At 41.8% G+C, this 60,948-nt stretch overlaps 2 protein-coding genes across 2 annotated transcripts; both read left to right on the top strand.

Annotated features, from left to right (window-relative positions):
- The first annotated feature begins 312 nt into the window (after positions 1-312).
- Positions 313-7,053, top strand: LOC119725925 (28S ribosomal protein S21, mitochondrial-like). Its single transcript, XM_038197539.1, has 3 exons — positions 313-539; positions 5,678-5,785; positions 5,950-7,053. Exons 2-3 carry the CDS (start codon positions 5,703-5,705, stop codon positions 6,125-6,127), a joined length of 261 nt encoding a protein of 86 aa, XP_038053467.1. The 5' UTR covers positions 313-539; positions 5,678-5,702; the 3' UTR covers positions 6,128-7,053.
- Positions 7,054-25,345: 18,292 nt separating this feature from the next.
- Positions 25,346-40,451, top strand: LOC119725493 (G-protein coupled receptor GRL101-like). The gene is made up of 15 exons (XM_038196898.1): positions 25,346-25,367; positions 25,449-25,634; positions 27,433-27,558; positions 27,872-27,980; positions 28,431-28,562; positions 31,221-31,292; positions 31,876-31,947; positions 32,094-32,165; positions 32,749-32,820; positions 34,402-34,473; positions 36,169-36,240; positions 36,927-36,998; positions 37,856-37,933; positions 38,200-38,271; positions 38,601-40,451. Exons 1-15 carry the CDS (start codon positions 25,346-25,348, stop codon positions 39,790-39,792), a joined length of 2,421 nt encoding a protein of 806 aa, XP_038052826.1. The 3' UTR covers positions 39,793-40,451.
- Positions 40,452-60,948: the final 20,497 nt, after the last annotated feature.

The following is a 60,948-nucleotide window of genomic DNA, read 5'->3' as shown; positions in this document are numbered from 1 at the left end:
CAACCAATCAGTTTGTGCATGGTTTGTGCAATGAAATGTCCGACCAAAAGAGAACTCCTCCAACTTTGCCAGCTGAATCCGACAAAGTGAACGCGTATTTACAACAGTGAATAGCACAACTAAAATCCACAATTACATATTCAGGTCACTTTAGAGGGAAAGTGCATGACATGCCGCAACTGAGTGGAAATATTAACACGAAATGAGAGGGTCGCTCACCATTTTCTTTCTTCGTTTTTGCCGCCTGTGCAGAGGAAAAGTTATTTGAGAAGTATAACTTCACTGTCAAAGTTGAGGGCGCACTCTCGAAACCCCGTTATTGTAAAATCGTAAATCGGCAACCAGACTCTATCAAACACAATTTGTAGTAAAACAATAGCAAAGGGCCCGACTAGACTTTGCAGTGCATGCGCCCATGCAGTGAAATCGAAGAAAGCTGTTGTGTTGGAAAAGTGGACGTTACGCTTAATAATTAAACGGGAGAGAGAAAGCCTCAAATGACATTTTATTTGTCAGTATAATTACCGTAAATGAAAAGGGTATGTAGGTTTCAATATATTAGTTTAATTTTTCAATGATTTGTTACGAGTAGCACTGAGAAGGTTTATTGAGGGCAATCAACCATGACCTCGTAGCCGGCTAATACTCCTAGCACTATGGAGCGGAGCCTCATAGATCAAGAAGCCCGCAAAATCGCCTGCAGCACAAAACACTAATAAAGTACAAAAACGTCCATCAAAATGCAGCCATTTCACACAGAACCGCTGCACAGTTTGCCCCTATATTCCGTACTTTACCTCTTGACATACTCACGTATCTTGTGCGGAACTAACATGGGTGGATTCTGTCGGTTTTTAGGCCAAAATGATGAAAAATATGCCCTTTCCGCACTGAGCCAACCTGACACTTGAAACGTGCACGCATATGATCGAGCGATGATTTTCGGTTCGCTCGGAGCGCGCCGCGGGGGGTACGGTACATGCACTTGTACGCATGCACATACTATCATTTCGCTTGTACCGTACCCCCCGCGGCGCGCTCCGAGTGAACCGAAAATCATCGCTCGATCATGTGCGTGCACGTTTCAAGTGTCAGGTTGGCTCAGTGCGGAAAGGGCATATTTTTCATCATTTTGGCCTAAAAACCGACAGAATCCACCCATGTTAGTTCCGCACAAGATACGTGAGTATGTCAAGAGATAAAGTACGGAGTATAGGGGCAAACTGTGCAGCGGTTCTGTGTGAAATGGCTGCATTTTGATGGACGTTTTTGTACTTTATTAGTGTTTTGTGCTGCAGGCAATTTTGCGGGCTTCTTGATCTATGAGGCTCCGCTCACGCGGAGCCTCATAGTGCTAGGAGTAGTAGCCGGCTACGACTTCGACTTACGAGGTGGATAGATTCGGTCCTACTAAATTGAATAGGCGCGTCAACAAGCGTCAACACGTTTTAGTAGTCGTTAAGTGCGCGTCAACAAATTTTGTATAGGCCTTTGAACAATAAAAACAGCTTTATATGGTAGAAAAAGCAATAATGAACATCTTCTGCATATCAATTAAAGTTAAAATTATTTTAAAACTTGGTTTTTTGAACGCGAAATGTACGACGAATTTGTCGATAAAAGTTGGCCATCTTGTTTATGTGTAGCTAGCTGTACTACGCATGCGTGAAGTGTAAAGAGCCATACTACGCATGCGCGAAGTCTACAGCGCCATCCAAACAAGATGGCGGCCTACTTTTTATCGACAAATTCGTCGTACATTTCGCGGTTCAAAAAACCAAGTTTTAAAATAATTTAAACTTTAATTGATATGCAGAAGATGTTCATTATTGCTTTTTCTACCATATAAAGCTGTTTTAATTGTTCAAAGGCCTATACAAAATTTGTTGACGCGCACTTAACGACTACTAAAACTTGTTGACGCTTGTTGACGCTTGTTGACGCGCTTTAGTAGGACCCTGACCGAGTGGCGGGGTATTCTGCAATTGTACCAAGAATTCCGTACTACTAGTAGTAGCTTGAGTAACTCCAGCTGACATTCGCCATATTCATTCACATGTAACGCTAACCTGTTCGTTAGAATGTGGTAGCAAGAGACCCTTAAAAAATGGCCTCTCAAAAATTGTTCATTTTCACCTCTAAGTCTAATACTAAAATAGTAAATAGTAATATCCCACCCCAGAGTTCACTTACACACCTCAGTCATACATTCAGTAGTCATTTACGAAGCCTAGATCGACTTGAAACAGACCACACAAAAAAATGTGAAAAATCTTGACGATTTCGGTGGGTTGTCCGTAAAAAAATGCCAGTTCCAACGGCTGTCGTCCATTTTGTTTTGCTAATTATGTAAATGTATGCATCACGTGATGACATTGAAAAAAATCTGCGCACGCGATGTATGTGGGTACCACACCGCTTTCAGGCGCCGCAAGTGAGTTCAATTTTCGTCTGGTGCGTTGTAGCGGAGAGCATTCTCGTTGTCTTGCTTTCCGCGACAACGTACCAGACGAAAATTGAATTCACTTGCGGCGCCTGAAAGCGGTGTGGTACCCACATACATCGCGCGCGCAGATTTTTTTCGATGTCATCACGTGATGCATACATTTACATAATTAGTAAAACAAAATGGACAACAGCCGTTGGAACTGGCGTTTTTTTATGGACAAGCCACCGAAATCGTCAAGATTTTTCACATTTATTTTTTTGTGGTCTGTTTCAAGTCGATCACTAGGCTTCGTAAATGACTGCTGAATGTATGAGGTATGTAAATGAACTCTGGGGTGGGATATTAGAGGTGAAAATGAACAATTTATGAGAGGCCATTTTTTAGGGTCTCGTGCTACCACATTCTAACGAACAGGTTATGCCTCCAGCGTTACATGTGAATGAATATGGAGCATGTCAGCTGGAGTTACTCAAGCTATACTAGTAGTACTTTAGTCATGTTAGTATTTCTCCATGGTAGTATAGTCCGAGTAACTTGGACCCAACTTAATATCGCCATGGTCATGGTCTGGCGATAGTGGGGTCCAAGCTAATCATTATATGCCGAGCTACACAATTCTGTCATTGACCCAAAAACCGAACATTGCCCAACAAAAACATTAGATTTCACCCTCAAAACGGCCTCCAAATTACTAGATACGCTACCTGAGGGACAAGTAGACATCGATAATTAAGATGGTTGTACTGAAGTTTACTTACAATCCGGATGAAAAGTGAAATTTCATGTTCAATTCCGAGAGCTCCCCTCGCGATCGTGAACACGTTAAATTTCCGATTCGTGTTTGAATTGCGATGTGGTCTTCATGCCCAGCATTCATTCGATGGTCCCCGTATCCCGAGTGCGATTCCGTTACCGAGCGCGCGTGATGCATCGATTATGATAATGATAGACTGGATCACGTTTGTAAACATAAATGCATTTCGAATGATAATAGGGAGTCGGGAACTAGCTTGAACTGGTTTCCGTCCATAAAATCTGCCCTAGTTCCCAACTCCCTGTTATCGCTCGAAATGCACTTGTGTTTACAAACGTGATCCAGTCTACTCATTATCAAAATCGATGCATCGCGCACGCTCGGTAACGGAATCGCGCTCGAAATACGGGGACCATCGAATGTACGCTGGGCATGAAGACCACATCGCAATTCAAACACGCAACGGTAATTTAACGTGTTCACGATCATGAGGGGAGCTCTCGGAATTGAACGGGAAATTTCACTTTTCATCCGGATCGTAAGTAAAGTTCAGTACAACCATCTTAATTATCGATGTCTACTTGTACCTCAGGTGGCGTATCTAGTGATTTGGAGGCCGTTTTGAGGGTGAAATCTAATGGTTTTTTTGGGGCAATGTTGGGTTTTTGGGTCAATGACAGAATTGTGTTGCTTGGCATATAATGATTAGCTTGGACCCCACTATCGCCAGACCATGTCCGAATTTTAAAAAGGCGATAAGTTGGGTCCAAGTTACTCGGACTGGTAGTAGTATAGTATGGTATGAGACTGAGTTTTCCCTGGCCGGCCCTGCCATGCCTGCAGGCTGCATGCAATGACCTTTCACCTCATCAGCTTTTTCCCAAAGACAATTGTAGAATGGAACAAACTCCCTGATGAACTGATCCATCAAACATCATCATCCCAATTGAATACAGCCCTAGGAAACCGTCTTGCATTAATTTCACGCTTGCACGGCACCGGCTGCTTGTGGAATCAGAAAGCTTCTCTCCGTCAGCCTTCTGGCATGCTCTTTTTTCGGGGGTCAGCACTCTGAACAGCACTCTATGGCTTTTGGAAATGCCCTTTGATAGACGAAATACCTTTGCCTGAAATTCCACTTTCTGAAACGCAAATCCACCAAAAAGTTGAGCTGGTTGATCCATAACTCTGAAATAGTTTCCCACAATTGACATTTGGATCATGGGACAATTTTGGGGGGTGGAAAATCTGAGTTTTTACTCACCAGCCTGGCGTCTCCGATCTGACGAATGCACGGTTATGTTCAAGTGTGTGTTTACGTACGTTGCAGGTGCGCTGATCTTCGCGTGACCTCGGCAGGTCCACTCTACATTCGGCTCGACCATTTGGGATGGAGGGGGATTGTATGCTTTGCATCGCGCAACAGAGCATATGTACATCATTTTGGCGCGCAGAATACGCTGCGCTGTGTCGTTACAAGTTGTCAGTTTTGTTGGACTGTTTACTGATGGATCTTTTCATCCCTTTTTTGTCAAATTTAAAAACAGTTCACCAAAAATAATGAACATATCAAAACGATTTTAAGTACATGGTTAGATCATTATAAGGGAAACAAACCCTGAAAGTTGCATGAATATACGGTTTTCAAAATGGAAGAAATAAGAAGTTGGTCTGCGTATGAGTTGGCCCGTGTACAAGTTGGACCGCGTACGAGCTGGTCCACGTACAAGTTGTCCTGCATATGAGTTGGTCATGTACGAGTTGACCTGTATTCCACTGACATATGTCCTAAAATGTCAAATATAGCAGGGAAAATATTGAAGCATTTACTGAGATAACACTTAGAATTGTTCAGACCAGTCTCATAGGGTTTGTGCACGGGGTGTCTTTCCCAAAATTCTTTCGCAATTATATTTGGATATCAATTTTGCTGCGCTTTGCCACAGAGCGTGCAAACCAACCTACTGAGGAGAGTGTCATTTTTTGGCATGAAACTGCATGAAACTGCACTTACAGTTGTATTCTATGATGTCTCAGCTTTTGCCCTCCGGGTTGATTAGGTTATCTTATTAGACAATAACTACTGCTATTCGCTTTCCAAGGGATGTTACAATAAACAGCCACTCGCGCAAAAACAAAAGGTTTTGGTAAAAAATACGCACAAAATTGTTGAACAAGGGACTTTATATTCTTGCAGGTAATCATGGTAACTCATATGGCTGTGTTTTTTTCCTAATGCCAAATTTTCAGTGGTGGGGGGGCGAAACCCCCCCCCCCCCCCCTTTAACTACGCCGCTGCACACTAGTGGGGCAAAGTTGGACCCAGTTATGCCCCAATCAATTGTTTCTCCCACCCTTAAAATGTAATACAAATCGCCTTTTTAACATTTCGACATGGTCTGGCGATAATTCAGAGCCATTTTGGTTAGGTGTTGTACAATGGGATCCTAACTAAAGTTTGATTACTTTCTTAGGTCGTACTGACCAGAAGTGAGCAACATGAGCAAGCACCTACGCTTCATTGCACGTACAGTGTTTGTGAAGAACAGCGATGTTGATGGTGCATATAGAACCCTCAACAAGTAAGCAATTTACTGGTAATTTTCAGTTTGCAAACATATCCACCTCAACAGCAAATGCATTAATCTGATTGCACCACAGCATTCTTGTTGGGAGAAACAAAGAAGGCACTGGTTCTGTAGCATTACAGTGATAGAGGGTGTTTTTTTTCTTTGATGTTTTTTAGTTCACTGAACAAAGAGGGAGTGATTGAAGACATCAGACGGAGACGCTACTATGAGAAACCCTTTCAGAAGCGGAAGCGGACGCAGTATGAGACGATGCAGCGTATCTACAACCAGGAGATGAATCGAAGGATAGCATTCCTCATGCGCAAGAACAGGACACCAGGCTGGCCTGTGTAATAGCATGGCACCTGTAGCCCATGTGGATCAAACTGTGTGCTGAGTGAAGTAGCGACTGCATATTCCTGTGTTACCTGCATACTCCTCAGTGAGATTGTGAAAATTCACTTGGACGGATAAACTTTGGTACAACTTGCAACGTGTGCCGATTAGAAAATAAGATGTGCTTAATACATGCAGCCTTAGCAGTTAGCAGGACATCAAGGCCAAGCATGTTGGCAGTGTTACGTACACTACTCTGCCACCCTTGGCTCTTGAACAAGAAACTTTGAACAATATAGGACACAGAAAGTTTTGACTAGAAATTTACTGTCAAAACTTGTATTCAAGTGCTCTATAATTTTAGGAGATGCTTATCACAATCGTAAACGTTACTTTTATTACACCCAAACTTTGGGTGTAAATTAACAAATACATGTAAATTAACAAATAAATTAGTTTTGAAAGAAATGCACAAGTAGTGATCCCCTGTTGGTTGCTGATTTTGACTTAGCCACTCTACTGCACTACACTTTACGAGGTAAATGAGCAATAAACCTGAAGACAAGTTATTATACAATGGAACGTGGTTTGGGGGGAAGTAATACACAACAACTGGTGCTGATGTGTTGGCTGATTTGACTACCTCCCAACACGAAGCGGAGGGAGGAAGCCAACAGCTGCAAACACAGGGTCAAGTAAATTTGCATTTCTTCCCTGAAATATTAAAACTATTGTGTATTTGTTTTATTACACCTCGATCGAACAATTTTAATTTCATTAACAACAGTGTTCGTATGTTACTACTTTCTGTTACTATGGACCAGGTGGGCGGGCTATTTATGTAAGCGCCTCATGCATGTGCATGTGTGGAGTAGCTATTTGTAATTCCCAGATGCTTGGAACATTGACCAATTAAAGAAGCGTGTTTGGCTTATAAATATGTACGAGGTGTAACAATTCAAATTACTGACTTGGTTGGATATGCTAATAGCCTCCAGAGGCACTCCTTTCCTTACCTGTAGTCTTGGCCCAAGACTGCAATTGGATTGTATTCAGCTGGTCCCTAACAAGTGTGGTAAAGCCATCGTGGCAGTAGGTCGCTATCAACAAGATGAATTACATTCAGTCTTGGCAAATTTGGCAGTGCTATCAAGGAAATACTGAGCATACCCCACGCACTTGCATTACCTTGAATACAGCACACATGAGGTATACTCGGAATTTTCTGGGTATTGCTGTCGAAGTTCCCAAGATATCCCTCTTGTTGATAGCAACCTCTATCGCCGCAGCTTTATCTAGCTTGTCAAGGACCCGCTTCATTTGGGGAATACATTCTGAATCCAACCTTGGACCAAGACTGGCTCATCTGAGGCTTGCAAGTCTTACCTGCTCATCTGAGGCTTGCAAGTCTTACCTGCTCATCTGAGGCTTGCAAGTCTTCCCTGCTCATATGAGGCTTGCAAGTCTTACCTGCTCATCTGAGGCTTGCAAGTCTTCCCTGCTCATATGAGGCTTGCAAGTCTTACCTGCTCATCTGAGGCTTGCAAGTCTTCCCTGCTCATCTGAGGCTTGCAAGTGTACCCTGCTCATCTGAAGCTTGCAAGTCTTACCTGCTCATCTGAGGCTTGCAAGTGTACCCTGCTCATATGAGGCTTGCAAGTCTTACCTGCTCATCTGAGGCTTGCAAGTCTTCCCTGCTCATCTGAGGCTTGCAAGTGTACCCTGCTCATCTGAGGCTTGCAAGTCTTCCCTGCTCATCTGAGGCTTGCAAGTGTACCCTGCTCATATGAGGCTTGCAAGTCTTACCTGCTCATCTGAGGCTTGCAAGTCTTCCCTGCTCATCTGAGGCTTGCAAGTCTTCCCTGCTCATCTGAGGCTTGCAAGTCTACCCTGCTCATCTGAGGCTTGCAAGTCTTCCCTGCTCATCTGAGGCTTGCAAGTCTTCCCTGCTCATATGAGGCTTGCAAGTCTACCCTGCTCATCTGAGGCTTGCAAGTCATACCTGCTCATCTGAGGCTTGCAAGTCTTCCCTGCTCATATGAGGCTTGCAAGTCTTCCCTGCTCATCTGAGGCTTGCAAGTCTTCCCTGCTCATCTGAGGCTTGCAAGTCATACCTGCTCATCTGATGCTTGCAAGTCTTACCTGCTCATCTGAGGCTTGTAAGTCTACCCTGCTCATCTGAGGCTTGCAAGTCTTCCCTGCTCATCTGAGGCTTGCAAGTCTACCCTGCTCATCTGAGGCTTGCAAGTCTTCCCTGCTCATCTGAGGCTTGCAAGTCTTACCTGCTCATCTGAGGCTTGCAAGTCTTCCCTGCTCATATGAGGCTTGCAAGTCTACCCTGCTCATCTGAGGCTTGCAAGTCTTACCTGCTCATCTGAGGCTTGTAAGTCTTCCCTGCTCATCTGAGGCTTGCAAGTCCTACCTGCCCATCTGAGGCTTGCAAGTCTTCCCTGCTCATCTGAGGCTTGCAAGTCTTCCCTGCTCATCTGAGGCTTGCAAGTCTACCCTGCTCATCTGAGGCTTGCAAGTCTACCCTGCTCATCTGAGGCTTGCAAGTCTTACCTGCTCATATGAGGCTTGCAAGTCTACCCTGCTCATCTGAGGCTTGCAAGTCTACCCTGCTCATCTGAGGCTTGCAAGTCTTCCCTGCTCATCTGAAGCTTGCAAGTCTTCCCTGCTCATCTGAAGCTTGCAAGTCTTCCCTGCTCATCTGAGGCTTGCAAGTCCTACCTGCCCATCTGAGGCTTGCAAGTCTTCCCTGCTCATCTGAGGCTTGCAAGTCTACCCTGCTCATCTGAGGCTTGCAAGTCTTCCCTGCTCATCTGAGGCTTGCAAGTCTACCCTGCTCATCTGAGGCTTGCAAGTCTTCCCTGCTCATCTGAGGCTTGCAAGTCTTCCCTGCTCATCTGAAGCTTGCAAGTCTTCCCTGCTCATCTGAGGCTTGCAAGTCTACCCTGCTCATCTGAGGCTTGCAAGTCTTACCTGCTCATCTGAGGCTTGCAAGTCTTACCTGCATGTCTTGGAGCACACAACAAACAATCATTAGAAGACTATATGGTAGATGTTGGAGGTCTGTGCAGTGACTTGGGCTAACTCAAAATGTCAAATATTTGGGAAGTTTGAAAAATATATTGAACCAATGGTCGTCCCGGGTTTCATATTACTTAATAAAATAAAAGTAGCAAATATTCAATGATATCCTTGGTCATTTTGTATTTGGTACTGTTATTTCCAGTCACTAATCACTTTCTCATCCAAAGAAGACGACCCCTTTACCATACATCTTTAATTTCCCAATTCCATGGCTCTCGGAACTTATTAATGTAGAAGAATGCGAGTGTATAACTTTTATTCACGAGCTCGGCGGACGGATTTTGGGCCTATTTACTGGGTTGCACCCTTTAGAAATTGTGACCAGAAAAAGGTGTTTTTAGTCGTCGGTTTGACCTCTCCACCCATCTATTCCAGCCCAGACAGTACAGAGGTGCTATACTGCAATTCGTGCTCTTACAAGCTAAGCTCGTTTAGGGAAAGATCGGACAGTCCGCTAAAAAAAGTGAAACAGGTACTGGCTCTGACTGGGGTAATGATGGGGAAGGGCGCCCCTTGCGTTGGGTAGGCAAAAAGTAGGTTTGCTCCATGCACTAAACGTGATAAGTTAGTTATGTAAAGCCGCTAAACTTTTTAAGGCCCAAACAAAAATAGTCTCCGGTTTCTGGTATGGAGTTTGCCCCAAAAGTTGTCCGGCGACGCGGGTTTTTTTTTTCCTCCTTTTTTTTTGCTTCAAATGTTGGCTGATGTTGCAGATGACGCTTCGATCCCTTAACCCTAAAGGGGCCGGGTTATTTTGACCATCTCTCAGCCGGGGGGGGCGGATTCCGCCCCCCCCCCCCCCCCTAAGATCTCGGCCATCGAGTGTCGAAAAATTTTGAAACTCAACACATGCATAGAGCAACTCTTCCTAAACATACCCAAGAAATTTCATGACTATAGGTCAAAGGGTTTTGGAATTATGGCTAATTAATTAATCATATGTCACTGTATGTACGAATGGCAATTCTGCTCTGTGTACACGACGTATATGCAAAAATTCAGTTTTCCCGGCGCGTAGCGCCGGAAAATTTTTCGCTACGCGGCAACCCATGGTCCGATTTTTATGTTTTTGGTATCAAAAGATGCGCAAAGCTCGAGGCTAAAAAGTCAGAACAGCTCGGGTCGTGAAAAAAATTTTTTTAGAGGCTATCACGGAAAATGTTGAGGGGGGGGGCGGATTCCGCCCCCCCCCGGCCTTTTTAGGGTTAAAAGTCTCAAAAATATCCTTCAGAGTGGAGCTTGAGGTGACCTCAGTAAGGCCATAATTAAGGCTTGAGAATTCTGCACCCACTTAAGATCTAGACCGACACGAACATTCTTCGGGAAATGTGGATAGTCAAGACAAAAATCAGAGAAAACGGTAGTAACGTTAGGCCGTATGACTCTTGACATAGGAGGAAATAGGACGAGGAAAGTGATTTGATCGAGCTTGTTGATGAAGCTGTAGGAAGACTGTGGAGGCGCGGATCCAGGGAGGGGGAGGTTTGGGGGGAATTTTTTTTTCTTAGAAATTCATTTAAAATGCGAAAACTCTCCCCTGCTCTGACACCCAAAAAAATGTACTGTTAATAATGTCCGCCTGTGGACAAAATACGGACTGAGCCAGCTTGCTGAGTGGGTATTTGTACACTCTTCTTTAATATAGTGTTAATAATCGTTGGATTTGAACAGCGCCCCCATTGAAAGTATGGCCCTCCCCCCCCCCCCCCCCCCCCTTCAGTCTGTGTCTTCAAGAAGTGGTTATAGCACTGAAGGCAAATGATACATATTTTTGTTCAATTCAAGAATTTTTTTTTTTTACGTCACTGACCATGAGAGATGAGCTTGAGAAATTTGCATCAGCATACTTCAATAATACCAGGTGAAAGTGTGCCAACGACAAATGGGTTATATAATAAAGACGGCCATCCTTGATCTGGATAAATGTGTTCCCACACGCATGACTTTCTGCCCATTCAACTGACTGTGATAATCACGTGATTCAGCGCAGGTCCAAGGGAGGTGGAAAGAAAGAACGTAGATTTGTTGTGGCAAGATACGAACTTTGGCATTAATTTGAAGGTTGGAGTTAGAATGTGAGTGACAGTTTGTGACTAATTTGCGCACCGGTCTGCTTCCAAAGTGATGATTTCAGCAGATGCCTGCAGTTTAATCTATAGGTGATGATGTGGGTGGACATGATTAAATTTTGAAATACTGCAGTTGACTTTGTATAGATGTATTTGTAGACCTATAGACCTGTTGTGTCCAATAAATGCGCGAGCTTGTTTGTTTTGTTTTTCCATGGCCTTCGGCTCGGCCATTATCCGCGTGCAGGCCCGGAGGCTCCTTCAAGTACCTTTACCTAGACGTCGTCCATCCACCGCAGGATGTAGCCCTCTGTCAGACCCCTCCAGGTTGTTCTTTTCTTTGCTGTCCTTGTCCATGTCCCTCAAACCAACTTTGATATGTCATCTCTCCATCTTTATGTGGTCTGCCTCTAGATCTTTTTCCTGTTCTGCAGGTTGTCATTCTGTTTTTTCTTATTGTCCATCTGTTGTCTGTCATCCGGGCTACATGTCCTGCCCATGTCCATTTCATTGTGTTGACATATTTGGCGATGTCTTTTACTTCGTTTTTTCCCCTGATTATCCGGTCTTGTAGTGTAATTCCTAGCATCTTTCTTTCCATTGCTCTCAGAGTGGTAGACAATTTATTGTAGATTTGCTTGTTAACTGTCCATGTTTGGCATCCATATGTAATTGTTGGAAGTATGCATTGGTCGAATACTCTCTTCTTCAATGGTACTGGTAGTTTTCTGTCACAAAAGATTTCTTTGTATCTTCCGAATAGACCCCATCCTGTCTTGATTCTTGTGAGTACTTCTTCTTTAGTTGTGTCTTGCATCTTTAGGGTTTGATCAAGGTATTTGTATTCCTTTACTTTTTCAATTACTTCATTCTCAATTTTGACATTGACTCGAGAATCAATATTTGTCATAAAAATGTTCCTTTTTGCATCGTAAGCCCAAATCGATCGCATTCTTGGTGCAGCTTGTTCAGTTGTCTTTCTAGGCTTTCGATGGAGTCTGAGAATATGGCCACATTATCAGCGAATCTAAGGTTCGATAGTGATTCTCCATCGATGTTGACTGCCTCCTCTTTCATCTCTGCTTTCTTGGAAACTTTTTCAAGAGTTGCGTTGAAGAGTTTTGGGGACAGTGGGTCACCTTGTCGAACACCTCTGGATATCTTGATCTAAGTGAGTTTTAGCTGTTGCCTTTGTATACATATATCTTCCAGGATGTTGGTGTAGGTCTCGTTAATTCCTATATTTCGTAATGATCTGATCGTCATGGCCGGATGTTCTATGGAATCGAAGGCCTTTTCGAAGTCCACAAAGCCGATACATAGTGGTGGATTGTATTCGTTCAGCTTCTCTATGGTCTGGTTTATAGCTTGCATATGGTCCGTTGTTGAATATCCCTTCCTTAATCCTGTTTGTTCTCTTGTCTGATTTTCCTCTAAGACTCTTTCTATTCTGTTATTTAGTACTTTTGTTAATATTTTGTAGAAGTGTGAAAGAAAAGTTATTGGTCTGTAGTTTTTCACTTCACTTTTATCTCCTTTTTTTTAACATTAAGATGATTTTGGCTTCCTTCCATTCTTTTGGTGTCCTGCTTTCATTCAGGATGTCGTTGAATATGTTGGCCATTTCTTGAATGCTTCATCTCCACCCAATGTTATTATATCAGTTGTCATTTGATCAATGCCTGGTGCTTTGTTTCTTTTCATTTGATTTACTGCAGTTTGAACTTTATTTCATTTAATTGCTGTTCTTGTCAATTTGCTTTGAACCTCTTCTATTTTTGATGATTGGATCTATCTTTTTAGTCCTTCTTCTTCTCCGTCTTTGTCCCCTTTTCTTTTTGACGAGCTTGTCGGTTTTAAACGTACTTGTTTAAAACCGGCCAAGCATATATTTATTCTCTTATTTAAACTGATCACAATAATTGTTTGTGTAGTGTAATACAAAAATAGTGAAAAAGGGCTAATAAGACGGGGAATAACGGATTCTCAAGTGTGATTCATCAAATCCACAGTTGAAATGTCTGCCAACCGTGTATGTAGTATACAAAGCGTGACTTTGTGCGCTGCAATTAAACATAGAACAGTCGTCGGGGCGTGTCCCCTCCTCAGAAATAGAAGTCTTCATCAGTGTGATCTTCCTTTCGGATCATCGCGCCGGTAATAATTCACGATCCAGACGCAATTTTCCGGGGCAAACTATTTATACACCCCGTACTTGAACCAACGAAATAATTTTACACTGCTGTAATATATCGGAGAAGATACAATACATGCGACCCACGTCCTCCACATTGCTCAGTGTGGATAGGAAATGTGGGTCTAGACCTCTGCGGGTGTGGAAATACTTCATCTGCAACAGTCACTCAAGCTTCATTTGGCTATAGGCCCCTACCTACTTACGGATCAGTACCGTTTTTAAGCTGAGTGCATAATTATAGCATGTATATTTATAAATATAATTTCATCAAGGGGTGACTCATATTGTACCATGGGTCTGTGCGCTGACATTCAAATGTGACGATCTAATTCCCTGCGTAGAAGATCCCCTGACGTCTCTTAATAGATCACCGTCAGGTCGTCCTCATCCGAGTGTAGCCTTGAGTGACTGAATGAGCTTTAAAATGCAGAAACTGGAGAATGACGTCTGGAATCACATTTCGCAGTAGTTGCGGTCTTCGATTTACACTGATAATGAGCATGCATGAAAGGCATTTTGTCGGTATTGTTTAACCGGGAAGCATATTGCTAACATATCCGAGAGTGTCAACGAATTTACTGGGTTGGGAAAACGTCGGACGTTGTTGGAAACGGGAGGAATGCTACCCGTTTTGGCCACGTTTGGTCAATTCAATTTGAATTGAATATACTATCGTTTCATCACCTTTTGAAGAGAGAGAAACAAGGAAGTCTTCATTAGCAGCTGCCGTCATCACGCTCACTTCCAGTCACAGCCGTAACTTGTTGGCCCTAACTGAAATTGCTGTGAATGGAGGCGTGCGAGGCAAAGGCTGATGCCAACAGGACTTTTTCCTCAGTTTTTAAAATGTGATTAAACAATGTCAAGTTGTTAGTTTTCTTTAATCGGAGATTCGGTTGTCTAAACTAAAAACAACTGCCTTATAATCTGTTTGTTTTGTTGATTAAAATGTTTTCCATCATCTAAATATCGGCACTTTGGGACCCTTAAATAAACAATGATCACTCAGTCATCTAGAACAGCAGTGACAAGTCATGATTGGTATCAGATTAAACATGTAGACCGTACTGAGCAATCTTCCAATACCACATTTATATTATTATCATGTTTAGGCTGCTTACAAGCTTAGTCTTATAAATATACTGTTCGATTTTATTGATGGGATATCCTGTAGAACAAACATTTAATTCTGCAGCGGGTGTATGCTCAGTGCCGTCTCCGCATTCCTATATGGCTTGCATTCATACATACCGGTTTCATTAGCCATTAATCCCTATGGCTATACACAAGCTGATTAATGCAATGCATCATTGCTGACCTAACTGAACTGAAACGGATGATATCACTCATGCATATGCCTACCGGTGTTAACCATTTTAACCTGGCATACGCTGATCACATTGCCATATTTCGTAGGTCTACCGAAACGAATGGATAACTATATATGCTTATAATTACCTATACGTATGATGTAACGTTTTACATCCGATCATAATATTATTTTGACCTTTTACGTGAAATTTGTTTCCAGGTTCTGACCATTCAGCGGGCGTCTTCTATCGTCTCTTCGGTAACCCGATGTTATATGACCCAAAACAAATTGACAGCTATTGACCAATCAACGGCTTTGGCAACATTTCTGCTCTAATTGATGTCACAACTTTCAAAAGCAGCTGCGATTGGCTGGCGCACTGGGTCGCATATACATGCACGGATGCATCAGATGTTCGTATTTTTATGTGGCTTTGCACACGAGAACGTCTGATCCGCAGACTAGACAAAGCACTCATGGGCCGATGAAAAGGGGGCGGAGAAAACCATTTGACGCTTGGGGGCGCTGCTCGAAAACTACACTGTGTACCAGCGCGGGTAGCGTGCTTTAACCCTATCCGGAACGGGGTATTAATTATTATGGTATGCAAGGAGCGGGGGAGGCGTGGTGCACCGCCATCCTAATTTCAATATGCCTCGGCTGATTGTCCTAGCAGGAATGTTGGTTGGTCGGGAATCGGTAAAATTACGTTATTTTTTTAGTGCTGCAACTACTACAGAGAATGCTGTACATTCTTGTATATTTTGGTTTAAAAACAGTATTTACCTTTTTCATTTAAATGCTTTCATATTATAGGCAAAAACATTTGTGGGATCAATAGTCATCCAATCAAACCATCTATGGCATCCGAAGTCACCGTTAGAATGCGCTATCATTTTTTCATGATCTGTCCCAAAATTCTATTTTGTTTTTACCAAAATCGGCAAAAAATGAAATACTTGTAATAATATAAATGCGTTACATTAATTTGTTCATGATGGAATTGTGAAAAAGTAACATTTTTCCACTTTTCCCGCTGCATTCCCAGCCTGCAGTGTAGCTGGTCACGTGACCACAAAATTGAGTCTAAATGGAATATTTGATAGGTTTGGACAAAGACAAAGTGTTTGATGTTACAAAAAATGCATATTTGGTACCATATTGACCCCTTGTGAGAATAATGGTAATGGATATGTCGTACTGGTCGTATATGATTGTTGTATATAACCCTAAAATGGCCGGGCGGATTCCGCCCCTCCTCCTTGACCGAATAGAGAAACTGGCATTCAAAGGCACTTTCAGAAATCTGATATAATACAGTTTCGCACATAAAATAGTCGTATAGCTAGAGTCACGAGCCGGTAGATCAGTGACTTGAACAGAACCCGTAGTCTCGCGGGGGTTCCTGGTGGTTTTCTGTCATTCAGACCTATTTTGATACCAGAAGTCAGTTCCAGTCATCTCTGCTTCCGTGGAGTGGGACGCTACGTGAAACACCGGACACGAGTCAGAATTACATCCCCGTATGCTGTATGTTAGCAACTCGCCGTACAAGGGCATTCATGTGTCATTAGTCGTCCGTTATTCCTCCTACTATGTGTCTATTTAAGGCTGTTCTTGTGCTGTGCTTTGCTCTCCCCACAAGTTCTGGTAAGTTACTCAAATTATGCGTTTCTTTTTTAAAATGCTCTCTCAAGATGTGTCCATAGTCCAACCCCACCCGACGGATATCGGACATGATACGGTTTGAACAGACCATTTTTCTTTAATATCTTTTCAATCCCCGCCGTAATTCTATGGACTATAATCTCGTCACATAGGCCTATCGTAGAATGGATGCCGTGTATAATGGCATTTTAAATCTCCATAAGCTTTAATGAAGTAATAGAGAACTTTTTTTTCACTTTAAACATGTTCAAATAATTTCTCGCCGGTCTTAACAATGATCCAAAGTGTATTGGTTGTCACTCATTTCTTCATAATATTTATAATAGTCTCTCGTGACGCGTGCGATGCGGGTTTCGAGATTTTTGACGTACCGGCACACTAGCGTACCCGTACGTCAAAAATCTAATTCTGAAAACCGGAATATAAGTTCCGGTTTTTTCCAAAATTACAACGTAAAGCATATCAGATGACAAATCTTTCAAAATACTGAGACCTTGCTCTCTTGAAAACAAAGTTACCTTAGTTCGAAGATGAGTCATACTTATACGTAGCCTTTAATAAGGTCTCTGACTCAACATTTACTGAACAAAATCAAAAGTGGTTCAGCGGATGAAACAGACAAGAAAGACGACTTGGGTATATGTATATGTTTTCCTGGTGTCAATTGCTTACGTTCTCTTCTTAACGCTACATACATGTGTCACTTTACACCCTGCAATTAATTTCGAAATGGAGCGTGCGACTGCGAGCTCCTGTCATTCACATAGAGTAAATATCCATCCGGCACACATTGAAATAAAAGAAAACGTGTCTGGGTTGTCCTGTCTTTATAACAGTGTCGAGTGAATATCTAATCTACAGAGTAGGTCTATACGTCAAGTCTATAGGTTGATAGAAATGATTGCCCCGTGTTAAAGCCAGCGATATGGCACTGTTAAAAGAGAGTTTTTTTTATAAAGGTGATGATGATTTGTCCTCGACTTTTTTTTTAATATGTTACCCAGAATCAACATAAAAATGAACTAAAAGAAATCCCAGAAGAGCTGGTCTCAGAGTGCGCACAATTCTATTCCATTGATTCAGAATGGCTATTCACTGGAAATCTGTTCATACATTTTTGTCTCTACACAATGGGCCAGACCCATGGACCGGTTCACGGGCCACATTCAGTCAGTCATTGTCTCTACACAATGGGCCAGACCCGTGGACCGGCTCACAGGCCACATTCAGTCAGTCATTGTCTCTACACAATGGGCCAGACCCATGGACCGACTCACAGGCCACATTCAGTCAGTCATTGTCTCTACACAATGGGCCAGACCCATGGACCGACTCACAGGCCACATTCAGTCAGTCATTGTCTCTACACAATGGGCCAGACCCATGGACCGACTCACAGGCCACATTCAGTCAGTCATTGTCTCTACACAATGGGCCAGACCCATGGACCGACTCACAGGCCACATTCAGTCAGTCGTTGTCTCTACACAATGGGCCAGACCCATGGACCGGCTCACAGGCCACATTCAGTCAGTCATTGTCTCTACACAATGGGCCAGACCCATGGACCGGCTCACAGGCCACATTCAGTCAGTCATTGTCTCTACACAATGGGCCAGACCCATGGACCGGCTCACAGGCCACATTCAGTCAGTCATTGTCTCTACACAATGGGCCAGACCCATGGACCGGCTCACAGGCCACATTCAGTCAGTCATTGTCTCTACACAATGGGCCAGACCCATGGACCGACTCACAGGCCACATTCAGTCAGTCATTGTCTCTACACAATGGGCCAGACCCATGGACCGGCTCACAGGCCACATTCAGTCAGTCATTGTCTCTACACAATGGGCCAGACCCATGGACCGGCTCACAGGCCACATTCAGTCAGTCATTGTCTCTACACAATGGGCCAGACCCATGGACCGACTCACAGGCCACATTCAGTCAGTCATTGTCTCTACACAATGGGCCAGACCCATGGACCGGCTCACAGGCCACATTCAGTCAGTCATTGTCTCTACACAATGGGCCAGACCCATGGACCGGCTCACAGGCCACATTCAGTCAGTCATTGTCTCTACACAATGGGCCAGACCCATGGACCGGCTCACAGGCCACATTCAGTCAGTCATTGTCTCTACACAATGGGCCAGTCAGTCAGTGAGATAGACACAAAGAGGCTACTATATAGGGTGCGTTCGTTTAGCTCACCCGGATCGACACGGGTAAAGCAGACGGGTCAGCCACGACAGCCGGGCTAATCGATCGTTCAACAGTGGGCCATCACGATCCGCACGGGACGCCCTTAGCCGTGGCCGTAGCCACTGACAAAACGCCCGTTTTCGGATTGGGTCTTAGTTTAAGATTTACTGCTTTTTAGTAGATTGCACTAAAACTAAAAAAAGTTGGGCTAAAATTGTAGCCTCAAAGTCGCAGTGAACTCAATGATTGATTACATTTTAGACTTCAAATAAAGTCAACTTTCAAGTCCACTTGAGATTTCCTCTGTCCGGCCGCCATATTTGTCCGTTTCTAGGGAATGAACAACGCATGCGTGACGCACTTCCACCAGTGACTCTGCTCCACGAGCAGGGTCTGTGGTGGCTGACTCGGGTGAGCCTCGAGAATGACGTCAGAGCCAATCGAACGGCACAGGCTGACCCGTATCGACCCGGATGAGCTAAAAGAACGTACCCATAGGCTGGCCCTCTAGAGGATACTATATATAGGCTGGCCCTCTAGATGATACTATATAGGCTGGCCCTCTAGAGTATATATAGACTGGCCCTCTAGAGGATACTATATATGTAGGCTGGCCCTCCGGGGCCATGCAGCAAAAAAAAAATCCTCTGAGAAAATCGTGATGCGAACTGAATGATAGAATATGCGGGGTTTTACACAAGATCCACACAGTATAACTAAGCGCTATTCTTAGTAAATAAGGACCTATTCACAGGTTAGGAATAGTATATTCTGGTGTTCTTTTATTTCATTTTCAACCAATAAATGTATTCTGTCCACAGCACGTCATTTTCAAGAAATAAGGATTTTAATGTCAAAATGTCAATTTCAATTCCTGAGAAAAGCGGCTTGATTGTTGCCAGCTGAAAACTCAATAAGTTTACACATATTGTTATAATTATGTGTACATAATTTTGACCAACTTCAAATAACGTTTGATTACCGAAAAAACGCAGTCTAAGTACTTCTACATAGTTCGATGTTTTCGCCATAGGGGCATCATTTTTTTATTCTTCGGTTCTCATTTCCGACTGACCATATTTTGAGCTCCCAAACCCCCCCCCCTAAAAAAAATGTCACTACCGCCGACCATGTCTAGTATCATAATAATAATATTTTATTCGGCAGATTGACAAATATACACACATTTACAATCAACTCCAGCAAACAATAAATAAATGAAGACAAACAAATGAATGCCAAACTCAGGCAATTTTACGCGAAGCACGGTGCATATAGCAACCAATGCTATCCCAAAAGATGCGAGGGTGTTGCCTGTCATTATGGATCTATAGTTTACATTAATACTGTTAATGGCTGCCACTGTACAGCCAAAAGTTTGTCAGGTGAATGGAGCATGTAAATCAACAACATGTTGCAAAAAATAGTTTGTTATTTTGCTCATGATATCAAGTCATGATATGCTCATCGCAATCAACAAAACAAGATACAGTAATTTCTTGACATCATTTAATTTAACCATCTAAACGGGTGCAGATGTAATTTCTTTCGTCAGATTTTTATTTTGGCAGACCGACCGATTCTACATCAGAGACAAAAAATACGAAAACCATAGAAATAAAAAGGGACGCCTTAATGTATACTCATTGCATTTCTTCCTGAGTTCCCGCCATGTTACATTTGCGTGGGGGCTTAGGTTTTGTTTTAAAGTTGGTACATACGTGCTTTTTCAAATTTCGATTTTCAGGGGTTAAGATCACGCAAGGCATGATGGGAAACAACATGGCACAGCAACATCGTACCTATGGAAACGAGGTTGGGCCGGCCGGGCTGTGAATTATATTTTCCTAAACGAGATCCGACAATATCAAAAGAAGGCGCGCTCTCTATCTCTGCGTTATGCATATTCATGATGTCCAGGGCTTTAGAGAATAAGTTATAAGTAATGGTGTTTAAATCACCGACGGTTGGCAACTGATTTGTGGATTGGTTTGAAGTAGTCCTGACTCGGTGATCCGAGTTCGAATCTCAGTGAGCGTTTTTCACTTCTTCTCATTTTACCTTTTAAATAACTAGAGTGAGGAAGGAACATTTCTCACAAGACGCAAAGCATCTCTTGGGATTGTGTTTTGGAGAACAAGGCATTAGATATGCATGTAATGGACCAATCAGAAGATGGGAAACGGATGTCGTTTGGAAAAAATATACATTCGCGGACGGGCCACACTGCAGTTCCTACGTTCTATCATAATGTCTGCTATTTTGCGTCTTTTCCTCTCACTGGATCGCAAAACCCGTGGTTTTCCAAGTCTTGTTTCACGTGTCATTCATGATTGCGTTGTCGTGACGGTGCGACACTCGCTGTACACCGTGTATACACGTATCCGGTGCACACGCACATTTTGTGTACGGTCAATCTGAACAGCTGTTGAAATTATTATTCATAAACTGCACTGTTGCAAGAGCGCATGCGTAACTAGGTCCCGCTGGCCTCAGATTCGAATTAGAGGCAGGATTAATTAATTGGTCGTTTATCGTTGGCCGTTTTTTTCCGTGCAATATCTCATTGGAATTATCAATTCAATTTAAGCTTAAAAAAAAATTTTTTTAAAGGAATAAAAGCCAAGTGGTTAGGTTCGTTATCCGCCAAACTCGCGGTTCGGGTTCGAATCCTCGTGGTGTAGTTTTGGTTTTCAACACAAGCGCTCAGTCATTTACTGTAAGAGATTTAATTTTCCGTGGTAAAATGCAAACATAATTTGTTGAACAGTGTTGTATATAGTCGAGTACTTAGGTTGCCGAGTACGAGTAGGAGTACTTCCGAGTACAAGTACAGGTCTCCGAGTACGAGTGCTTTTACTTCCGAGTACGAGTACCAGGGTGACCGTAAGGTCATTGCCAAATTCTGCTAAATGCACTTCAAAAATCTGTCAGATTTATCAAAAATCTGCCAAATTCCCCAGAATTACTCGAAATACACTATCAACACTTAAAAATCACAATCAGATGTTGTAGTATTGCCTTAATTAGGGTTAAAAATACATTATAAACAATGTATAGGCCTAGTCACATAAAGATGTTATGACGTTATTGCGTAAATTTCAGGCAAAACGCGGTTGCCTCACGACGAAGCTGAAGTCCGGTTCCCAGTGAACCTCAGCACCTACACCAGCCAACCTGTCCCATTATGCAAGGGTTTGTTTGAAAAGTTGAAGCATTTTTAAACAAATGTACCTTTTTTTTTCAAATTTGCTATGTTTTTCTGTCAAATAGCCATTTTTGCAGAATTCTGCCGGAAATCTGCCCAAAAAATGCCACTTTTGCAATATACCCCGTAATCCTTCATTTTTCTGTGCGACTTCATCAGTGCCTGCATGAAAGAGGTTTCTCCCCAATTCTTTTCTTTCAGAATTCTAAACATTGCGCGACATGTGCCTCCTGCCTAGTTTAAAATTTCCACACTAATCTCATTCCGCGCGTTATGCGCCTCGTATACCCCTTTTGAAACTACCGCACTAATCTCTCAGTTTCCATTGTTGTTGCATTCGACATGGGCGTAGCGAGGGGGGGGGGCAAGGGGGCGCTTGGCCCCCCGGAAAAGCCAAGGGGGGAGGAGAAAAAGAAAGAAAAAGAGGTGTGAAGTCATATTTGCTATTAATTTAATACACATTTAACAAAATGGGCGTCTGCAGGGGTGTCACTGGCGGTGGGGTGTTTTTGGGTGGGGCAAATGTCCCCCGCCCACCCAAAAAAATAATGATCAATTGAGAATATGCTAGAGGGAGTACAAGGATTTTGGGGGACAATTAATTTGCTTTGCCCCCGCTACAAAAAAAATCCTGGGTGAGCCCAATGAGTGACAAATTAAGTGCTTTGCCCAAGGGCACACGCACCACAACCCCAGGGCGAAATAACAAGAATTATTTTATTTCATACACTTCTCTTTTTTTCGCCATAACTGATTGCAATGGTACCTGACCAGTTTTGCTCTCATACCTAAACGGAGAAGTTTCAACAGTTCGTACAGTGTACCGACGAACCATTCTTTCGTTGGCTCAGAGCAAACTTTTAATTATGCCCTGCAAAAACAAGAAAGCCATAAAAAAAAATGTATTTTTAGAAGAGGCTCCGTCAAATTCCAAATTGAAGTCTACCGACACTGTTTCTGTTTTTGAGCAGTCATAATGTGAACCAAAAAAAAGTGGATCACGTCTCCCATATTAGGCAGTTTTTTCTGCTTCTCATACTTTGACTGGATGGCTGGCTTTAAACAAAATTGTCATCACAAATTAATATTCATGAGTAGAAACGAGAAGAACAACTGTTTTAATCAAAGACAACTGGACAACAATTTCACCCTCTCATTTCCAACAAGCCTCCTTCTACAGTATTAGATTTAGAGGGGGCGGCTGCAATTCCCTCTGCCGTTCAGCAGCTGCCTAATTTTATAAACTATTAAAATGGGACCAAAAAATGACAGAGCAAATTTTATTATGCCCTGCAAAGACCAAAAAGCCACAAAATGCATTATTATTTTAGAAAATAAGCTTATGTTGCTTATGCAGAAAATTAATGATTCGTACAGTCTAGCCACGAACCATTCTTTCGATAATTCAGAACATAATTTTATTACGTCTGCGCAAAGACAAAACAGCCATAAAACGTGTATTTTTAGATGATAGGCATGTATTACATTAACTCCAATGACTTTAGAGGCTCCGTCAATCTCTTCTTACCAGGACCTATTTTATACTGGTATCCTTAGAGTACTTTTTCTAATTTGTGTTTGCCAAAACTGATTGTAATCACCTCACTATTTCCTGTCATATAGGGGGCCTACTTTCATGCAGGAGAGTCCTTAAAATGTGGCCACGAACCATTCTTTCGTTAGCATAGAGCAAACTTTTATTATGCCCTGCAAAGACCAAAAAGCCACAAAATGCTTCTTTTTTTTTAAAGAAAATAAGCATATTTTGTTACTAATGCAGAAAATTATTAATGATTCGTACAGTCTAGCCACGAACCGTTCTTTCGATAATTCAGAATATAATTTTATTACGTCTGTGCAAAGACAAAACCGCTATAAAACGTGTATTTTTAGATGACAGGCATGTGTTTCATTAACTCCAAGGACTATAGAGACTCCGTCAATCTCCAAATTGAAGTTTGACGTTTTTATTTTCGGGTAGCCATGTGCAGCACCAGAAATGCGCTTCAAAGGTTAGATTATGTCTTCTAAATTATTTGCCGAGGCAGCAACCAACTTCCAATTGAGCAAGCAGTGATCAAACTCCTTTCTGTGTGCCGTAGTGTGGTTAGGGTTTGTGACTCATGATCAGAGGGTCAGGCAGGCGCGGATCCAGGGGGGGGGGGGGGGTAACCCCCCCCCCCCTCCCAGTTCTGTCAAAAAAAAATTATCATACACATTCCTAAAAAATAAGTTGAACCCCCCCCGTGACCCCCCCCCCCCCAAAAAAAATTATACTGGTATAATGTCCGCCTGTTAAAAATACGGTACACCATTCTGTAATCTATTGTTAATAATCGTCGAATTTGAACAGCGCCCCCTATTGAAATATGAGTACTGCTATTCGAGTACGAGTACTTTGATGATCGAGTTCAATTTCGACACTAAGTGTCGAGCACGAGTACTTTGATGCACCGAGTACTGCAACACTGAGAACTCAGTGTCATCGCTTAACTCAATAGTTGGGACTGTCTACGAAGTCCATGCAGGTTAGCATCTTCGTAAAGGTACAGGGCTCTTTGGCTGTCTCGATAGCAGTGGCGTATCCAGTGGGGGGCAGGGGGGGCACTTTGCCCCCCCCCCCCCGGCGGACTTTTTTGACATTTTTTTTGTCAGCAATGATTTGAAGTGTTTATAGAGTTTTTCTGACATCAATCCTACTCAACAACCATTACAATGCGCCGTGTAATTGTCCATATAATAATATAGTATACATAATAATGGTAAGTGTTGAAGAGCGCCCCCATTTGGAAGATGGGTACCCCCCCCCCCCCCCCCCCCCTGCTTTTTGATTTTACGGAGGGCAAGTGTCCGGAGAAAAAAACATGTCTACATTTCGGCGCGGATGTGCGGTTGCCCCCCCCCCCCCCCCCCCCCCCCCCCCCTGACATCAAAAGCTGGATACGCTGCTGCTCGATAGCCAAGGCTTATAGGTGCCGCCTCGTTTGCCCTTTTATGGCGCTTAGCCCTTCGGGTTTATGGATGAACAGGGAAGGAGGTGTGTTGAGCCGGGAAACCCGAAATCCAATGGAAGTTGGGTACACCAGTCCGACTCCTGAATGCTTGGTTCATTGGTTGCTGTTTTTCCGTTGTTGTTTTTTTTCTGGAAGTTGATTGGAATAAAGATCAAGTAAACACGAATACGGTATATTAAAACAGACAAGATCGTCTTTATTAATTCAAATACTAATCCAAGCAGCGGTTAACTGTTGTTGACTGTTGAATCACATACCGGTACTTCAAATTACACCAAATACTCGGGTACATTTACATCTATGAGAACCACAGGAACAAAACGGATGCCGTAAGTTCTCTCATGAAGTTGAAGACGATTCACAACTAAAAGAACCAGCTGTTCAAGTCATTAAAGAAGTGAGTATTTTAATTTCGCTGTCTTGCGTGTCATCAAGCATGAACAGCAACCAGACATGTTCCATTAAAGATGGCGAAATGCCATCGTTGGGGTGAGTTTTATTACACAGCAAATGAAGAGCGGAGTAATTGCCGTCTGTACAGATCATTGCACATTTCAATGTGACCTTCAGATGTAGCTCAGAACCCACGATTAGCTTCTTTTATGTTTTCGTTCTTGTGTTTTCTTCCTGCAGCGAACGTTCCCTGTACGGCTGACAGCTACCACTGCATGGGGCAGGGAAGGCGGTGCATCCGGCCCGGTCTTGTCTGTGACGGCACCAAAGACTGCTCTACCGGAGATGATGAATTCTTTTGCCGTAAGTTGTCGGATGTCTGTCGACCATCGTATGTTCCATTACTTTTATGCCATATCAAATTCATGGAAGATTGTACATATATAGCCACTCTGTTGTTGCAAATGTTCCCTTCCTGTCTGTCTATCAAAAACTGCCTGACAAAATGGAGCTTCCCCATCACAGCAAACAAATTAATCAAGTGACTGTTAATTTTAACAGTTAAGAATTCCTTAATATAGCTATGCCTATGCCTCCTGTGAGTGGAGGTGATTGATATGACAGCTGTACCAACCAGTTACCTCTTTTGTCTGTTGATAAAATTTGACTAGTCACAGTGTGATTCACGAATGTATCTGACCGTTTTTACAAAATATGCAAAATTAATGCATGGCAAGGGAATTAAGTGAAAGACATTTTTGATTGTCTGTGACTTATGAAACAATAGGAGGGTTTGAAACAGAGAGAAAGCAAACCGCGATTACCACGGAATGATAACAGATGGAATGATTGTCAAAAAGTGGAATACGAAGGTTCACACAACCTCACCTTAAAATGTACATTTGTGTGTAGTAATCGCGCGAACGACTATCGGGATACAACATTTTGGCCCTCAATAATCGAACCGCGCGAAGGAAATGTAGGGCAGTCTGGTAACCAGTCTCGAGTCGAGTCACAGTGTGTAGTCGAGTCGAGTCGAGTCAAATATAAAGTTCGAGTCAATTCGAGTCACGATTATTTGAACATGTGACCAATAAAAGAGAGAAAGTCGCTAACAGTTAACAAGAAAGTCACTATAACAGTTAACAAGAAGTGAAACGTCGGTCTTAAAGGCTATCTGGTTTCGCTTCGGGTCTAGAACTGTTTTCCTTTGATAAAAGGTCTTGACCCAAAAATAATGAAACCCAGGATTTTGTTATTTATTTCTGAGGTTTTAGGAGCCACCAGCAGACCCAAAAAAATTACAAAAAAATCAGCTGGAATAATTCAATAGGTCCCAAGAAGCAGGTACGCACAAAGAAATCAATTTCAGGGGGTCTGAACCCTCAAAACAAATATGTCTTGGACTGGTCAAAATTGTGTGTGAAACTTTATACCAGTATATGGCCTAGGCCCCCTATAGCCACTCTAAAAAAAAATAACGGTACAAAAAAGGTAAGTAAATAGAGAAAATCTGGGGCAACTCGGTCAGGGGACGACTTGACACAATCATCCCCAGACAGACATTTTCTTTATCGTTTTCGTCCGATAAATCCCACTGAATATCCGAATGATTCATTATTCACCCAAACACATCAGCTACAGAAAGCATACCTTTGAAATAAGTACCTGCTATTGAAAACTGCAAGTGGGAAAATCCTCAATTTTGAGCAAAAAATTCAAGGAACGTGACGGATATATCATCGTATTTATGTTGCAGTGATGTTATGATCGAGCCGAGTCGAGTCACCACAAATTGCGACTCGAGTCGGACTCGAGTCGAGTCATTGACTCGAGTCATTACAACTCTGATCCTCAGAAATGGCAATACAAAGACTCAAGAAAAAGGTTAACGGTATACAAAGGTGTAATACTGGAGTTCTATTAATTAAAAAGGCGTGTTCTTTTTGTTTAAAACGCATTTTTAATCATCCATTTCACCATAATTGGAGGAAATTGTTTTCCGCGTAGTGGTGACCTGTTCTGGGACAACGTGCATGCGCATCGCAACACACAACTTACAGACTGCAGAGCAACCTGACAATTTGACAACCTTATTATTTCATAGTTGGACACAAGAAAACTGGTTAAATATGATGTTGTTTTCTTTACTTTTCCGCAGAGATTCCTGATGACGGTTCCTGCGTGGGACGGACTCTGTGCGCAACCGATAACGCATGCGTCAATATCAGCGCGGTGTGTGATGGGAAGGCTGAATGCCCTGGTGGTGGCGACGAGCTAGGATGCAGTAATATATTTTTTTCGCTCTTGTTTCATTGAATGTGCCAATAGACAAGAGGATCTAATTGTATCGTATCACGAATATCTACGGTCACTCGGGGGATTTAAGAGGGAGGATGGGGCTCATTGTCTTGAGTGGCGTCTCTCCATGGGTTTAAACAACCAACATCTTGTGACTGCACTTCTAATACATTTGTACTCGGTAATACTGAAGGCTTGGTTCTTGATTCTAGACGATTAAGTAATTTCTAACTCTCACTTTGTAGAGAAACAGATAGCAGCAGGTTACATTGTCATTATTGTCTTACTGACTGACCCAGGCGAGCCCTGCCCATTCCAGTGTCGGTGTGGAGGCTACAATCTCGTGTGTTCCAGTGTTCCGTGGGACGAGGCCTCAGCAAGTTGGGTCTCCAGAGACACCGTCAACCTGTGAGTTTCATCACTCACATACAAAACAAATAATTGTAGTAAGTTGCCCGGCCAAGGCAAAGTAAGACCATTCTTACATCCGACATGGACGTTGTGGTTATCTCATTTGGAAAGAAATCAAATAAATGAAGTATGTGGAGTTTATTGCAGGCAGTGAAATAATACTTTCATTGCTCTTTCTCCATTGCAAATTAAAGTATTGAGCTAGGAATCAGTTGTAAAATCATCGTACCCAATTGTCAAATGCTTTTCAATGAGAAATAGCCTCAGAAGAAATTTAATTGATGAACAGTTATTTTAAACGCACATGAAACAAGGGCTATTAATACTAACATCGACGATGAATTTAATTTTGGAGGACATGCAGTTTATTAAGGATGGACTAAATAAACACATAATTATGAAGGGTTTTTGAGAAATGAAATGCATTTTCTTCGATTCCGTCTGCAGCCTCGCCATGAATCTTGGGAAATTTTATTCTAACTTGAGTCAAGTTGATGCCAGTACTACAACTACTACATCACTATCAGTGAAAGACAGCATCCATCTGGACTTTGCTGAGTTCAAACAGCTCAAGATCTTGTGAGTCAGATTCCATTCTCATAAACGTGCTTTCCATACCATACGCAACCTTGATTAAAAAGTTCTCACGTCTGTTTGATTCGGATCAGGTTTCTTTAAATCATCCCATAGGCCTATTGTTGATGCTTACAACCATATGTGCGGTATCTAAATGCACCCGTGACCAACCGTTTTGCACCTTAAGGTAGCCTGGATCCTAAATATCGCAGCTTTCTACTTAAATATATTTTAGCCCTAATTGTACCCCCAACCCTGAAACTAAATTTAATATTTGTATCCCCTACCCTTAACTTTTTTGTATATCCCGACAACTACTTGTATCTCAAACCCATACCTTAACATGGCTCCGGCCTAATTGTTACCTATAATAACCTGTACCTTAACCCTAAAAGTGCCGGTTATTTTGACCAACTCTCAGCCGGGGGGGGGCGGCCCCCCTAAGATCTCAACCATCGAGTGACGAAAAATTTTGAAACTCGGTATATGCATAGATCAACTCATTATAAACATACCCAAGAAATTTCATAACTATAGGTCAAAGAGTTTTGGAATTATGGCTAATTAATTATTCATATGTACGAATGGTAATTCTGCTCTGTGTACACGACGTATATGGGAAAATTCAGTTTTCACGGCGCGTAGCGAAGATTTTTATGCTATTGGTATCAAAAGATGCGCAAGGCTCGAGGCTAAAAAGTCATAACAGCTCGGGTGGCGGAAAAATTTTTTCAAGGCTATCGCGGAAAAAGTCGAGGGGGGGGCGGATTCCGCCCCGGCCCTTTTAGGGATAATATATAGCCCGAGCCCAAACTCTGCACCTTATTGTAGCTCGTGGCCTCATTGTTACCTTTAACATGTACCTTAATATATATGTAGCCCGAGCCTAACCATGTAACTAAATATAGGCTGAACTTTAATTGTATATCCCAAACCCCGTTCCTGACTAACTTTTCCATTTGATTCTTTGTTTCTATTGCGGATCTGGGTCGAGTAATCATACTAAATGTGGTATAATTTTCTCAAATGTATGGACGTAGACGTCAAAATGTGTTTGATGGACAGTATTCCATCACAACCAGTTTTCCCATTGAAAGCGAGAACAATTTTTTTTCGAAATCATTCGTATAATTAAAAGTCAAAATTATTGCTGTTGTGAACGAGTGACAATAGTTTGGAAAACGAAGAACTTTCTTTGTAGAATGCGGATTGGGCGGGCGATGACAAGGAGGAACGGACATGAAAAAGGGGGGAAAAAGCTAGAAACTTAAGCTCAATTAACTAAACACAGGGGCGGATCTAGCTTTCAGGAAAGGAGGTGATAAAAAGGGGGTCTGAGTCGTAAGGCGTCCGGGGGATGCCCTGGACAATTTTGAAATCCACGATGATTCCTAAGGCAAAGCAATAATACATTTAGGAACCTTAGCATTCCACTTATTATTTTTGGCCCCATTTTACTAGTTTTTTTTTTAAACATTAGTCAGCGGTTCCAGCAACCCCCCTCACACACACCCACTCCAACCAAACCCCGCCCGCGAATTATTTTGCGCAAACAACATCGTTTGGGTGGTTGTTGAGCGCCCTCTACGATACTTATATTATACGTACGCAGGTATATAATGCCATGAATTACGATTTGTTGTCGAGCTCTGCGATGGCTCAGCTGGACAAAGTATTGGTTTGAGATCGGAGGGTGTGAGTTAAAAACTACATTTTTCCATTTTTTTCTTTTCTAATTTGCAGCTTTAAAGGATTATTTTTTTAAGGGAAATAAAGTCCGAATTTAATTAGGTTCGAATTCATTTCTTTATTTCTTTTATATATTTTTTTCTTATGTTTTTAGGGAGGTAAAGTCCAAAACCTGATAGCGTACACCACATTTGCTTATGTCCTTTGGGGATTTTTTTTTTTTAAACCTGCCCCCCCCCCTCCCCCTAGATCTAATACTGAAATACGTTGTCAACAAGATGGAGCTTCAAGGCAAAACTGTATACGCCGGTAGGCTTAGTCGATGGATTATGAAAGACCGTGATTTTATTTCGGTGCGCCGCGGCGCACCGACTGGGAATTAAACTAATCACTTAGAAGTCCGTTGGTTTTCCCAGTGGTATTGAATGCATTGATAGATTAGCACTGAAGCCGAGGTTCATTGTGCTGAGCCATTTAAGAACATCGGATCAAGATAGATGATGCGATGGCTTCATCTTTCAAAGTAGTTGATGGGATCGTCTGAAACCGAATAAAGTAGCAGTCTATAAAAAAATAATGTACACGGTCTTTGTTCTAATCTGTGAACTGATCGCGTTATTATCATTATTAGCTCCTTTGTTCAGGCATGACGCGGTAGGTAATGATTAAGAAAAATAAAGTCCCATTTTTGATACAGGGTGGCGTACAAATATTAACTAAGTCATTGGCCGTGCGTGTAAGAGAAGTGTTCAGTCATCGACAGAAGTGTCATTCTTAATCACTATAAATGCCACAAGTTTTTTTGTCTGATTGAAATAAATCTATGGAGTCGTAATAAACCATTGAGATTATTGATAATAACCATTGAATCATGGCTTCTATGTGTGCTGTTTTTTCTCCCACGAACCTCTATTTAATCCATTAATAATACATCCTAATTGTACAGACCAATATCTGTTTTGTCTTGGACAGGACTCTGGTGCAGATTAGAATTGGTCACCTGGACGAGGAGTCTTTTCCTGGCTTGAAATACGTTCACACATTGTAAGTGAAACAGACCAAAATTAGTGGCCATCCAATCATAGTTTACAGTAATAAAAATTGATATTTATATCACATTACTAAAGGTTTTTTTTTTCAATATAATTAAGTATCCTACGATAAAGATGTACCGTTCGTGCAACGTTAGAGTTACTTTTAAACATTGCCTTTTCTTCTAATACAAAGGTTGTTGTCATTTGAATGACAGGTATAGGGGAAACATCGGTACACATTTGGGTATGAAATCATTACTTGTCCAATTTCAAATTATTTGCTGCGAGATAAAAATTCAGTTTTTGCAGGTAGGACTGGTTTGCGCCCCAATTAGCATCGATAATATAGGGTCCGCAAAAACAATCTACTTGCAAAGATGTACAAAGGAAGCCCCCCCCCCCCAAAAAAAATTTTTTTAAGTTTTCCAAAACAAAAAGGGAAAATGAAGTTGTTAGGAAACTGTTGAAATAGGAAAAAATAGAAAATGTTAAAATTCGAAGTGATGGCCTCCAATACCAATTGGCGCTAAATGTAGACAAAAGAAAGACGCAAACGGCTATTATGTTTGACAATCGTCTCTCCGTCTCTGCAGATTAGTCTACAACAATTGGATTACTACAGTTCAGCCCAGAAGTTTCCAAGACATGGCTGCGTTGACAACTTTGTAAGTTATCTTTCCTTTCAAAATGTTACAAAAGAATCTTTCCTCTCATCCTGTATCCAGTGAATTACATGGATGAGTCGAAAAGTCTTTATGTAGAAAACCTCAAAATTCCAAAAGCTCTGTGTTTCGTTTGATTTATCTGTTAGATTTCTGTCCGAAAATGCCATGACTGACCTCCCAGTTGATGTCTTTGCCGGGTTGCGTAATCTTCAGCAACTGTGAGTATTAGGATATTAGTATGGCAGACATGCACCTATATACTGGTGCAAATAGTTAGGGTTCTCAGCAAGCGTAAAAAAGGGGTTGAAAATCGTTGCAAAATATGTTTAAAATGGTCAGGGAAAAACGTTTTGCTACATGTAAAACTGAAAGACTTCAGGGCCAAGTATGGATGGGCTTGTAGGGAATAAAGGCACGATCATAAAACCGTGCCAGCGGAAGGCATCGTATCTCTAAAATGTGGGGTTGTAATCCTTTTCTTTTCAGTTGAAATAATGAATTATCAATTAATCAAGCCAATTAAGCCAGCAAAATAATTTTAAAAGCAACAAATAATGAAAAGAAAACCAAAGCAAACACAAAGCAAAAAAAATACCCAGGCGTATTTGCTGAAGGCCTCTGATTCAACGGTATATTAAAACCAAAACAAACAAACAACCCCCAAAAATGTTGATTTGTTTTAGACTAACTGGCGCTCTATCATAGGCACATAGACAGCTTTCTAATAAGGCACGGTGTTGGACAGCAATCGTCTATTGCAACCAATATTGACAAGAATTGCCATCACTCGTTATGTTGCAGTCATCTTGATGAAAATGTACTGAAGACTTTGCCTGCCGATGTGTTCCTACCGCTAAAGTTGCTGGACATATTGTAAGTCGATTTCATCTTTTGTTCTCTTTGACAATGAGTCACAAAGCGCTAAATATGTTTCCATGTAATCAGATGAATGACATAGGTGCTATTTTGAATTTAATACATGCGTGGATTATGTTACTCGCTTCTCACAAGAGACATTTTGATATAAATTTGCTTTTAACATGCTGCATAAGATTGTTTACAATCTTAAGAATTCATGGTTTTTCAATCCTTTCGGGTAAAAATCCATCCCTAAGTCCCATTCCCGAAAAAGATAAATACATTGTCTCTCATCGTTTCTTGCAAACATTGTGTCACGCGGCGTAGCCAGGGTTCTCACCATAGTGGGGCGAGTGGGGTGTGTTGGATGTTACATTAGGGGGGGGGGGCAATTTCTGTTAAACCCGTTAACCATGGTCACTGGTAGCACCAACAAATTTCCAGTGGGGCCTACTGGCTGGCTCGATTTTTTTGTATAGGGGCGTGCCCCTCACCCCCCTCACCCCCCCCCCCACCCCTCCTTGGCTACGCCGCTGACAGTATGATTGTGTGTAGTTAATAATTTACTTGCCCTCAAAATAATGATTACAAGTAGATTGTTAATTATTAGTTATTAACAGCATTAAAGAAAAAGTTTGAATTGCATGTAGCTATTCGTTCGGGATAGACAGATTCAAACTTCAGCCTACCTTGAGTATATGCCCATGGGCAACAAAAACAATCAAGCACTCGCCAGGAGTAATATTGAGACATTTTTGAGAAGCTAACGCAAGAACAGTTAAGCAGGTGTGTATAGTTCAAGCGAAACATGGGCAAAGGAACAAGGTAACCAATTAGTTATATATTTGAATAAATTCGATAAACATTAGGGCACAAAATAATATTGTCTACACGAAACTCACATTGTCCAAAACAGGACTAAGCAATCTCAAAATGAGCACTCATCATTAACTCCTTCTGAAATGATAATGTTGTTATTAACCGTCAGACCTTGGCTGCGTAACAAGGCATATTTCCCAAACACAGGTTTCACTTGACATGTAATTAATGTCTCCTTTTGTAAAGTGCATGGATTTTTTGAAAGTTCGTTTCTTAAACAGCCGTCTGTGAGACTGTGATATCTAGTGAAGATAGCCTGTCGTTTCCCTCCAAATCTTTCAATTCTCGTTGTTACCAATTGACAGGCATCATATTTCAACAAAGCCAGTAATATTAGCAAGGGTATGCTGCAGAGAATCGCGATATGGCTGCCACTCATCACGGTTTTATCAATTAGCATGAAGTATCCTTGAACAAAAACCCCGTCACTGTCGCCAGGAAGCTATAATTCTCAAATTACTCCGAAATTATTCCAAAGCATCATCAATGAGCCATTGGGTAAAATTACCTGTGCAGCTCATAGACCCATAGGCGACAGTGCTAAAACTATATGCCATGCGACATCTAGTTGACTCCCAGTGAATAATATCACTATTATATGGACCCCTTATTATTAATCACTCAAAATCGTAATTACTTATCCAAAAAAAAATAGTATAAGCGGATTTGTTCATAAAGTGAATTCTTGCGCCGAATACTGTTCTTTCATATTTACAGGAATTTGAAGAAAAATACAATCGAGGCAATTGAATACGGCGCATTTCGGGGTTTACTAAGTTTGAAGCATTTGTAAGTATTTTTTTAATAAGTCTATTTATTATCTATCTTTTTGTTTAATTTACGGTTGCTGACAATGATTTAATGTCAAGAGGGATAAGTGATTCCCCTATCGACCGATATGTGTAAACCTTCATCAGGGTGTGTCCAAGAAATAACCCCAAAGTAATATGTTAGTACATGTATGTTGAAATGATGAAATTGAACAGTGTCAGTGCAGTTGTATCTGAAAGGACGGTTTGTTACAACTGATAATGTAGTAACCAACGGATAATGTATCACCGACCGATAATGTCACACAAATTGACCGATAATGTATCACTAACCGACTACACTATCAGTCAATTGTTGTTACATTATCTGTCTTAACCGATAATGTAACAAATAATGACTGATAGTGTAGTAACATGTACTACAATATCTGTTACATTATCGGTTAGTGATATATTATCGGTCAATTTGTGTGACATTATCGGTCGGTGATACATTATCAGTTGGTTACTACATTATCAGTTGTAACACGGTTTATGAACTTTCCATATCCTACTTCAACGAGACTGCAGGGGTGCAAGTAGAATATCAGGGGACAGCTGGGGAATAAACCACCCTGATGCAAATACACATAAAAGTATGTATACATGGGCGTTGCGGAGGGGGGCAATGGGGGCGCTTGCCCCCCCCCCCCCGAAAAGCACAAAAAGGGGGAAAGAAGTCATATTGCTGTTAATTTTATGGGTTGGGGGACAAATGGCCCACCCCCTTCGAAAAATGATAAATCGAGAATATGCTGGAAAGGTACAGGGATTTCGGGAGGAATGTGCTTTGCCCCCCTCTAGAAACAATCCTGGCTACGCCCACGTGTGTATAGAAGCCCAATCATCATTTTAAGATTGTAATCCATTATATTTGGATTACATGTTTGAAAAAACGCCCTGTAGAAGAGAGGACGGGAACTAGTGAGAGATCCTAGCCTCGGGTTTCTGTGCGCTGTTTCATCAATCACTTTACAACATGGAAGTTACCAACAATGCGCATCCAGTGTTGAGACTTAAGGGTGATCAAAAAAAAAGTGTGCAGGCAGATATCGTTAAATTTCTATAAAAAAAAAATTAAAAAAATTAAAAAAGGATATTATACCTTACATGAGTATTTCATTTTGATGGAGCGTATTGATTAGTGAAAATGTCAAGGAAACCCATTCATGCAGACCAGAGCTGTAACAGATTATAAACGGATACATGTTTTTCAACCATTCCAATGGGAATTGCACATTGCATTGAAAATTCCTCAACCGGCACTCTGCAATGGATTTTTTTAACTGTGTAAATCACATTGGAACGGGTGAAAAACACATTGCCATTTATAATCTGTGGTATCTCCGGTTTGCATGTATGGATTGTCATTATTATTTTCGCTGTGATTATACACAAAAGTACAAACAGTATACTCCGTCAACATCAAACACTGATGCTGGATACTTTTTGAGAAATTTAAAGATGTCTGCTCGCACAACTTTTTATGGTCACCCTGTGTTTAGTGGACGCACCAATTCATATCAACACATTTCCATATCCACCGGCATCGCGCGCGTAAGAATCTCATGCGTAGGAGTACTACTTACTTGGCGATTCCATAAGACTATGCCTCGTCTATTATATAATAATAGGCGATTTATTTTTGTCACAAGGATTGTGTTATTGATTCCAGATTTTTGAGCGAGAACAACATAACGGACCTGATTCCTGGTGTATTTGCACCGCTCGCTTATTTGCAAACACTGTGAGTATTTAAGGGCCGCCAGTTATTTTGGTGCACGACTATTTTAAACAAAAGTGAATGACAAATACCAATCGCTCAGCAATGCCGCAACCACAGCATACCCCCAAAATCAGGTGAAGAATATTTTGTTTTGGATCATGAAGATGTCCTCAACGAAATATGAAAGTATTATAGTTTCAAACGTCAGTTTGAACGCTTTGAGCTAGACGTTGTGGAAAGATGGTGGTGAAGGAGATATCTGAGCGGTGGAAGCACCATGCTTACTGTTCACCGACCCCAATTATTTACCTCCGTATACGTGTTACTTAAATAGGCCATATTTTAGCGAATGAGGACGTATAGTGATTGACGACGCGGGACAGACTTTATCGGAAGGACAGACTTCGCTCCTCCAAACTGCCCTACACCCAGGTCTAGCGTGACAGTTCATTCCTTTAGTTGTATATTGGCGTCGTTACAGCGCCCTCTTTTTTCAGATATGGTAATTAATTCCTCGGCTGGGTGATCATGTCAGCGGTGTATACTAAGATTTGAAGAGCCGGAACGCTTGCATAACAGTGCGGCACATCGCACAGTGAAATTTATAAGAAAATATATTTGGTCACTAGTTTAAATGATTCGGAAGTCAATCCCCTCTGTGTTGCGTTCATCTGTTTTAAAAATATTTGTATCTGGTTCATGGGCAGGCACCTTGACTTGAACAATCTCAGGTTCTTGCGAAATGGCACGTTCAGCGGCCTGCACCGGCTCGAGTACCTGTAAGTATGTGTGACCCGTCTCAACAACATGAGTTTACAAAGCTGATTTCTTTTCAGAGATTGAGAAACCGGTATTAATTAGGTTCATTTTCCCAGTTAGTTTAACACTTAGATCACACGAATTCCCCTGAACGATACTTTAATTTCGTTCCAGAACATCTCGAGCTCAATTCTTAATTTCAAACTCAAATAGCCACCAATTTGTAACATTCTACTTCGTCCTAATTTCGGTAAATTCGTTTCAATTGGCGATCGGCGTTGCATTGAAAATGCAAGTATTTTTTTGTTGGTAATTCATTTTAGCGCTTTGCTCATTTAAATTTAGACGGTGCATTCTTTGCATTTTATAGCCAATGAAGGCCTATACAATATCTGGGTATCTCTGCGTTTTCTTGTCACTCGTTTCTGAGACTCGATCGTGGAAAGGATGGCAGACAATACTTTTCTTCAATTCAACAAGAACTTCCCAAAACGAAATGCTTCATTCACAAATTACAGTGGACCAAATATGAAATATATTGGTGTAAATTCAAATCAGAATTAACAATGGAGCCCATCAACTTTCTGGAACGAAATTGAATTATCTTTCCATTGAATTTAAATGATGCAACTTTTTCAAGAAAATGGGAAACCTCTATCTAAGAAGAAAGCCGCTGCATAGAAGTCTATAGTTAGCTCAATATCCATTCTTGTCGCAGCCCCCTCCATACGCACTATATAATCACCTGATGCATGGTAACGATAGGTACAATCATTCATCTATTGTCCAGCAGAAATTTTCAAGAAATGAAAATACCGTGACGATATGTAACAGTTGTTTTGAGCATAAATGTGATGAATTCCTTATTTGTTGGTAGCGATCTGTCAGAAAATCCCATCACTATCATTGAGAAAGGTGCTTTCACCGGCCTGTCAAGAATATACGAGTTCTACATGTAAGTTGAACTTTAGAAATAAAATCAGTATGAATGAAATGCCATTTTTATAAGTTTGGTTTCAAAAGTACTGTTTGTTTGCTGTTTATAGTCCTTTTTCAAATTTCATTTCCGAATATTTTTTGGCCAAATTAAACAATGTATACACCCTAACAAATGAATTGGACATCGATTATTGATGAAAACATGGACAATAGAACATACATTTAGAATGCCTTTATTGTCCCTTAAATTGCTTATTTTTTGTCTTGCTATATTTATTGTAGGGTTTTGATGGAGGCAGGGATTTCTGATCTGCAGCGTGAGATGTTTGAGGGGTTAGAGTCACTGAACTCTTTGTAAGTACACCGTCCACTGTTTTTATTGATAGTGCTGCTGTAGTCGAAGTATTCCTGAAATCCCTAATGACAGATCACGGTTTACGTATTGTTACGGACCCATTGCATTGAACAACCATCTCGTGCATCATCCGATTACTGTTCCAAAGTATCAATTACGAATGGGTACTCACGATTTTGATATGTAATCCCTTCCTGAAGATTGGCTGCTCTGCCTTCAAAGAAATAATGCAGGAATATACCTGCCTGGTATACTTGCCTTAATGGGATTGTCTTAGTTTGGCGCTGAAACGTTTGATTCCTTTTATTTTAACTTTCTTTTGATTTAGTTCAGCCGATGATCATCGGTTCTGCTGTCTTCTCAATGTCAGTACAGAGTGCCACACCCCACCATCACCTTTCGCCACCTGTGAGGGCCTACTCCGCCGTACAGTACTGCGCATGTTTATGTGGATCCTTGGTCTCAGCGCCGTGGTGGGCAATATCTTTGTCATCTTCTGGCGGTACAAGCAGAGACACAAGGAGCCTCACAACTGGGTCCAGATTTTCCTGATCCTGAACCTCGCCGTGTCTGACCTACTGATGGGTGTTTACATGGTCATGATCGGCAGTGCAGACGTACACTTCGGTCAGGACTACTTTCTATACGCTGTACAGTGGCGTTCAGCCCCACTGTGTAAGCTAGCTGGCGTTATATCAGTGATGTCCAGTGAGGCTTCCACTCTTATCATCACCGTTATCAGTCTGGACAGGTGCTTCTGTATTGTTTTTCCCTACGGCAGCCTTAGGTTGCGCGTCAGGTCTGCACGGATCACTGTAGCAATCATATGGGCAGTGTCAGCCTTTTTCAGCCTCCTTCCGAATGTCATCGAGAAATACGTGCCCGGGTTTTACGGCCTTTCCGATGTATGCGTGGGACTGCCACTGGCCACCAAGTCAGACTACAAGGCATCCTGGCATGAAACAGACAATCTGACCTTCACGTTTGTCTTCGATGAAATGGACGAGAAGACGCCAGCCTCTTATTACGCAATCTTTCTCTTCATTGTCGTCAGCCTCGTCTGTTTCGTCATTATCACGGCTTGCTACGTCGCCATTTTTGTATCCGTCAAACGCTCCTCCAAGGGCGCCACCAGGAGGCGGGATCGTGACGAAGAGGTCAAAATGGCGATCAAGATGGCGTTAATCGTGGGCACTAATTTTTCCTGCTGGATGCCTATCATAATCATGGGCCTGTTGTCACAGACTGGAGCCGTGACGATTCCGGTAAAGACATACGCCTGGACTATGGTATTTGTCCTTCCCATCAACTCTTCCATAAACCCCTATCTGTACACCATATCGACTCTATTGACCCAGCGATACCAGCGTCTCAAACGGTCTAATGAGAGCTCGCAGACAGCCCCTCTTACTAGTGGTGGCTGCAACCACAGTACTCGGCGCACGTCCCTTACTGCGGTAGCAACATCGACTAATGTAGACAGCACAGCACAAAACATTCCAATGATTAACAGAAAATAGGCCGTGCACTGTACAGCAGCTGACTGACAACCTTTGCAGAACTGTCGTACATGTCGAGAAAAGGTGTTTGTTGGTTGGCTCTTCAGCGCTTCGCTACCAGCGCTTCGGTGAGGCGAATCAACAAGCGGCAGAAGGAGCGGAGTCTCGACCCCAGGATCACGAAGGCTAGGAAGAAGATGAGGACTGCGTACGACGCCTTCGTCATCAACATGGGTGGCGACGGTTGCACAAGGAGTTGTAAAACGGAAGAAAGAGGAGCTTCGCGGGGTCTGTGTCAGTGGCGTAGCCAGGAATTTTTCAGTGGGGGCCCATGGAGGGGGACCAGCATGTTACGAGGGGGCACCAAGGGTGGACCCAACAACAACATTTCCCACCAAATTTCCAGGCCAATGCAAGTGCTGCAATGATTCGAAAAGCGGGGCGTTGGGGGCTGGACCTCTTTTGAGGGCGCTTTCGCCGCTTTCATTTCTTTTCATGAAGCCGTGGCAGTTCAGGGAAGTCAAATAGTGTTCGTTTTGATAACTCAAACATACTTTAAAAAGGCACTTCCATGGCAAGCGGGATATTTCAGATGTTTTGTGGGGCAATTGGGAAGCACTGATAATTTGTGTGGGAGGCACATGTGTGCTTTTGGAAGAGGAGGAGCTGGCTCGAAAAATTGTTGATGTAGAAGAGGGGCACTTCAATTAGAGGCAGTGGCAGAGCTGGGAGCTCATCAACGTCGTCTGTGGCCGAAGGTCGTTCTAGTCAAGTAGAAAGTGTGCAGAAGAGTTCACACACTTAAAGAAATCTCCTTGGTAACACAACTGAAGATTCGGACGAAAATGAACCGATGGCCCCTGTCTGTTATGACCTCCCCATACACGATGTTTCCTTCACCGTGGATGAGTACAAAAAGGCCAAAACTTGCAGCTAAACTCCAAAAAGACAAAGCTGGCGTTTAACACTGAAAACACCACCGTTGCTGCTAAGGACGGGTGGTTGTCAAGGTAGGACTTTAAGTACCTCGGCGCTGCATGGAATGAAGAAGGTGTGGAAGTCAAAGATGTGCGATGACCTCAAACGACGTCTTTTCGTTTTGACGGTTGAGTCTGTGTTGCCGTATCAAGCAGAGACGTGGATGTTCACTGCACATGCAACGGAATACGCTGGACGGGGTGCACGTGCCCGCCTGTTGCGGTTGGCCTTCGACGGGTCCTGGCAGGATCACGTGCGAAACCTGTACGCCGGCCTGCCAACAGTGCCTGTCTGCAAAGGTCCGGGAGAGAAGAATGGGGCTGGCGGGTCACTTTGTCAGACACCCAGAGCTTGCCTCAAGACAAACGATCTTGTGGGAGCCACTAGTACAGGAATGGGACGTCACACCTACATCCACGTGCTGCGGCGAGACACAGGACTAGACTACGTGAATATCATAGGACGGTCATGCTAAACAGGGAGGAGTGGAGACGTCGGATCTGGGGAGCCCGAGTTGGCGTAGGCTGAGGCCGACACGCCCTCACATCGCATGGACAACCACAAATTGAGGGAGCCATTGATGAGACTTGCAGTCCATTGCTTTTACGGGACCATCTCGGGATAATGTAGAAAAGTCACGAGCCAATGTGTTTGGCCGGTGTTTATCTCCGGTTTCAGTAGTATGAAACGACTAAGCATATTTCTTTTCCCCCTGGACTTGATGGTAGTCCATCGAGATTACTCCCCAGCTATTGCCGGTATCCATTTATACTCCTGGGTGGAGAGAGGCAAGTGGGGGTGAAGTGGCTTGCCCAAGGACACAACATATGGCCAGCAGCTGGATTCGAACCCCTGACCCTTTGATCATGAGTCACAAACCCTAACCACTTTAGACAACACTCCCTCTCGGGATAATGCGGTCAGAAAAAATAGCCTTGACCGATTCTTATGGCTGTGTATCACACCAGTCATCAACACAACATGCATGGGTTCAGTCTGAATTAAAATAATCCACAACACGCATGCAGAATATTCATAAGCAATTATGAAGAGATCTGTAAGCAGAGATGTTAGAGAAGAGATGTTTCGACATTCCCTTTTGAACATCAAATTCTGTTTGTGTATTGATTATAAAACTTTTGCTATCTCAGTCCTTTAATAATCGGTCATTTGACCTTAAGGGAGGTTTCAAGTCGTGGAGCAGAGTCACTGGTGGAAGTACGTCACGCATGCGTTGTTCATTCGGACAAATATGGCGGTCGGACAGCAGAAATCTCAAGTGGACTTAAAAGTTGACTTTTGAAGTCAAAAGGTAATAATTTATTGAGTTCATTGCGACTTTTGAGGCTATAATTTCAGCCCAACTTTTGAAGTTTTGTAATTGACTAAAAAGCGGTAAATCTCAAAGTAAGACCCAATCGGAAACGGGCGTTTTGTCAGTGGCTACGGCCACGGCCAAGGGCGTCACGTGAGGATCGTGATGGCACGCGGTTGAGCCCGTCTGTCGTGACTGACTCGTCTGCCTTTACCCGTGTCGGCCCGGGTGATGACATTTTTCATAATGCAATGTACATATATTGCAAAAAACATATGAATGTTTAAAAGGAAAAAATGAAAACGTCCTAATCATTCCGTATGCTTAGAGGTTACGCAAACATTCAAGGACAAAACTGCCGAAATACTATGAAATACTGTACTTGATTGGCATACATGTACTCATTAATAAATAATAAAGATCAAGCATCCTGTGAAATTATTGGACCTTAATACCGTCATTTTCAACAATAGAGGAATTACTATCTTTTCTCGCGATGGTTAGCCTGGGCAAAACAACCTAAGAGATAAAAACAAAACAAAATGTCCCGAGTGACTGAATTTATAGTGTAGTTTGCAATCCGAGAATGAGAATTATTTTCCCGAGTGACACACTGGGATTACACCACACGAGGATGCAACTTATGCAAGTCAAATTGTATTGAACATTTAGAACGAAATGGCTTTCAAGGGAACCTTCTTTGCATCCATGGGCGTAAATACCCCCACTTGTTGGCCAGGGGCGGATGGTCCTCTAATCTCCCCCCCCCCCCCCTCCCCCCCCCCCCACCACCGATATTTAAATGGTAAGACAAAAAATGCTGAAGTTAAATTTTCAACGGTCAGAACCTTTTTAGTAATGTTGGAAACGGAGAACAAACATTACAAAACCTTACTAGGCACTGTTTATAATTATGCAAGGGTACGCAGACAACGTGTGCATGTGTATCATGAACAGCGCCCCCTAGTGTCTCATTTGTGGTCCCCCTCCCCTTCCCATCTCCCGCCACCGCCATCTCCCCCCCCCCCCGAACCCCCCCCCCCCCCCCCCCCCCCACCACCACCACCACCACCACCACCCCCTCGAAATTCAGCGGCCGGTCAATACTATTGTTTCCCCGTTGGTCAGTCCCCATCCTCCCCACTCGCCGACACGTACTTACGCCACTGTTTGCGTCCAGAAAATGCAGATGAATGGTCACTGTTTTCCCGAAAAGTATTATCTATTGATCTATTGATCCCAAATTTGGACAGTTAAGTTTAAATAACCTGTTTCACATTTATTGTACCGTTGTTCCTTGAATCGGAAAATATATATATATATATAGGCCCTATATATTTTTTTGGCGAACGGTGTCCCTTACCTTTAAATACAACCTTTCATGTGTTAATGTTATACAGTATACGATACTTTACTTGGGAACATTGTAAGATGTACGTGTGTGTCTGGAATACGTGTATACTGCTTTGGGTACTGCAGTGCAGTGGCAGGGTCATGGATCGAATTGGTCAACGGCGACGGAATGTAGGGGGGAAAGTATGGTCAAATGTGTCTGATGTCAGAAAAAAAGTCCGGAGTTTCTTTTATAATATTGCATTCAACATTGCAGGTTCACAATGTTGTTTCCTGGCCCTTTCAACGGGGGGTTTATTCAATTCACTATGATACAACACGTCACATCTTCCACAAAACAATCTCGAAAGTGTCAATTAAAATCACATTTAATCCATTATTATAATCAGTGCTAAACTAAAGCGTACAAACAATCTCTGCGCATTAACTAAATGGGATCGATCACGGGATTGTTAATATTAAGCGAATTAAGGGTGATTCACGTTAATCCTGTTTAGCTGATAAATTAATCGTAGATTTACATTAATCGTGGATTGGCATCAATAAAGGCAAACAGGAATCACCTGCCAGTTTGCATGTCATAGAAACCCCTGATCCGGTTATATAGGGAGTAAGGAACTGTTGGTATCATGGAAGATGTCCATTGCAGTATAAGAAATTGCCAGAGTTGTAACGAGTCACTGATTTTTGTGACTCGAGTCGAGTCGAGTCATTTTAAAGAAGTGAATCGAGTCGAGTCGAGTCATTAGGTCAAGACGGTCGAGTCGAGTCGAGTCGAGTCACAGTGTGTAGTCGAGTCGAGTCGAGTCGAGTCAAGTATTTAGCTCGAGTCAATTCGAGTCACAAATATTTGAGCACTATACAATAAATAAACACAAGAGAGAAAGTCATTTTTTGGCTTTTTAAATTTTACATTCGGGCTACTACATGTGGCGACACCACATTTGCCTCTTAATGAAAATAAAAAGGGGTTGCCAGCTGATCGTCATTCAACTAATGGGACACTGATCAAACCACGTACCGGTATGCATATGTATACATTATTCGTGAACATTCTAACGTGACGTGAACAAAAACCGCGGCACCGGCGTAAGTCATTGCAAATATTTTTCGCAAAGTTTTGCTTTTATTTTTGGGACTCGAGTCTCATTAGCCTTCCTCGAGTTGAGTCGAGTCATTCTGATGAGGGACTCGAGTCGAGTCGAGTCATTTACCCTGAGGGACTCGAGTCGAGTCGAGTCGAGTGACTCGAGTCGGACTCGAGTCGAGTCGTTGACTCGAGTCATTACAACTCTGGAAATTGCTTTAGAAACCCTTCCGGTCTGCGTTTATATAGCTTGAATTTACAAACTGACGGTAAGGCCAAGGGGAAAAAAAACATTTTGTTTAGCGTTCTGCTTTTTGGAAAAAAAAGAAGGAGGAGGCCTTTTTTTCCCTTCCAAAATGGCCGCCCGACCGGGCTTTTTTTTCAAGATGGCCGCCAGCTTTTTTTTAAATGGCCGCCACTTGGACTCTGGAATGACAAACCAGCTTTATATGGGCTAGATGCAACAGACAAAGAGGCCAGAACGATGTCACTGTTTAAAATTTATCATTTTTTGTTCATGTTTCCAAAAAAAAAGAAAACAAAAAAGAGGCGGCCCCCAAAAAGGAAGCCGGCGGGGACGCCAAACATGTTGTTTTTTTTTTATTTGAACAAATAGCAGGGAATTAGTTCAATCTGCCATTATACAGGGTGAGTAAAAAAGAACACCCAATGGAAGGAGCACTTTTTTGATGAAGTTCTGCATGTAGCACTTTTAAAATCTAGCTAGATATGAAAGCCCAATTAATGAGCTTTATTTTGGTACAAGAATCATTCAAATCACTTGTGCACTTTTCAAGTTACAGAATTTTAAACACAAAAACCGTTTTAAAGTTCTGTCCACGGATCACAAAAAAGTAAGCGTTCTCATCCGTTGACAGAAGTTTAAAACCTAAAAAGTACATGAGTGATTTGAATGATTCTGGTACTAAAAGAAAGCTTTTTATTTGAGCTATCATATCCTAGATTTTGAAAGTGCTACATGCAGAAGTTCATTAAAACAAATGATCCTGACGTTTGGGTTTGCTTTATTTTTTGAGTCACCCTGTACACACATAAATTAAGCTTATGCAGTGAAAGTAAAGACAGTGAATCAATTACCTACTGTAGCAAGGGATTTCTCTCTAAAGACAATAATTATTTCGGAGATTAAGTCCAATTCTTTTGGAATTCTCTAAGACGTGTGTCTCTATTGTTCTGTGAATTAATGAGCCAAATACAATGGACCCTGTCCTAGTTACACAGACTCCATTTCTAAAAACAGGTGGCGCGCTTTACACATACCTGATTTCATACACACCAAAATAATCAATCGAATGGCAGTTTGAAAACCTCTGCCCACTATTTGTGATGAAAACACAACGTTTCATGGTGACATTTCTTAAAATTAACGCAAAATATTAATTTATACGCTAAGTTTTATTGAACATCATTACACTGTACTGGAGTCCATTATATATTGAACTAACACTTATTCATAAATGACGATAAGTTAAAAAAAAAAACGGAAGATTTTTACCTGTAAAAGCGAACGTTTTGCAGGGCAGCGGCAAAAGAGACAGCACGCTGGGAAATAGCGTCACCGCTTTGTGATGCTGTCACCGCGCTTCGTTGCGTACACCATCGAATGAATTAGTGAAATTCGGCACCTGTCTGGGCGTGGCTTCCTTTATAGGTAACACTCCAAATAACGTGCACACAATCTGCCAATGTCATTGGCTTACACTTAGCCGTCACATGTTCGCTGTAGCCAATCAGAATTTAGCATCAGTAACAGCAGGTGTATAGAGCTCGAAGATTTCACTTATATAAAGTCAGTACGACGCGCCTGCTATCATTGTCGTCGCCAAATTAGCAAGGAATTCTACTGATAACTAGTGTCGCCTCTTCAAATCAACTATATCACCATGAATATGATGTGGAGGCTCCAAGTCTTACTTTGGCTGTTAATACTGTGCGAACCCATTCATGCAGGTGAGTCCTAAAAGAGGAGATGGAAACACGCTCATATTGGCTAGGCTTGATGATCAATGTTGCTTGATATCCAGCCTCGTGGAACGGAGCGTATTTATCTTTGCACATCAGCCTCAAGTTTTCTTTTATTTGTGTCCTTGAAAAGTTAATGTATCCAATAGACGGGTGTATTTTTTAATCTCGTATTGCAGAGGCTCTCTTTTTTATAGAAACCTTTTTGTTTATGTCAATGTGTGCTTGTTTGTTTGATTCCTTCTGATCATTTTAGTTGTGTAAAAGATTGGTTCCTTAGCTCACACAAGAAACATTTGATTAATAACTGTGGAACAACTTGCTCCATATGGTACCTTATAAATGGCATCCCATAAAATGCATATTACGTACATAAAAACGTCATCGTGTGATATCAGGCCCAACACTACAATTCTGGCCGAATTTCGCTGGGCCCCCGGCCCCCGGTCAATGTTGTCTCTCATTGCGCGGCGTGTGCCCCATCAACTGGAGAGAACAACATTGACCGGGGGAGCGGGGGAGTGGGTGACCATAACCCCTAAGGTTTTTTCCAAGTGTCCCAACCATTTTGGCCGGGATTGTAGTTCCATCTAGTCTTACAAACATGGCGCAAAAAATGGAAGCAACAAGCGCAAAAAAATGGAAGAAACGTTTTGAAAAGAAACGCGTGTGATTGAAAAGACGACATCGCTCCAACGGCTCGATTTATGTGCCCCGGAACCACTCGCTTGTGTTGCGGGTGTCTCAAAGGGTTTGCTGTGTTATTTTATTTATAAATGATTGCCCTCTAACGCTGCCTCAGCGCAGAAGGTCAATATGTCGCTCAGCGTACTAGATTTAACAGACATTATGTGCACAAACGTTTTGCTCATTTGAGCTGGAGAAGTTCGAGACGTTTATTTCCACCTGCGCCGTTAGGTAAACGTGCCGATGTTGGTGATGTATTTCAAAGGCCATATGGGCCAAAATAGAATCGTTATTTGCTAGATCAGGACATGTTTATAGAGTAAGCTAACGATAAGATCTAATTTGACCGGTGTATAAATGTCGAAAATTGTGCAGGATGTCGACTTGTATGCCGTGAAGATTTTAAGAGTTGTATGCTTCATTCAATTAAATTATCCTAGGATCAACGTGCTTCCGTGAGAAAAGGCAGCTCTGGTGTTAGATTGTGAAATATCATCGGTTAAAAACTGTTCATGTGGCGTACTGCAAAAAAAATCAATTATGAAGGGTACATCATATATGCTGTGATTATTTGGATCAAGATAAACTCTTAAATAGTTTTAATAGAAACTCTAGTATCAAATTGTTACATGTTAATGCGCAGAGTTTAAAAAATAACATCAAATCTTATTAATGTGATTAACCTTTTAGAGAACAGGTTTTTAGTTATTGGTATATCTGAATCATGGTTAAAGGATCCTAAGGATCTACTTATATAAATTGAAGATTACTCAATTTGAAGGTTCATGTAGACTAATGTACTAATAATCCTGAAATAGAATCATGTTTCATTGAGCTTGTTATTAAAAGTAATGTATTAAAAGTAATGTATTATTTGGATTTGCCTATAAACCGCCCAGTGCTTCATGTGATAATTTATCACAGCACATTAATGACATATTGGGAAATATTAGCAATGGAAAAAGGGTTTTGTTATCGGTGATTTCAACATTAATTTATTGCAGTATGATACAAATGATGCAGTACATAACTTCATTGATGTGCTATCTTCACAATGTTGTTATCCTACCATTAATAAACCTACAAGAATTACTAAAAATAATGCAACTGTAATTGATAACATTCTAACTTATGGCTTTACATAACCATACTGCTTGTGATTTAGTAACTGATACCAGTGATCACTTACCAGTATATTTAATTATTGACAGTTTCAGAGAGAAGGTACAAGATGAACAAAGATATAATAGAAGACGTGATTTTAATGGTAATAATATCGAACACTTTGTAAATGATTTAGATACAACCGATTGTCTCTTATTACATCGATGAATGATATTCATGATATGTATAACTCCTTTTTAAATCATGTTCTCAAACGTTATGATATTTTTTTCCACTTCAAGAAGTAAGGTGTCGATATAACAAACATAAGCCACCTTGGCTATCAGATGGTATCTATAATTCAATAAGGAAAAAATATCTCTATAAAACAAATCAAAATAAATCCATTTGTACTATTTATAAAAACAAGTTGTATACTTTAATTAAAATATCAAAGAAACGCTTTTTTGGTACACAATTTGACCAGGAAAAGGGTAATATCAAAGGAACTTGGAAGGTTATAAATTATGTATTAAACAAGGGTAAGCGAAAACATAACCCCTCTCATTTTGTTCAAGATGGTGTAACGATTGACAGTAACAAAGAAATTGCTGACGCATTTAATGAGTATTTTGTTTTAGACTTGCAAGTAATCTACCACTATGTAATACCACATTTGAATCCTTTCTTCACAATCAAAAGGTAAATTCTCTCTTTTTTCAAATCCTGTTACGCAAGAAGAAATTGTAGGCATTCTTAACAAAATTCGAAACGGAAAGGCCCCTGGCTTTGCTGGCCTAGGTGTTTTTGTTATCAAACAGTATGTCTTCGCAAAGCCACCTGCTTGTATCTTTAATGAGTCTCTGGTTACAGGTATTTTCCCAAAAGGTTTAAAGATCGGCAAGGTCACACCAACATATGAGGGTGGAGCGACAAACATTGGTCATTATAGACCTAGTACAGTATTAACAAAAATTGAAAAAAATAATATATAACCGTCTTATGACTTGTATACAGACAACCTTTTGTCTGAATCGCAGGTAGGATTAAAAGAAAAGCGTTCCAGTGAACTAGCAACGTCGTAGATTGTAAATAAACTGCTCAAAGCCATAGGCGATGGTAAATTATCTGTTGGTATTTATCTGGACCTTTTAAAGGCTTTTGGCCTTTTGATAACCATGAAAACTTAACCATGAAATTGGAAAATTACGGTGTTCGTGCATGGCGTAGCTTTAAACTGGTTCAAAAGTTACTTATCGGATCAAAAACAATTCGTTATTTTATAATTGTGTAAATTCAAATGAGCAATGTATCCGCTGTGGTGGCTGGGGGTTCTGTATTATAGGTCCTCTACTTTAAAATTCTTCATCCGAGCAACATTTTATTTATTCTTTATGATTCTCTAGTTCTCCCGTATTGAAATTATTCAGCTCCAAGTTCCTCCATTCAGAGCATGCATAGTTGAGGCAAAGAACACGGATGGTCCGCAGAGCTGTTGCAGACATGACGACACGGGCACAACTACCCTTGCTCTGAATGGCAGACAGGTGGAAGATCGAGCAGCAGGACAGTGAAAATGTGAACCTTATCTGTAATTCAGATTCAAGTTCAATCAATGTGTTCCTTTTTTTTTCTTCATTGTCCATCAGCCCTCTGGTGGAGTGTTATGGCCGAGCGGTTAAGAGCACCGGACTCAAGCTCTGGTGTATCTGATCATTTTCAACTAATTTCGTATTCAAATAGAAGTACAATTTAATTGTATTTAGATTAACTTAATCAGTTATCGCTTAAAATCAAGCAGAATCTTTGTTAGAGGTGTTATAAATCAAACATTGATACATTAATTTTACATTTTCATTGTTCTCACCAAAAGGGAATTTTCGGTTTTGGGCACATCGGGTTCGATAACGCACCTGTATAGAATACAAAAGCCCGGCGTACAAAATGTCGAGTTTTCCATATAATAGGTATGTGCACAAACATGGATGGGATTTTGTATCGTGTCAGCGTTCTAGTACTTTAATATAGCTAGCTCTGTAGTCTATACCAGTCATAAACATCTTTTTAAAAACCTAGAACGGCAATTTCTGTACTTTTACGTTGCGTGCCAAGTTTCCGTTGGCAAAATACTGCGCCTTCAATAAACGTTCGCGTAAAATGGCGGTTATAAGATCCAGCGTTTTGCTAATGGAAATTTCGGGCAAAAAGCCGCTCTAGTTTTTTTTTAAGAAGTCTATCCGGTTCGTTAGTATGATGTCATATGAACTGTAACAACGACTACTGCGCACGGAGTAGCATTGGCACCATTGGAACTGGGAGAAGTTTAAAGCAGCGTGTTTAGCCAATGGCAGCTCAATAATGAAGGGTTTGCGCAAACACCATGTGCAAATAATTTCTCAACTAAGAGAATGGTTCTGAAAAGAACCAGAGGTACCATTTCAGAACCATTCTCTTAGTTGAGAAATTATTTGCACATGGTGTTTCCGCAAACTTTTCATTATTTAGCATCTCCACCATGCAAAGCCTCAGTCAGTGGCCGTGTCACGCACACAGCCCTGTTTGACCTCAGTTTCTTGTCCCGAGGTCAAGCACGCATGGCCCAAAAGCCTACGCGAATTTTTACGAGGTTTATTCGAGACTACAGAAAAACACGAAAAGTGTCTGGATACATGCACTGTTTGGCCAAGATGGCTAAATAAGTGAAAAGGTGAAATCGTGTGCTTTATTTTGATACCAAAAATAACTGCTTTTGACAAATATAAAGTGTTGATACGGCCTGTCAAACAAAATCATATTTTTTTTATCAACAAAAGCGAGGGCCGAGAGTTTTTAGGTGTACATTCGATTCTTTAAAAAAGGCGGAAAGAAACGGCAAGGTTCAGTAGATAGAGGAAAGTATACGCTTCATTTTCATGTGAAACACGTGCAGGAGACTTCTAATGTTTGGTCCAAATCGCCGGTTGAAAAATGAAGACTTTTACGAGATTTCATGATTTGCAATCACTGGCACATGTACGCGTGTAAACATACGTATCAGGGGCGTAGCACGGTCATTTTAATTGGGGGTAAATTTTTTTGAAAAGGGCACTTGCACATCCGTTATAAAATGTGGACAGGTTTCTTTCTCCGGACACTTGGCCTCCGTTAAAAATAAAAAAGCGGGGGGGGGGGCTGGGGGGCCTTGGGGGGCTGGTACCATCTGTCGATGGGGGCGCTGTTCAAAACCGACAATTATGCACACAAAGGGCCAATATATAGTGCTTTTCAGGGCGATACATGTGCGAAATTCTGAAAAAGGCACCCAAAACGGCAGATGCCACAAAAAGGGCACCACTTTTTTTTTTAAAGGGCACTTGTTCAGAAAAAAAGTGCACTTCGTAAAAAAAGGGCACTCTTTACAAATTATTTGGGGGGGGGGGGGTAAGCCCGTTGGAAAAAAGGCCATTTTGAATGGAAAAAGGCAGTCTTTACAAACTATTGGGGGCGGTAAATACCCCCCTTACCCCAATTGTGAATTGCACGCGCGAACGTACATGTAATAAATGACTTATGAATATTAAGCAGGCCATACTCGAGCTCGACCAATCAGTGGGCGTATGGGTCACAAGGTCACACTGTGTTTGGGTTCCTCGCTCTATGCTTTACAATGGCGACGATCTTTTCGCGTTGTGAAAAATGGAAGTTGTTGGAAACATTAGATGTACATCGAATTCTTAAAATATTAACAACATCGAATTCACAAGATTTTTTTGTAGATGAAGGTTCATACCTCAACATTCGGGAGACTTTCTTCGTTCTCGAAAAAAAACCCGGAAATTTCATGACCTAATTTTTCGTCGATTTGTCCGTGAAATAACATCGTCAAAATGCATAGAAATCCTTTTTTTAAGAAAAAAATATATGGATGGATGTATGAACAATTTTGTTTGTTTTGATCGTTGTGGTTTCACATGAAAATTGCGAATTTGCTGAAGCCCTTTTTACGGCCATCGTTCGCTAGCCTCGCGTTGCTGTCAGTTGTGTGGACGAGAAAATAGAGCAGCTACGCGTGACACGGCAACAGACTGGCCTCAAATCTTACAATGGGAGCTAGTCATCAGTGGTGCTTACGCGTGCATGACGCAGTCATCGGATGGCCCGTGGAGGACAGGGGAAACACCGCGTGCGCGTACCGGTTCGTGCGCGTTTTACGCTAAGTACGCACTATTTCTTATGAATGTGCACACACCTAGTAATATTTTAAAGATGGCGTCGGCACGTGAAACGGATAAACTGCAGCCCTAATTATAATATACCGTATTTTGGTATATTTAAATTACACAATTCCAGGGGTTACGATCGCGCAAGGCATGATGGGAAACAACATGGCGCTGCAAGATCGTACCCACGGGGCACGAGGTTGAGACGACACGCATATCTCACTCGCTACACGTAAGTAAAGAACGGATACGGATAGCTAAACATAGGGCCTAAGTGTAAGCGTATCCGTTCGCTTGCGAAACCTCCCTAATGTCTCCATGTGAGCATCTTTCGCCGTCGGCAAAGTTTTCAAGTGTCCTTCCCATCAACTTCCCAACTTGTTCTTTGTAGCCGTTGAGGGGGTACTTGTACGAGAAGGCCATACCACCTGGGCCCAATTTCATGACTGCTTACCGTCAGCAAAAAATCCCTGCTTACTGTAGCAGAAAATCCGTGCTTACGGTAAGCGTATTTCACGGATTAGCGAGGAATTATGGTTCTGAGCATGCGTAGGCCTACATCCCGTAACTAAGGATTCTGAGCTTGCAGGTTAGCACATACTTTTTCTGCTTGTGCGGTTAGCACAAACATGTGATCGTAAGCACGAAATTCTGTGGTTAACAGAGTCATGAAATTGGGCCCTGATATTTCAGTGCATTTCAGGACTCGTGAAAAAATCTCAACAAAGCTCATCAAAGTTTATTGTATCGTTAAAATGTAAATTAAAAAAATACTGATAAGCAGGTATCGGTATCTTGGGTGGAGCCGCAAATCAACCATTTCCGCTAAGTGGTCTATCAAAGTATTTTGATTTTTTTCCGGGAGAGTGTGACTCATTCATGTAGTGTACCAGTCAACTAACAATGTCTTTACAATACCCCACGGCAGAGTTCGACTCGAGGGTCGGCTAGCAGTGAATGTCGTCAAGCACTTCGGTTATTGTTAGGGTTGATAACTCATCACTTTGTTTTTCTTTCGCAGTCACTACATCGCTGGCTACGTGTGACATTGAACACGTCTGTGGAACAGCTTGTTTGGATAGGTTTCCCCCTCGTTTAGGTTATAGCTGGGTGCCTCGCAGCGCCTGTCGCTGTGATAGATATTGCGTTGTCTATGGTGACTGTTGTCCAGATTATTATGAAAACTGTCACCATCCTACAACCAGTGGTCCAAATCAGCATTTATTTGGCTTCACTGCGTGTGTCAGTCAGATGGGGAAACAATCGCTTAACAGCAGCTACTTTGTTGTTCATCGATGTCCAGAGAGCTGGCCTCAGGACAAGATCCGAGACAGCTGCGAGAATGAGACGAGAGCTGCAACAGAGAGGTTCCTGACACTGTTCATGACCGGTCCTGATGATTTTGTCTTCAAGAACGTATTCTGCGCTCTCTGCCACAATGTTAGTTTGATGGACTTACATCCCTGGATTATAGAGCCGTGGAGATGCCCGAATACCCATGCAAGTACGAAGTCTACATATAATTTATCCGACTGTCAAGACTATATTCAAACTCCACCCGCCATTAATGGTTTGGATCCGCATCTTTGTTTCCCAGAGATCTATAATAGTTGTCCATCAACCAATGAGCAACGTCTTGGGATTCAAAGAAACAACTCTGTTCTTTCTCCCTGCAAAAACTCAAACTTGGCTCGTTTGTTTTACTATGGTCCGGGAACGAGATCCTTCAGCTTCAAAAGTGTGCAATGTTTAGAATGCAACCTTAATGTAAGCCTGGAAGACTGTTTGTTGTGCACCTGTACTTTGGTAACTCGCAATTTCCACGGAGCAGGCTCCTCTCTTCTACTTCTGTTCGGCTTCCACGAGAGCCTTTCACACTCAACAACTATTGATCAGGAGGCGTTCTTTCAAGTCACCCGTCGCTCCATTGGAAACTGTAGTCGGGGTCAGATATACGATGCTTTTGACGATATCTGCAGGTGGGTAACCATTGGAGACCAGCTCCTGTCAGATGCATTTGCTGTCGAATCGTACACGTTGAATACAACGGCGGAAAACGAGGCAAACTGTTTAGTGACGACGACCTTAATGAATGTCACTAGTGATAAGATTTCGTGGATTGCAATGCAGCCTCTGGACTGGTTTGACGGGAGCTCAGATGGAAACCAGGGGGAATTGAAAAGTCCTTCAAATAACTCTGTGGTGCAGGTTGTATTGGCAGATTATGGAATAGCTCTATCACTCCAGAAAAGGTTAGACGCTGTCGTCAACCATGCGCTGGAAAATGGTTCCTCACTGTGTGGTATTCACACTTTAGTTCTGATGACGTCATTGGGTCTACCTAGGATGCCAACAAACAAGATACCCAGATGCGAGGGCTACGTCGCACGTGGTGTCAAACTATCTGACTTGATCCGCGACAATGTTGACGGTAACACGAGTTTTTCAGTCACAGAAAACACACAAACCGATTTCATTCACACAACTACGTTTGAAATCCGTAATTTATCCGCGCAGATTGTGTTGGGACGCGAAGAAGTTATTAAACTCTGCAATGTACCCCTCCCGAAGACACAGTCGTGTGACAGGTATGTGCGTCTGAAACAAAACGACTTCAAAGTGCTGGATCCCGACACTCAGTCCATCCAACATGTGACGTCAGGGCAGACGTTTTCACGGGAAGGCATTTGGAAGTTGCCCGATGGTTCTGTTTTAATCTGCGATTCTCGACCAGTTCGCGAGTCCTCTGTGCCCTGGACATTGCACGCGTTGAGCAATGCTGGTGGGTCACTTTCTCTTGTTGCTCTGGCAGTGACCGCTACCACATATGCACTATTCCCGCGTCTGCGAACACTTCCTGGAAGATGTCTGGTTCAGCTCCTGGTTGCTATGGCTGTCGCACAAGTTGCTCTCCTAGTCGACCAAATGACTTCGACTTGGCTCTGTTCGCTGCGCGCCTACGTTTTACATATCTCTTGGTTGGCCGTGTTTCTCTGGATGAATATGCTAACCGGCCACTTGGCGTACAAAATAAAGCGCAACAATCTCCCGAATAGACATGTGAGAGTGCAGGACTCTTTGCTGCAGAAGTTTTGCCTGTACGCTTGGGGATGTCCTGTTTTGTTTGTGTCTGTCTGCTTCTTGATCAGTGAGCTTGGTTCGGGTCGAGATGGCTGGCTTCACTACGGTGGCAAGCACTGCTGGATCCAGGATCCTTACCATTCCCTCTTTTTGTTCGGGATGCCCGTCTTTTCGATCCTAGTCGTGAACACACTGATGTTAGCTTACATGGGTAGATCTGTTCTGCGCAATCGACGTAGAATGAACAACGCAAATGGGCCTGTTGCTTTGTGGCCGAGAAAAGCCAGAACAAGGAACAATCTGTTACTTTGCGCAAAGGTAGGTAATTAAGTTAATACTGCTTTATATTTCCTCCATCACCCGTAGTAAACTAAGTACTAAACGAAATTACATTCAATTCATTTTTTTTTAGTAATAGTAATAGTTTCCTATCGTAATTTTGGAAGGTGGACATATTTTGGTGAACCTGATTAAGACACCTCATTTTCGCCCTCTTCAATATTTTAAATTAAATGAATGAAACATTTTGTCGGAACATCTCATCGCAACTTGGAAAAAGCGCAACTTGGCTTTTTGTTATGAAATCGTCGATGCTCAGTCATAATTATGGATGGACTGGTGCGAGGAGTATGGAAGCGGATACCCCGTCTTAGATGATGCTACCACACACTGAGCGCGCTCAAGTACAAAAACTTAAAATGCCCCGTTTTGAGGTAAGCGCGAGTACACATAGAATTACATCTGTATCATGAACAGCGACCCCTAGTGTAATGTGGTGTCCAGCCCCCCACCCCCTGTGTTCCTTATTCTATTCTGCTACTTATTAGGTGTTCATGTGTTATCATTGACTCGAATTGACTCGAGCATATATTTGACTCGATTCGACTCGACCTTCTTGACCTAATGACTCGACTTGACTCGAGTCACTTCCTTATTTGACTCGACTCGAGTCACACAATTAAGTGACTCGTTACAGCTATGGCCTCGACTGCTGGTTATTCAAAGAAATTCAGAAAACAAAACGTGTATAGACCCTTTGTATTTATCACCATGTTGTTGGTACATTGTTGAATATCTTGCAGATTGCAATCATCGATGTAGTCTAGACACTTTCGGAGAATTCAAATAAAATTATTGTTTTGGCATAAATAATGGAAAATGAGAATTGATCAAAGTTCAACGTGAGTGAGCAAAGACTCTAAATGCTTTGACTTTCAACTTCCAAATCGGTTGGGCTGTTTGAATATTAAAGTGGGAATTACAATTATTATTATCGGGGTATGGATGTCTAAGAGGTCTCGGCCATGTCTCTAGAATGTCTCGGTACGATGTTGCCGCTGAAAAACACGCTGAGACATGACTCGAGATGTAACTAAAATATCAGTATGTCTTCAGTTCATCCCACCCCTTGCTGGTTATTTTCTTATTTCGTCACTGTGAATGGAAGTAATCAATATAAATTTAAAAAAAACAAACAGGTCTGCGGGGCATCGATGCAAGACCGTTTGCAATCAAATGAAACAATGTTGATATTGAGCTTGCAATGTATATCCTTCTGTATCTGTCCTCAGCTCTGCACTATGACCGGTGTATCCTGGCTGTTTTTCGTTCTTGCCAACTGCACCAACGTTCTTGCCATCTGGTACATCGCCGTTCTGCTGAACTCCTTTCAAGGCGTTTTTCTCTTCCTCACCTTTGTGTGTAGAGGCGAAGTGAGGAACCTGTGGAGCCGTAAGATGCAGTCTGTGTTTTGTACTCGACCCGCCAATCGCGTTAATGTCGTTAATCTTTCGGTTAATCAATCTTCTTAGACCCAAATCCTCACGTCGCAAAAAAATGGGTCATACGTTTCTCATGGCACAAAGACAAATGAACACACAAAAAATAACAATACAAGCAAAATTAAGCGATTGACCTGACAATATTCTAAAAAGAAATCAAACCCGCCGAGTATTAATGGAGATACAAAACAATTCGGTCGATTCACTGTCTTGCATTTTAATTTCAAATGGGAGAACGACCAAACAATGAATACAATCAACTGCGACTGTATTTACGTTTCTCCATCAAAGCAAGAACCAAGAGTATTATTCCTAACGGTAATCCATCTTGGTCCCAGTATTTCCGCAGAGACGAAAATCACTTGTTTGCACAGGTTTATTTCCATCTTTTAGTTATTCGTTATCTTCTTCGTGGTCGTCTATTATGCCAGCACAGTGGCCAAACAGGGAAAAAACAGCCGCTCCTTCCGATCTTGCTATACTTTACTTGATTGATTTCTGTTTTTCATTAGCCGCTGAGATGTGTTGATTAAATCCTCAGCAGACGACCGTATTGGAAGCAATAAGCCAGTTCGAATATCATTTTACTTTGGCGTTTCCGTACCGTACCGTCGGGGTTAACTCGAAAGTCATATAAGTGTGATCAATAGCCAACAAAGCCCAAAGCCTGATTGTCAGATTGAGAGGTGAATGGATATACGTCAACCACGCGCATCAGCCATAAGTGTTGATGCATATCATCTGTCCAAATATCTCCATACAGAGAAAAACAAGTGGATTTGATCGGATTTATTCTTTTTTCACACTCGTCGCTTGTTATTGATTCGTTATCTTTCCTTATGCGCCTATCAAATGTTTCCCCCCCCCCGCCCTCCCAGGTCCGATGTCGGGATTTGGTCACATTTTTCATGCCCCAGGTTGGGGATTTTGGTCACTCAAATTACATTGTTAACATTGGCGTGTTACATTATAGGCAATCACTAGTCTTGTGCGCCCCACGTATGTATGTACGTCGGGGCATGGTCGGGGATTGTCACTTAAATTTTGCCCGAGGGGTGGGGATTTTGTCACTTCAAAAGTGACAATCCCCACGTCTTGGGTGGGGCAGCCCGGGGGAGGGGTGGGGGAAACAATTGATAGGCGCATTAGTTCCTTTTAAGCCGTTGTCGGTTTCTTTATGTTTTCATAGGTTTTGAACACTATTCAGTTCGCTTTGTTTCTTTATTTCAACTGTAGTCAGGGGGAATCTACTGTGCATAAATGCATTATGAGGGCCGACCTTATGAGGGCGCTGACATCAAGTTATCTTGTTTGGTGCGTTTGTTGAACAAGCACAATTATTGTTGCTATATGATGGATGACGTACCAGTACAAGTAAAGGCAATGTTAAATCAATTCTTCGTGTCACTTTAGTTGATTTCACAGTGACGTAAGTTTTAATCAAAACCATGTTTAGTCTTTGAAAAGCACATAGTTTACAGCCACAATCGCTTTAGTGCCATAAGCAACCAAGACTAGACAGTAGAGTTACTACAAATCGTCGCAGAGCTGACAAACCGGCGAATCGACCATTTTGGCGATTTCTATTTTTTGTTATTTTTAGGCTTTATGAAGGTTGCTCTTTCAAGTATTTATGCCAAAATTCTTAATATTTGTCTGGATTTTGAGATTCAGAGCCCCCTTGTGGCGAATCACTCACAAAAACAAATCCATAATTTGACATGGTGACGAATACGAAATTTCGCTGGTAACCAGCTTATGGAAGGTGTGCGTTCCAAGTACCAACGAATGTTATTCGTCAGTTTGTCGGATTGCGCGTGCGTGCACGCGCGATCCGACAAACTGACGAATAGCATACAAACATTTCGCTGGTAACCAGCTTATGTAAGGTGTGCGTTCAAAGTACCAACGAATGTTATTCGTCAGTTTGTCGGATTGCGCGTGCGTGCACGCGCGATCCGACAAACTGACGAATAGCATACAAACAGTGTGAAGAACAACCGGATATTGCAGATTAATGTAATTTGACAAACTGACGAATGCGTTTACGATCAAATAAAACCATATCGCACAACTTCTCTGATTAAATAAGTGACCTGGTGGATACTTAGTTTCATATTTTATTCAGAATATATACTAACAGTTTTTTTTATCGAAACATTAAGGGTAAAATACGGCGCCCGGAGAAGTGTCCAACTTCAAACGCGAATTACTCCAAACAAGGTTTTCGCTTATTCGTCGGTTTGTCAGCTCTGCGACGAAATGTCACAAAATACTACAAAAAGAACGCCGCTCATCAAGTTGTTACCGCATAAAGCCACGGTTCAATTTGCACTATATACTAGACAGTCTAGATGGTGACTTCTAAAACCTACTCCAGCAATGGGAAAGAGAACATATACTATCTAGGTACAATAGTGTAGCCATTTCGAATATTTGTATGCACCGTTTAAAGATTTGGTGAGAATTGTGATTTATGCTCATTTGTGCTCATTAACAGTGTAGGATGTGGAGATTTCTTGTGATCACAGGGTGTATCACAAAAGGTAATCCAGAAATCCATGTGATGGGTTAATATGCAAAGGTTATGAACTTGACCACTGTCACAGTGGCTTCATTTAAAAGAGTGGCCCATTAGTTGTTCATTGATATCTTATTTAAATATAATTATTCAGTCATCGATGACTGAGCCCACTTGATTTCAAAACAAAGGCGCAAATTGTTTTGCGCCTTGCGTTTTCAAGTTTGCCGAATAAGTGGTGAGTTAAAGCATTGCGGCCTGAAATCCCCGGCAATGTCATGCTTTGGATTGTCAACTTGTACTATTATAAAGGTCTAGTTGATGGAAACTAACCTAATACTTTACCGTTCCCGAGAAAAGACTAAAAACGGGTTGTTTACATCGGACACGACAGAGTACGTATTTCTTGTCGTTTTCATTCAATGCACGATGTGTGTGTCACATAAATTACAGACGGCACTAATACACAAATATTGTTTCTTACACGTTCGCAGAAGGCGACCACTGTGCGGCTGAAATCACAACTAGCCCACGGAACAGCTCTTTCAATTTAAAATCATAGCGTTTTGAAACGTATTTTGTAGCCCGATTTTGCGTATTCCAGGTCGTAATGTCCCTTTAAGCTGTAAAAAATGTGCGCTTTTGCAGCTGTGGACAGTGCATTAAAAGGTGAAGGCCTATATGGTGGACATGTTGATGCATAATTTGGAGCATAATAATGTTGTCCATGAATGATTGATCATTCCATCGATTATTTTTATCATCACAAAGCCAAACACCAATTTTTTCCACGTTTACCTGATTCAAATGGCGAATTGACCTGTTCAAAAAAGTGCGCCGTCGCAGTGAATTATGTGTTGAATGGGAGGGAGAAAGACATATTGAAAATGTTTGAGCATAAATTGAGTATCCTGTTCCATATTTAAATCAAAATTTCAAAGAGTTTTTGTTAATTCAATTAAATAATAACTACTTAATGCAAACGTACTCAACGCTCAGCTTGGGCGGTGGCCTAACTTGGCATAGCTCTGGCTATGTTCATTGCAAGGTACGTTTTAAATATTGTTTTGAAAATTGCATTGCATTTT

The sequence above is a fragment of the Patiria miniata genome, unplaced genomic scaffold (genome assembly GCF_015706575.1).
Source record: "Patiria miniata isolate m_02_andy unplaced genomic scaffold, ASM1570657v1 HiC_scaffold_19, whole genome shotgun sequence".
NCBI classification, from domain to species: domain Eukaryota; kingdom Metazoa; phylum Echinodermata; class Asteroidea; order Valvatida; family Asterinidae; genus Patiria; species Patiria miniata.
This window is presented reverse-complemented; position numbering and strand designations above follow the sequence as displayed.

Excerpts from the sequence above, each read along its gene's own strand:
- LOC119725493 (XM_038196898.1), top strand. The coding sequence starts at position 25,346 with ATGGCGAAATGCCATCGTTGGG. Across the intron at positions 28,563-31,220 it reads TTCAAACAGCTCAAGATCTT|GACTCTGGTGCAGATTAGAA; the intron begins GTGAGTCAGATT and ends TGTCTTGGACAG. Across the intron at positions 36,241-36,926 it reads CTCGCTTATTTGCAAACACT|GCACCTTGACTTGAACAATC; the intron begins GTGAGTATTTAA and ends GTTCATGGGCAG.
- LOC119725925 (XM_038197539.1), top strand. The coding sequence starts at position 5,703 with ATGAGCAAGCACCTACGCTTCATTGCACGTACAGTGTTTGTGAAGAAC. Across the intron at positions 5,786-5,949 it reads GCATATAGAACCCTCAACAA|TTCACTGAACAAAGAGGGAG; the intron begins GTAAGCAATTTA and ends GATGTTTTTTAG.